The 60,948-nt window shown below is 40.4% G+C and overlaps 1 protein-coding gene and 1 long non-coding RNA gene across 5 annotated transcripts; both read left to right on the top strand.

Annotated features, from left to right (window-relative positions):
- The first annotated feature begins 521 nt into the window (after positions 1 to 521).
- On the top strand, positions 522 to 4,578 carry LOC121370947. Its single transcript, XR_005957752.1, has 3 exons — positions 522 to 663; positions 3,067 to 3,146; positions 4,489 to 4,578. It is a non-coding gene; the product is annotated as an uncharacterized LOC121370947 (long non-coding RNA).
- Positions 4,579 to 8,544: 3,966 nt separating this feature from the next.
- On the top strand, positions 8,545 to 40,318 carry LOC121370777 (D-threo-3-hydroxyaspartate dehydratase-like). Of its 4 annotated transcripts, none has more exons than XM_041496233.1 (10): positions 8,545 to 8,694; positions 11,102 to 11,264; positions 14,159 to 14,296; positions 22,617 to 22,756; positions 23,726 to 23,795; positions 25,586 to 25,696; positions 28,112 to 28,233; positions 29,430 to 29,628; positions 30,115 to 30,220; positions 39,698 to 40,318. In XM_041496233.1, exons 2-10 carry the CDS (start codon positions 11,104 to 11,106, stop codon positions 39,785 to 39,787), a joined length of 1,137 nt encoding a protein of 378 aa, XP_041352167.1. In that variant the 5' UTR covers positions 8,545 to 8,694; positions 11,102 to 11,103; the 3' UTR covers positions 39,788 to 40,318. The 4 variants fall into 4 exon arrangements, with proteins under 4 accessions (XP_041352167.1, XP_041352168.1, XP_041352165.1 ...); XM_041496234.1 differs by having other exon boundaries at positions 8,573 to 8,590; XM_041496231.1 differs by lacking the exon at positions 8,545 to 8,694 and adding an exon at positions 8,935 to 9,104.
- The last annotated feature ends 20,630 nt before the right edge of the window (positions 40,319 to 60,948 follow it).

Below are 60,948 nucleotides of genomic sequence, written 5' to 3'. Positions count from 1 at the left end.
GAGGCCGGTCTTAGAGATGGAACCCGCTAAATGTTTTCATTAGTGGCAAGGGATCTTTTATCTGCATATTCCAACAGACAGAATAGTACATACCACGGCCTTTGATATACCAGTCGTGGTGCACTGGTTGACCCAATAGCCGATGTATTTTTCGTGCTGGGGTGTCGTTAAACATTCATTCATTCATTTGTGCACTGGTTGGAACGAGAAATAGCCCAAATTGGCCCACAGACGGGGACGTTTTACAAATAAAGCAAACTCATGACAAACCCTTGAATAGTGTTGGCCATTTGAGCAGATTTGACTGTAGTCTACCTCTAATGATATTCTGAGGTTAGCAACAAGACAAGGCTAACTTAAAACAACATAGGCTCTATATATGCAGAGTTGGTAGAAAACATTAATATGTAGGCTTTACCGTTTAAAAGAAGAGTGAATTAATATATGCAACTTCACGCGTCGAGCTAACCACGGACCATAATCGGTTCTAAAGTTTAATCGTGTATGTAAATACCGTGTCATGATTCCGTTTGCTATTCGTGATGTCATCTGAGAATTGGTGACCCTTGGACATCATCAGATGAGCTTGTAAGCGAAGAAGGTTTAAAACGCGTCTAAAACAATTCAGACAGACGCCCCAGCCTGTCCCTTTCTTCACCCGAGGTAAATATAAGTTTTATTTTATTACATTTATTATTACAAATTACGAAAGTAGCCTACATAACATAATATATATCTATGTTTATTGACATCAATAGCATACGCCTATTTATTTAGGAGGGGAGGGGGGGGGGGACCCAGAATATGGCGTATATTTTGTTTATTTAATTTTGTCTAAAGTGTGGAGTTGGGGAAGTTACAACGCAACCGTCGAATTGGTCAATTTCGTCGTAGCAGTTGACAGTCTGAGATTAGCATTAACACACATATGCATATGCGTCGTACGATGGCGGCAACTCGCTGGAAGACGGGTGCTAAGGGCAGTTTATAAATTTATTTAATTTTCATCTGGGAAGGGGAGGAGCAATGCGTTACCTTCGGAGTTAGGAGTAGGATATCGCCTCCATCCACCACCCTACTTCCCACACCTATTGACATTGTTTTAAAAAGTCACACTTTTTAATTCAATTCTTTTCAATTTATTTTTGTATGCCCTAGGTCTATGTGCATAAAAATAAAACAGCTTACAACACAAAATAGTGATATATATATATATAGATAGATATATATACACACACACACACACACACACACACACACACACATATATACAGATATATACAGATAGATAGTATGTATAGTATGAATGTATGCATGCATGTATGTATTGATGTATGAATATCTATATATTGTATGTATGTCGAGGTTGACTGTTACATACATAGATATTAACGCACTGGCGCAGGGGAAAATTAAATCCTTTCTGGCCTCACAATTTGTCCCATGCCGTTGCTGGGAGTCGAACCTGTGGCACCGAATCGCCCGCAAATTGCAAAACTAACCACGATACGCTCTGAGCTATCGAAGCTTCCATAAAAAGGAAGTTCTTTAACTCAACCATATGCATGGGGTCTACAATCTACGCGGTCGATCCCGCTTACGCTTATGTATGTATGTATGTTAATCGGTTAAGAGCTCGCCTGAAGTGCTTGCGTCGCAGGATCGAATCACCACGGTGAATCAATTCAATGGATTGGGGTTTTTTCTCGTTCCAACACGTTCACTACCACTGGTCAAATGCCGTTGTATGTACTAGGATCTCCACGAGTACTCGGGCACAGGCAGTCTAGCAAACTCGAATCCGTTCAGTTTTTCGGATAGAAAGAAATGTTTTATTTAACGACGCACTCAACACATTTTAATTACGGTTATATGGCGTCAGACATATGGTTAAGGACCACACAGATATTGAGAGAGGAAACCCGCTGTCGCCACTTCATGGCTACTCTTTCCGATTAGCAGCAAGGGATCTTTTATATGCATCATCCCACAGACAGGATAGCACATACCAAGGCCTTTGATATACCAGTCGTGGTGCACTGGCTGTGACGAGAAATAGCCCAATGGGCCCACCGACAGGGATCGATCCCAGACCGATCGCAGATCGAGCGAGCGCTGTACCACTGAGCTACGCCCCGCCCTTTTCAGATAGAATACATAAATGTAGTAATCTATATAGGCCTACTAGCACCAGGTGCCACTCTCGCATATCTCCCCAATCATTTTCCTCTTTCAGCTGCCCCCCCCCCCCCCCCTTTCTTGCTCTCTCCCTCTCTTTCGGGGGCGGGGCTTTGTTCAGTGGTAAAGCATTCGTCTGATGCAATGTCGGTCCCATTGGGTTGTTTCTCGTTCATATCAGTGCTCCACAACTGATGTAAAAAGGACGTGGTACGTACTCCTACTGTCCTGTCTGTGGGATGCTGCTTATGAAAGATTCCTTTATACTAATCGGGGGAAAGTAGCCCATTGCGAGGCGGTAGCGTGTATTCTGTTTCCATTTAACTCCAGAGCCCTCCCATAGAAAACATAAAGCACCAATAAATATCAACTCATTTATTGTAAACACACTAGGCCGGACCAACTGTTCGAGTATACATTAAGTAACATAATAACAAAAACACTACTTGCCCTATCGGTCTCCTGTGCTGAATGACACGTGTTACAAACAGCACGTGCAGCATTAACCATACCAAAGCGCCACCTATGGGAGCTACTCCCAAATCAAGGGGAAATAATTTCCGTCTAATTCTCTATGATCAGCTGACAAAAATGATATATATCTGCCTGGTCCTTAACCATTTAACTGTAATTAAAATGTGTTGAGTGTGTAGTTAAATAATAACATTCGTGTGGGTAGTTAAATAAAACATACCTTTCTTCTCTCTCTCTCTCTCTCTCTCTCTCTCTCTCTCTCTCTCTCTCTCTCTCTCTCTCTCTCTCTCTCTCTCTCTTCGCTGTCAACGGTTAAAATAACCCTAAATTAGACATCAAATAACCATAGTTTAAAATGTGTTGAGGTATTGTTAAAGAAAATTAATATTGAATTTCTTTTCCTATTTTGTTCAGTGTGTTGCAGATAAAGCTGAAGATGGCATCCCAGCACCAGTTTATTCTGGCTATATTGATATGTGTTTTACATAGCTCACGTAAGTATTAATTTGATAATGGTCTATCCTGTTAAGAGATTCAGTTTAACCTTCTCACATTTCAATTAATGTCAATGGGAGTAATAAGAGGGACCTACTTTCCGTGACCGTGAGCTACGTTCCCGTGACCGTAACCTACTTAGACATGTCATGTCATGTCATAGGGTTTTACGTGCACATTCAAAACAAGCTGTTGTATCGCATGCCTGTCGTGGGCACAAGAGCCGGCTTTGGCCGGCTCCTCCGTCCATGACAGGAAAGGTGGGGGGGGGGGGGGGGGGAGAGGAGGGACCGCCTGCACTGGCAGGTGCAAGGGAGCACCAGCAGCCCGATCAAATCGGTAGCAGGCGGGTGGGGGTGGTGGTGGTGCTATGGAATTTGAATGGAGCAGTTAAATGCCGAAGTGAAAAGGGTTACTTAGACGGGGCCTGTGGCCTATTTAAACAGCCTCGTCCTACTGATCCGGCCTCGACCTACTTAGACTGGTCTGTCGTGGCCTTGGGCTGACTAGGGAAGTGTCCAGATTTGCCGTAGCCTTGGACTGACGAGGGAAGAGACCCTGACCTACTTGGGCAGGTGCGTGTCCGCCCTGACCTACTGAGAGGGACAACTCCCCCCCCCCCCCAACCAACTGAGTACTTGTCTCCTGGCCCCACCCTGACTCGGTCGAGACCGCGAGCTATATGTTATATAACATACAGTTAAAGTTTGATTGTGTTTAACGACACCACCAGAGCACATTGATGTATTAATCATAGGTTGTTGGATGTGAAACATTTGTTAATTTTGACATACTGTTTTAGAGAGAAAACCCGCTACATTTTTACATTAGTAGCAAGGGATCTTTTATATGCACCATTCCACAAACATGATAGCACATACCACAGCCTTGATATACCAGTCGTGGTGCACTGGCTGGAACGAGAAACAGCCCATTGAGCTTGTTTTTATGTAATTATTATGTTACAGAACCCTTTTAGCACTGTACAGGCGGCCTCTATAACCTGCAGATCGGGCAAATTTAATATTTTAAAATGTCAAACTGTTTTTAACGTGGAAATCATCATCCATGATATAGCTTGCGGTGTGGACCGAGTCAGGGTGGGGCCAGGAGACTAAGTGAAAGAATGAATGAATGTTTAACGACGCCCCAGCAAAAAAATACATATCGGCTATTGGGTGTCAGAGAGAGAGAGAGAGAGAGAGAGAGAAGAGAGAGGAGGAGAGAGAGAGAGAGAGAGAGAGAGAGAGAGAGAGAGAGAGAGAGAGAGAGAGAGAGAGAGAATTATTTTAACACAAGTCATTCATTTTACATATTTTCTTCGACCGTTTATTTTAACAGTTTCCACCACAACGCCAAATGGTACAACGGTCACAGGAACGGGAACCACGTCGAGTCTATCTGGTTCATCTGGTTCGTACAGAGACACACACACACACACACACACACACACACCAGAGAGAGAGGAGAGAGAGAGAGAGAGAGGAGAGAGAGAGAGAGAGGAGAGAGAGAGTGGAGGTGAGAGAGACGAGAAAGAGAGAGAGAGATTTTCTAGGCGAGAGGGCGTAGCTAACGCGAGAGAGAGAGGATGCTCAACACCGACAACTACCGCCCAGTCCATGAGAACCACAACGCAAGGCGTGAACACTCTATCTCCATCAACGCTTTTCATCGTCGCTTTGCTTGGAGGTTGCAAACTGTTAGCCATGTTTCTTTGTGGGCGACTTTGGTTCTAACGATTACGTTGGAAAATGAACATAATTTCAAGAATACCGTTGGCATATTAAGTAGGAAAATGAACATAATTTCAAGAATACCGTTGGCATATTAAGTAGGAAAATGAACATAATTTCATTAATATCATTGACATATTAAGTAGGAAAATGAACATAACTTCAAGAATACTATTGACATAGTTGAATTTAACACATAATGTTGGCACAGCTTTGATTATAACTTGTAATGCCTGTGTATAAGAATTATGTAGCGTTTAGTGGATTTGTGGGAGGTATGAAAATAGATATGATGCAACACATTTGATAGGCTGATGAAAACTATTTGACGTCCCACCAATCCTAACTCTGACTGTCTATCGGCACATTATCTAGTCGGTTGTCAATCCTTGTATTCAGTAATAAAAATGAATAGAATTAGTGGTTATAGTGTGTTTTCTCTTGCACTGTGTAAATAGTTTTATATACTATAGTCCTATTCAATTATTTACGTTTAATTTCTATTCAACTTGTTCAGTACTTGTTTTCTTTACATACGCGTGAAAACAAACCCAAACCCCGACATATTTTATATACAATTCATCATCTACGTGAAGTTGACTTATTTCCATTTTACAACACCTCTGTTTTTTTTGATTGCAGGTTCTTTCTCCTATAAATAACTACGGCTATTTGCATAACAAAAGCATCACTCTATAGTGTGTTTCAAACTAATGTTCTTTTCCACCTTCCTAGCGCAATATATTGTAGTATAAGCTATATTTAAGAAACAATTTGGAAACAAAAGTCAATAAACAATTTAGGCACGGATTCAGGCGGGGAGTCCAGGTGACACGCCCCCTTCTATTTTTGTCAAACAATATATATTGCAGAATACACAAACAATTAAAACTTATCTCATCCACCTGTTCAAAAGCAACAACGGGTTTTGGGCCCCCGCTATTAAAAACTTCTGCTCCGCGCCTGCAATTTCATTAATGTAATGCACTGATACAAAAATAAATACGTTTGAGGATAAAATAGTGAATGTCCATGAATAATATGTAATATTTATTATTTACTAATGCACGGTCTAGTGTTCAGCTGAAGGCCACGTTTCCTTTTAGTGAGTGGGGGGTTGGGGTTTGGGGTGAGGTCTTAATCTGGTGATATTCATTGTGACATATTGCACATACACGTGGCCAGAATATTGTATACCCGCGATTGGTGGAGGCGTTGCCCTCTGCCCAACCCAACAGATGTATATTGGTATACCACATTTATATTTGTTCGATTGGATAGTAACTGGAGGGGAATATATGCATTGAACGTTATATGCTTGATGGGTAGGGATGGAGAAGCAACTTAATCACTCGACGAACTCATTTCTACATCACTGTCTTCGTTAAGACTATCACAGGTGGTATTTTATTTCTTATAAAACTATTTTGCTTTCTGAAATCTTCTTCGATCTTTATTACATGTTTAACGGCGTCAGAGAAGTTTGTAGGTGTGACAGAGTTCAAACCAAGTGCCAGTTCTTTCCTTACCGTGGTCATTTTACCATCATTATGACGAGCTATGTGCCCTTTTACTTGACTTCAAATCAGTTCTATTGGATTCAGTTCCGAATGTCTTGGCGGCAGTCTTGGGCATGGCGTTCGGCAATATCATCAGTAACAAACTGCGATGCAGATTTGTTACTTTTCACAAGATCATAAAGAACTGGTTTTGTCATGCTATTCTCAAAAGGGTAGGTGTAAAACCACTACACCGACTTCTCTGTCACTAACCACTAACCCTCTAGACAGCCCAGATAGCTGAAGCGTGTGCCTAGGATAGCGTGCTTGAACCTTATTTGGATATAAGCACGAAAATAAGTATAAACAAACAAACCGCGAGTCAGACCAGTAGGCCTAATAGTTGATAGTTCTTATATTTTCAGTGCTAAGGCATAAACTAGCCATGGTGCTCCTTTACTTTGTGGTACGTATTAAATAAGTATTCCTTTTACTAGTAACAACTGGACTGAATACTTTAAAAAAAAATGTTTTATTTAACGACGCACTCAACACATTTTATTTACGGTTATATGGCGTCAGACATATGGTTAAGGACCACACAGATATTGAGAGGAAACCCGCTGTAGCCACTTCATGGGCTACTCTTTTTCGATTAGCAGCAAGGGATCTTTTATATGCACCACCCCACAGACAGAATAGTACATATCACGGCCTTTGTTTCACCAGTTGTGGAGCACTGGCTGGAACGAGAAATAGCCCAATGGATCCTGGACCGACCGCGCATCAAGCGAACGCTTTACCACTGGGCTACTTCCCGACCTGACTGAATATAATTAATTCCATGATGCACGCTTACCAAGCGGTGGGTAAATAATATTGTCACATCGTGCAACGACAGCTGGTACATATAATTACCGCTTATTCGTCGAAGGGAAATACAACTATTTCAGATTAAAATCAAATCAGCCTGAACTGTATGGTGATTGTCACCTTTAGATCCACATGCATGGTTACAGTAGAAACGGTAGCCCGTAGAACTTTGGAGACAGCAGTGATGTAACACTGCGGGTATGTAAACTGTAATAATATTAATACTAAAGTAACATATCATTATTATTATATACCCCCCCCCCCCCAAAAAAAAAAAAAAAAAAAAAAAAAGAGAAAAAAAAAAAGAGGTTATTTAGCAAACAAAGAAATCAAGTTTGAATTTAACCCGCTCATAAATATAACCTATTTCTAAATAACTTTTATGTAAAAAGAAACCCAATCCAAACAACAAGAAAAATGTAATGTAAATGAAAACTTCATTTTATTTGTTTTCTTCTGTTGTTAGCTGCACTATCTACTTCAAAACTCTATGCACACAAACTAGCCACCGGCCTCGGTGGCGTCGTGGTTAGGCCATCAGTCTACAGGCTGGTAGATACTGGGTTCGGATCCCAGTCGAGGGATTGGATTTTTAATCCAGATACCGATTACACCGACCAGTGATCCATAACTGATTCAACAAAGGCCATGGTTTGTGCTATCCTGCCTGTGGGAAGCGCAAATAAAAGATCCCTTGCTGCCTGTCGTAAAAGAATAGCCTATGTGGCGACAGCGGGTTTCCTCTAAAAACCAGTGTCAGAATGACCATATGTTTGACGTTCAATAGCCTATGATAAGATAAAAAAATCAATGTGCTCTAGTGGCGTCGTTAAACAAAACAAACAAACTTTTTACAAACTAGCCAAACACATACTTATGGTCCTTACACGTTTTAACATAATCTTTCTGAGGAAGGAAATGTTTTATTTAACTACTAACTCAACACATTTTATTTACGGTTATATGGCGTCGGACATATGGTTATGGATCACGCAGATACTGAGACGAAACTCGCTGTCGCCACTTCATGTAAAGTTCTTAGTCTATAGGCCCGTACGCATGGGGGGGGGGGGGGGGGGGTCGAGTCTGTCGAGGTCCGTCCGTGGATGTGTAAAAATAAATAAAAAATAGTCCGATGATGTAACAAATTTACTTCCCAGAATGCAGGAAAATGCACCTCAGACATTCTAGATTTGAAAAAATTCGGGGGCATACCCTCGGATCCCCCAAACAAGTCCGGCCCTCTGGGCCATCGATTACGCACCCCAATATAATTTTTTTGCGTACGGGCCTGATCACCTGGACGGGAAACGTGGTGTGGTTAAAACTGATTTTGAAGTAGGCAAAAGCTAGATTCATACTTCATGGCCGACTCTTGTTGGCGAGTAGCTGACTTGCCCAGTTCTGCTTCTGTTCAAACCTAAGCCTCAGTTGTCGGTGAAGTCAGTGTTTTTTTTACGCAGTTCATATTAAATTATGGTGCGCGTTCGTTCAACGCTTTTTAGTTTACCTAATTTAAAAATCAGTTTCGCATGAGGTCGGCAATGAAAGTGTAAATTGACCTTTAGTCCATTGAACTGCTCCCAAAATAATTTGGTTCACTAAACCAGAACATGCTCAGAAGTCCCAGCATTCGCGGAATATATCGACCGAGTAGTGTGTTCATAATATGTATAGTACTGATACCGCGCATTTGACACCGAGCGGCTGCAGACGTTCGGCCTCCTGAACTCAAAACAGGCTCAGGCGATCGGTTTGTGTGTAACTTGTCAGGACAAAATAATCAAATTTGACTTTTCCCAAGTAAGTCGTGCACTCAGTCAAAGTTTAAACATTAATCAGTCCATACAAGGTAAGTAACCCTACCGTTGTACCATGATGTCATGTAGATATTACATTAAAATAACTATGTGTGCGTTGTCCTACAGGCTACAGTCTGCAACCCTGTTCTACTCCGATTTAGTTCCCGTTGCCATTTAAATTGGCAACCTCAGTTTTGTGTATTATATCGAAATCGTTCAATATACCCGGTAAATCACAGGCATCGGCAGATTTGAGCGACTGGGTTGGAATTAGTTCACCAAGGGTTGGGGTGGGCATCTATATATTCATTTGAAGAGCAGTGCTGGATGAAGGTGGGCATGGGATTGGGATGGTCATGGGATGGGGGAGTGCCCCTGCCACTCTCCCCAGCTTCTGATGCATATGTGTTTTAACTACAGGGTGATATATGCATTGGTACTGAGGTAATTTAATATGTAGTGCATTTAAAATATTCTGCAAGGGGTGGGACATAGCCCAGTGGTAAAGTGTTCGATTGATGTGCAGTCGGTCAAGGATCGATCCCCATCAGTGTTTTACTGTACATTATATACATACCATAACTCTTGGTACACAAACCCCCCCCACACACAAACACAAACACACACACACACACACATACACACAAAACCCACACACACAACACAAAACCCACACACACAACACAAAACCCACACACACAACCACACCAACACACACAAAAGAACACAAACACAGATATATATATATATATATATATACCGTATACCATTTACATGGCCCACTGGTTGGAAAAGTGCCCTTGTCTCTAGAGCTGGAATTTACCTGCACTCCCACTGCCCCCCCCCCACCCCACCCAAATAATATTTTTTTACTAGGTGCAGGCCTGGTACATGTATTTAGATAAACAAAACCTAATTTTACCACTTTACCACTGCATGGGTTACATCCTGCCCCTAAACAGAACTAATGTCACATTAAAAAATAGACAACTATTTAAATTGTTTGTTTTCTTGCAGTGGTGGAGTGGGACATAGCCCAGTGGTAAAGCGTCTGCATGCATGATGTGCTGGCAGTCTAGAATCGATTCTCGTTCTAGTCAGTGCACCACAACTGGTATATCAAAGGTTGTGGTATGTGCTATCCTGTCTGTGGGATGGTACATATATAAAAGATCCCTTGCTACTAATCGGAAAGAGTAGCCCATGAAGTGGCGACAGCGGGTTTCCTCTCTCAATATCTGTGTGGTCCTTAACCCTATGTCTGACGCCATATAACCGTAATTAAAATGTGTTGAGTGCGTCATTAAATAAAACATTTCTTTCTATCCGAAAAACTGAACGGATTCGAGTTTGCTAGACTGCCTATGCCCGAGTACTCGTGGAGATCCTAGTACATACAACGGCATTGACCAGTGGTAGTGAACGTGTTGGAACGAGAAAAAAACCAAAGCAAAAAATGTAGCAGATTTCCTTTTTAAGACTATATGTCAGAATTACCAAAAGTGTGATAGCCAAAAGCTGATGATTAATAAATCAATGTGTTCTAGTTGTGTCATTAAAAAAAAAAAAAAAAAAGTAGAAGGAAGGAAGGAAATGTTTTTTTAACAATGCACTCAACACATTTTATTTACGGTTATATGGTGTCAGACATATAGTTAAGGACCACACAGATATTGTGAGAGGAAACCTGCTGTCGCCACTTCATGGGCTACTCTTTTCAATTAGCAGCAAGGGATCTTTTATATGCACCATCCCACAGACAGGGTAGTACATACCATGGCCTTTGATATGCCAGTCGTGGTGCACTGGCTGGAACAAGAAATAGCCCAATGGGCCCACCGACGGGGATCGATCCCAGACAGACCATGCATCAAGCGAGCGCTTTACCACTGGGCTACATCCCACCCCTGGATGAGCGAAAAGTGAACTTAGGAGATATAGAAATTTGTTGTGCTCGGTAGGGGACATGTATTGCTTTAGCAGTACTCTCAGAAAGTGTGTTTGTATTACTTTTAATTTTTACTACCATTATTTGTTTTTAAATTAGCAATGGGATCAAATAAAAATCTGCCTGATTTGATCACCGATCTACCAAGCCCTTGTTTCCTTGTGGATTTGAATCGAGCCAAGCTAAACACATCACGCATGCTTGAGACGTGTAAAAAACTTGGGGTACAGCTTCGTCCACACATGAAAACTCACAAGACCATGCAAGTATTATATTAAATGGCTACTAGGAAAAATGGATATGTAAGATAACCAGATTGAGAATTACAATTAATCCCCTAGGGAGAAAATAATTGTGACAATGTGTTTTGAACTTTTCATTCATTTCAACTTATTTATGTGCGTATATACATCCAATTAAAGTTCAAGCACACTGTCTTGGGCACACACCTCAGCTATCTGGGTTGTCTGTCCAGGACAGTGGGTTGCTTAGTTAGTGAGAGAGAAGAGGGTGTAAATGAGCTTACACCTACCCATTGAGTTGTTAAAAATCCCTCTGGGTGGGAGTCGGTACTGGGCTGCGAACACAGTACCAACCAGGCTTATGTCCGATGGCCAATCTAATTAAAATTAGCTCCACTATTACATGTGGATCTAACAGCAACCCGTTGGAGCTCATGTCAGTTGACCTTTCATTTGACCAATCAAAACCTTACTTGCAAAATCATGCCACTGATTTAAAAAGAATTTGAAAACATTCGGGATTATGCCGAAGGTATACGAAATGATTCGGGTGAATTACGAAGTATGCCGAAAATTAATTTCAATATAAAATTTTATATAAAATTAGTTTTAAGATGAAAAAAAACCCCCGTGATGGTATAGCCATAAAATCTGTTTATACTAGTATACAATCCAGAGTTTATTACTGCACTTTCCCCCCTGTTTTTGTATTGTTGAAATAGACCAACAAGTTCGCCTATTACATAAATAGTCTTGCCCGATATTTTTAGAATGTGTATGCTCCCGAATAACGCTATAAACGGCAAGTGTAATTGGTCGATATTTGAATTGTTATTTATAGATGAGGCCAAAAAAAAAAAAAAAGGTGTTTCCGGTCGACCGACCGTCCCTAGTTTTACACCCCCGTCCCTAATTTTGTTTTCTCTTAAACTGAAAAAAAAAGGGGGTAGGACTTTCCTTTGTCAGGTATAAAGAACATTATAAATACTTATAATAAATAGAGTTATGGTTAGAGTTAGTAACACTGACAGTGCCAAAGGAAAGTCCTTCCATTATGGAAAAGCTTTTGTAATAGAGTTCCTTCCCCTGATTAGCTACCACCGAACAGCTTGGTCGGTCACGGAAGTAACCGAATGTACGAACATAGCCTTGGTACAGGTTATTCCGATTAAATATAATCGTATAAATTCAGCTTAATTCTCATCTTCACTTAAATCAACAGGTCTTATTATTAATGCATCTCAAATGTTTGCATAAAGTATTTACATAAAGTATTTAAATTAAGAACAACGATATTAATACAAATGTCCCATTAATTTAAGGAAATACACAAACAGTGCATACCAATACTACTACTACTACTACTACTACTACTACAACTACAATAACAATAACAATATCAATAACAATAACATTATTATTATTATTATTATTATTATTATTATTATTATGATAGTATTCAATTTTTTTTTTAAACCAAAAAAACCAAACCCTACCTACCTACCCTAATTTTTTGGGTGATGCAATCGGAAACACACCTTTTTTTTTTTTTTGGCCTGAAGTGTCACCTGGACATGGGAGTCCACGCAATACTGTTAGATCTACCAGGGTAGACCCAGTAGAGCTAATTTTAATCAGATTGGTCCGATGGCTTAACTATAACGTCACCGAGGTATGAAAGTATTGTTTTTAATGATTGTTAACTAGTCCCTGTCTGTGTAGTGGTACATATAATAGAAGATCTCTTGCTACTAATGAAAACATGTAGCATGTTTTCTCTCCGAGAGTCTAAAAGTCTATATGTCAGAATGACCAAATGTTTGATATCTAATAGCTGATGATTAATAAATCAATGTGCTCTAGTGGCGTCATTAAACAAAACAGACTTTTCACTCTAAGATGAATGTCAAAATTACCATCCAATATCCAGTGGTTAATAAATCAGTGTGCTCTAGTGGTGGTGTTAAACAAAAACTATTTGTTCTTGGCTAATCTATGTCACCTAAACATGTTATTGGGGTGGGAGGTGGGATTTAGCTCAGTCGGTTGAGTTTTCGCTTGACGTGCTTGCATCGCAGGATCAAACCACCTCGGTGGATCCATTCAGCTGATTGGGTTTTTCTCGTTCCAACCATTGCACCACAACTAGACAAAAGCCGTGGTATGTGCTTTTCTGTGTGGGAAAGTGCATATAAAAGATCCGTTGCTGCATTAGGAAAAATGTCGCGGGTTTCCTCTGATGACTACGAGTCAGAATTACCAAATGTTTGACAAATGTTTGACATTCAGCAGCCGATGATTGATTAATCAATGTGCTCAAGTGGTGTTGTTAAACAAAACAAACTTTAAACAAACAAACTTTTGTTATTGTGGGATGATTACAGTTAAAAGTTTGTTTTGTCGCATTAGGACACTTGATAATACCCATTAATAATAAAAATAGAGATTATTATACGAGCTTGTATGTCGTACTGATTTTACAAAACGAGTGTCAGGAGTTTTGTATTGCGAGGGTAATACATGAATCCTGACACGAGTTTCGTAAAATCAGTACGACACACACGAGTGTAATAATTTCTTTATTATCCATATTATTGTTGTTGTTTTCTTTATGAATAACAAGACCCAACTCAAAATGTTTCAGCCACAACTAGAAGGAGACGACGAAATGACGTCATATTTCAAATGCACAGTCTAGCTAGGACTGGAGAAGCAACGTCATGTTATGACGTCACTTCCCAAAATTACGTCATCACACTTGTTATTACACGTGTGCTTCGTATGATTATTATTACCTCGGTTATGTAAAAACATATGGATAATAAACAAGTGTATTAAGACAGTCATCTTGATTTGCTGTCTTATAACATAGTCTAACTTTAATCGTGCAAAACACAAACACATTTTGTTTCAGAGAACTTGCAGTTCTTCAAACTGGAGGGAAAAAACAACACATAACAGTGTCCACCATACAGGAGGCAGAGTTTTATGCAGAAAATGGCTTTGATGACATTTTGTATGCATATCCAATCACAGCTGATAAAATAACAAGGTGAGTGAATATATTATTTTAATAAAATTATTTTTGACTGTCGTAAGGCAGTGCACTATGACTGCTATATCAAAGGTCGTGGTATGTGCTATACTGACTTTGGGATGATGCATATATATATATAGATATATATATATATATATATATATATATAGAGAGAGAGAGAGAGAGAGAGAGAGAGAGAGGGAGGGAGGGAGGGAGGTAGTAACCAGAGTGTTTTTCGGTATCATCAATATCATATATTATATTATGTGAGCATAATACATTATTTTTATTCCTAATATATGATATTTTCGGTATCGTCAATATCATATATTATATTATGCGAGCATAATACATTATTTTTATTCCTAATATATGATATTTTCGGTATCGTCAATATCATATATTATATTATGCGAGCATAATACATTATTTTTATTCCTAATATATGATATTGACGATACCGAAATACACGAGGATAATAATCTCTTTATCATATATAAGCTCAAGCTTAATACAACGTGTTTTTGTAAACTGTACACGCAACTTTAATTCCAGTCCGCCATTACTAGATATTCAAATGACGTAAGACTATGTGGTGCGGTGTATTTTTGAATGGAAATGACGTCAAACTCGAATGACGTCATTTTGGATGTCCTTACATCAAAATAAAGTTATGCCTAACATTTTTTGTTTTCTGAACACTGGACAGCTTTCAGTGTCAAATTGCCATTGAAATGTTTTTATTTGATGACTATGAATGCATACGTCAATCATGGAGTGTCACCCAAGTACGTTTGCTTAAATGTCAATAAACCTAGTGCCGAGACCTCAACTAATTTATATCAAATTTGCAAACTTATCAAATTCTCAAAGTATGTGATCTGAAAAATATCACATACTTTGATTGCACTGAAAATGTAAGATATTATATTTTCAGTGCAATCAAAGTATGTGATATATATATATATATAAGATCCACTGCTTTTTAGATAATGAAACAATATAATGGGTTTCCATTCTAAGAAATGTCAAAATTACCAAATGCCACATATATGACCTTGTTATAATATGCATTTTGTCGCGTGAGAGCCAGAAGGACTTAAGTGCATCAAAATTAATTTTTTAAAAGCCGAGATAATGAAGGAAAACTGTTTTTCTTAATCAGTAGTTAAGATGTCGAATTTGTTTTAATGACAATGAAAGCTGAACATATTTATGATTTCTTTGTATATTTGCGGTATTTATAGCATATTAGATGTTTTAGTTATTTGCTTAAATAGTTGTAGTTACGACAATTATTCATGATTAAATTAAATGCGTCATTTACGACCAACAGTATATCAAGTAAAGTTAAATATTTATTCTGAAAGAACCATCACTTCTAAAACATTTCAGTTTTGCAAATCACATATTTATTTTTAAAAAGGAGAAAGCTTGTAAATAGAAACTATTTAGAAGCAAACATTCGAAAAGGAATACAAGTAGAAGTACGTATTAATAAAATCACCGCTTAAACAAAATACTACATGAAAAAAGTTATTTTACTTTTGTTATTAATAAAACGATAAATAAAATCGCCAATTGAGAAAAATAATAATGTGAAAAAAACTACTCTGACTCGTGAAATCCTTGTTTTCTTTGACCCACCCCTGATTTTGTGTGACCTTATCTGGTGCGGGGTTTCTGCCAGAGGGTAAAATGAGTATGGTGCCATACACAAATATTTTTGAAGAATGTTTTTTAAGTTATCTTTTTGACAAAATTAATTACTCTTATCATTACTTCATTACTGTATGATTTTCTTAATCCTAACCCAAAACTTAACCCATTTTCTCTCCCGAGGGATGACCCCCCCCCCCCCCCCCCCCCCATATCTCTGTTGACTGTGGTTACATTCAATTCCAGAGAGCCATACCGAAATATTTCTATCTGGCAGAAACACTGTGGTGGTAGTAATCCATGTTCGTTGTTTGATGATGGTGCATCAGAATCAGACGACTTGTCCATACAAAACCTCTTTTTCTAGGCAAGTATTCGTTCCTGATGAGTAATCGGGAAAGCTGATGTCATGTTGTGTGCAGTGTTCTTTCCGTGTTCTTTGCACCATGGGAGTCCTTTTGCAGATAGTTCCTGGTTCTGCTGCCTCAGGGTGTACTTCACTAGTTTCAAGAATACCTGGTTTATCAGATAGTGCAACAGACAAACCAGAATAGTTAAGCAAACTGAAACTGGTATCCTTTAATGAATAAACTATGTTTAGCAGCTTATTGGTTTGGGATACACTGGGTTCAAGTGGAGCTCATTCAAAGGATATAGGGTTTACGTTTCTAATGAGGGTGTGTACTGAATATTAAATCCATGTTCACCTGTTGAGTATGCAGGATTCTCTCCAGGTTATATTGAGTGAACAGTAAACCCTACAGCTTCTGCTGTGCGTTGGGTGTACTCTCCGGGTTCTGTTGTGTGTTCAGTGCACACTCCTGGTTTTGTTGTATATTTGGTGATCTCTCCAGGTTCTGTTGTGTGTCCAGTGATCTCTCCATGTTCTATTGTGTGTTCAGTGATCTCTCCAGGTTCTGTTGTGTGACCAGTGATCTCTCCAGGTTCTGTTTTGTGTTGGGTGTACTCTCCGGGTTCTGTTGTGTTCAGTGCACACTTCTGGTTTTATTGTGTATTTAGTGATCTCTCCGAATTCTGTTGTGTATCCAGTGTTCTGTCCAGTGTATATTGTTTGTTCAGTGATCTCTCCAAGTTCTATTGTGTGTTAAGTGATCTCTCCAGGTTCTGTTGTGTATCCAGTGATCTCTCCAGGTTCTAGTGTGTGTTAGGTGATGTCTCCAGGTTATAATGTGTGTACAGTGATCTCTCCAGGTTCTATTGTGTGTCCAGTGATCTCTCCAGGTTCTATTGTGTGTCCAGTGATCTCTCCAGGTTCTATTGTGTGTTCGGTGATCTTTCCAGGTTCTGTTGTGTGTTCAGTGATCTCTCCAGGTTCTATTGTGTTCAGTGATCTCTTCAGGTTCTACTGTGTTCAGTGATCTCTCCAGGTTCTATTGTGTGTTCGGTGATCTTTCCAGGTTCTGTTGTGTGTTCGGTGATCTTTCCAGGTTCTGTTGTGTGTTCGGTGATCTCTCCAGGTTATATTGTGTGTTTGGTGATCTTTCCAGGTTCTGTTGTGTGTTCGGTGATCTTTCCAGGTTCTGTTGTGTGTTCAGTGATCTCTCCAGGTTCTATTGTGTTCAGTGATCTCTTCAGGTTCTACTGTGTTCAGAGATCTCTCCAGGTTATGTATGATGTTTGTTCAGTGATATATACAGACTATGTTATGTGCAGTGTTCTCTCTGTGTTTTGTTGATTGTTAAGTGATCAGTCCTCCGGTTTCTGTTGTGTGTGCTAAATTATTTTCTGCGTCTGTTGTGATTGATATGTCATGTTCAAGTTCTCTTGTGTGTGCTATGTCATGATCATGGTATGTTGTATGTGTGTTCTGTCATGTTCTTCTTCAGGTTCTGTTGTGTGTACTATGTCACCTCCAGGTTCTGTTGTGTGTGCCACGTCATGTTCAGGTTTTGTTGTGAATTCTCTATTATGTTCAGGTTCTGTTGTGAGTGCTATGTCATGTTCAGGTTCTGTTGCAAGTGACTGGATAAAGGCCGTGGTATGTGGGAAAGAGCATATAAAATATACCTTGCTGCAGTCATAATTACCAAATGTTTGACATCCAATAGCTGATGATTAATTAATCAATGTGCACTAGTGGTGTTGTCACGTTCATTTTCCATGGTGGTTATTTTCTCATGTTCAGCTTTTTGCTATGTTATGTTCAGGTCTTGTTGTCATTGAAGCCAGTGCACCATGACTGGTACATCAGAAGCCGTGGTATGTACTACCCTGTATGTGGATGGTGCATATAAAAGATCCCTTGCTGCTAATTGAAAAGAGTAGCGCACGAAGTGGCGACAGCAGGTTTCCTCTCTCAACATCTGTGTGGTCTTTAACCATATGTCTGACGCCATATAACCGTAAATAAAATGTGTTGAGTGCATCATTAAATAAAACATTTCTTCTTCTTCTGTTATCATTGATGTGCCAAGTTCTGTTGTGTATGCTATATATCATGTTCAGGTCCTGTTGTGTGAGCTATGTTATGTTCAGGTCCTGTTGTGTGAGCTATGTCATGTTCAGGTCCTGTTGTGTGTGCTATGTCATGTTCAGGTCCTGTTGTGTGTGCTATTTCATGTTCAGGTCCTGTTGTGTGTGCTATGTCATGTTCAGGTCCTGTTGTGTGTGCTATGTCATGTTCAGGTCCTGTTGTGTGTGCTATGTTATGTTCAGGTCCTGTTGTGTGTGCTATGTCATGTTCAGGTCCTGTTGTGTGAGCTATGTTATGTTCATGTCCTGTTGTGTGTGCTATGTCATGTTCAGCTTATCAGTGTTCTAGCTAGGATTTTGATGGGGCAGGGCGCTAATTTAATTGTAGGGCATTTTTAACGCGAAAATCTTATTTTTGAGGCAAGTGCTGGATATAATCAAATATTTTACATTCATAAATATTATATATGTAGGAATATCTATGCTGGTTTTAATTTACAAAACGTTTTTGGAGGGAGGGGGGGGGACAATCAATTTCTAAACCCAAATTTATTTTTCTTAAATTTGGATGTTTGATGAAACAGTACATTCATCGCCGTATGCAATATTATTGTACTATTGTACTAAATATAGACACTATTAAAAAAAATCTCGTTCCAGCCAGTGCAACACGACTGGAATGTGCCGTGGTATGTGCTATCCTGTCTGTGGGATGGTGTATATAAACGATGAAACTAATAGGAAAAAAGTAGCGGGTTTTTCTCTAAGACTAAATTTCAAAATTACCAAATGTTTGACATCCAATAGCCGATTATTAATAAATCAATATGCTCTAGTGGTGTCGTTAAATAAAATCAAACTTTATCTATTAAAATGTTTTACAAAAGGTTGGATCACCTAAAAAATCATATTCTTTTTTTTAATTATATATAGTATTTATACCATTTAATATCATGCCCAAATGTGATTTAAAATAAATAAATGAAATAATTAAAAGAAATCAAGAAATGAAAAAAAAAAGAGAATGATTAGAAATAAAGAAATAAAAGAACAAACAAATTTAAAAATTGACATAAGGATATATTTGTAACAAGTTGCTCACTGCATTTAAAAACGGTTATTATTGCATGTCAAGGTCTAGATAGATTTCATTAAATAGCTTTTGTAGACATGCTTTTAGCAAAACACAGTTTAACCAAATAACCAGTGTTACTAGGTTACTCTGTGCCATATTATAAAGATGCAATCAATGTGTCATTGATAAGGACTGCTGACATCAGTTAAAATTATATGTATCTTGGTCTGGGTATTTGCAAAGGCAACAATTACTTTCAAAAATTTACTTATCAAAATAAATTTCGCATTTGACGTCTGTCGAAGTTTATCAGGATGGTCTACTTTCAACTAGGTGTTTGCTAGGTGGTGTGTAGTTATGTGCGTGACAGTGTGAGGATTACTTCGCATTCAAGCTTTGTAAAACTGCCTGTCCGCTCGTCTGCAGTCATATCGACTAACAATAGAAAAGAAAAAAACATATCACGTTACTGCTGTCGGCTTTCACAACTGTGGCCAAACAGTGTATTGTCAGACATTTTTTAATTGGGAATTCAGACTCGTAACAACACTGTACACGCTTTCAGAGGAAAGCAAGATTTCGTACTTTTGTTTGACAATGAATTAGGGCAGGGCGGCGATAATCAGGGGCGGTGCGACAACAAACACGGCAGAGTGGCACAAAACGGGGGCAGGGCACAGCACCCCTCTATTTATTGCTAGCTAGAACACTGGCTTATGTTGTGTGTGCTATATTATGTTCAGCGTGCTATGTTATGCCCATGTTCATGTTCAACATTCTGTTGCTTAGCTTAGCTTAGTAACTGGTTTAACGTGTTCATAGTCCATATACCACTAGGATCGGGTGTCCGACTCAGGACAGGGATATTCTGTTGCAAATATTTGTTAACTGTATAGTTAATCAAAGTTCATAAATCTTGTTATCGTTTATGTTGAGGCCACATTCACTTTATTCGCCTTTTAACCTTACGTTTGATTACACTGTCTTTTGTTACTGGACTTAGTCCTGCATAACTTACGATGACTTTTGTATCTGCAATATTGTTAATCCATGATGCCTACATTAGGGCAATCCTGTAGATCTTCAAAGGCAGCTGAAAGGCAGAATTTGATCACCGTAACATATAATTAAATACATGTACATCCAAAATCAGTGTGATTATGCTTGCACTTTGGTCGTATATGCCACATACAATATTATTATGAATTAAAATTGTATATACAAATACAAATTACATGTTGGACACTTTGCTTCAGTTAAAAACATTTCAAAATAGATATTTGTTTTTCAAGAAAATTCACCAAAACATGTTTATGATTATAATTATGGTGCACATAATATAGCAGACCATACAAAGATTAATGTTACTGCAATTCCTATTTATATATATATAGACACCATTCTTGTCTGTTGCCAAATGGTTCGTTGCATGCAGTACCAAATGTTTTTCATAAATAGACCGGGCTCTCACGACGACAAAAGTCATATTTTTTTTAGGATTCAAGCACATAAAAATATTGACATAATGTATTCTCTATTGTACTTCGCATTTGTAATTTCTATCACAGACCGACAACAAAGAATACATATGTGTCGTATTTGGCACATACGACCTATGTCAGACATAATTATATAACGAACTGTATTTAAAAAGGGTGTATCTACCACACACGACCAGTCGTGTTCACATAATGGACAGCAAGCAAATCGGAGGAAAGTCGTATGTGTCAGTTACGTCTATTTTCATGCAAATTGGTATCTGTGATTCACTTACGACCATTTAAATCCTTCTGTATAAGCGATGCAATTAGAGACACAGCTACAATTTTTTGTGACAATATGTAATTGGGGATGGCGATTCTAAATATTCAAAAAAGACGTTTTAGGTCATATATATCTGCCACTTATGACCTTTTAGCTCTCAGGCGATGATTTATTCCTGTCCTGGACGGAGGAGCTGGCAGAAGTGGATACCTGTGCCATGACAGGCATGCTCTATGACAGCTTGCTCTGAATGTGCATGTTAAACCCGATGACATGACATGCATTTATTTGGTATGCCAATGAAGTAATGAAGTGTATTGAGTGAATTTTGTTTTCATTGTGAGACAGTATATATGTAAACTATAACTTTGTTTATAACAACTAGTATATATACTGTCCTGTAAACAAATCCCCACTGCTGCCATTGTAGAATAGCTTATTTAATAGTAGCCGGTTTCTTCTCTGTGCGTGTCACAAGTATATCATAAGTATACAAGTATACCAGTGTCACAAGTATACCAGTACCTTGACATCAATTAACCTAAAGCTATCTGATGATCAACAGATACTGCTTTTTAAATATAGACCCCAACAATATTTATTACAGTAATATCATTTGTATATTAGTCTTATTCAACTTACCGTACTAGCACAACAACAATGCTATACGACCCTGAGTTATAACCTCCACTGCAGAATTATCTCCCCTTGCCGGATGTATAACCTACACCAGCACATGGGTAGACCGTATATATATAGGGGAGATAATTCTGCAGTGGAGGTTATAACTCAGGGTCGTATAGCATTGTTGTTGTGCTAGTACCAGGTAAGTATGAATAATAATGAAAATTAGAAACAAATTTTCTAAATATGTTTTATGCTATGTATGTATTTTCTATTTGTTCATAAATGTATGTATTTTAATTGTGTAGTGTTTGTAGGGCCTCAGGTAAGATTACTCTCACTAAATAAATAATTTATTGTTATTATTATTATAGACAATCAATATACATCTGATTTACAAAGTACATTAATTTTAAAAACAAACAACAGCCCAAAGCCATACAGGTATTTACATAATAATTTCACCTTTATTGCAGTAACAAATTTCTCATTCCAGCCAGTGCACCACAACTGGTACATCAAAGGCTGTGGTATGTGCTAGCCTGTCTATGGAATGGTGCATATAAAAGATCCCTTGCTGCTAATCGAAAAGAGTAGCTCACGAAGTAGCGACAGCGGGTTTCCTCCATCAATACCTGTGTGGCCCTTAACCATATGTCTTACTATAAACAAAATGTGTTGAGTGCGTTGTTAAATAAAACATTTTCTTCCTTTCTTTAGTAACAAAACCAGTGCTATGATTATTATAATAAGAAAAAACATTTCATTTGTGTTATTCAGATGTGTTAACATTGCAAACAGTCATAACTTCCATGTTCTGTTTGACTCCCATGATGCAATTGAAGCTCTGAGCAATGCAGCCCTTGATTCAGGGAAGAAATGGTCCGTGTTACTGAGTGTGGATACTGGGGATAACCGAGGTAAACACCTGTATAGTTTACGGCCTCCACTTTTCCAAAATATTGGACTTGAATATTCAAGGGTCAAACTCGACCTGGACCGGAGTACCTGGCACTTACCCTAGATGATAATGAGACTAAGGAATAAAGTAAAATAGTATCATATACATCTTAATTCCAGCGCTGAACATGGATGCCAAATCATGTCATTTTATTGTATTTCACACTTCGACTTTTGTTTTTCCTCCATGTCTCATAGCCTTATAATGTAACCAGCACCAAGCTTATGGCAAAATGACGTAAACAATATTAATTAAATGAGAGTGCTCTTCTTTGCACAGCTACTTGATTCCTGCAAACGGACTTAAGTCTTTTTGGTCTCGGCCTGTTCCCGAGACACTAGTATAATTAAAAGGGTTGAAAGGTAACTTTAAAATCTTAAGAGGTGGGTCAGATGGAACAGATAAAAAATTTGTTTTACTGGCCTTTATTATAATTAACTAGTCCTCCAAAAAAAGGGAGGAACTTACTAGTAGTTAAAAAAAATAAAAATTAACAAGTTATAATGCTGTAAGTGTAAATCATGAAATTAATGTTCTTGAGAAAAATAATGGGTAAAATGTAACCAATGTATTGACACGATAATTACTTGATGCATTATATTCTCTAACCAATAGCACCAAGAATAGAAATCAGAAACTAAAATAAACACATACTAATATAGCACACACATGGAAGTACTGTTCTATGTCAAAATTAAAGTAATCATATCAAGTACAGAAAAAAACATTTGTAAGCTTTGATGAGATTGTTTTTAGAACTTTACAAAAGCAATTTCTAATCATTATTCATAGAATTGGAGCCAATTATTGAAATGTTAGTTAGTGATGCAAACTGTGTTATATATTTATGCAAAACTACCGTACTTTAAAACAAATTATAGTATAGACTAACCCACGGTTAATGCTAAGTTGTTGTTTTTCTCACCAGAGGGAGCTCTCTGGAATAGTGAAGATGCCGTTGAGCTGGTGAAAAAGGTTGTCAGCATTGACACGATTAGGTTTGTACTTTACCATTCATGAACATCATATTATATGCTTCCATGCAATGACCAGAACATAGCTTAATAAACTTTCTTACACACCCGTTGATGAGAACACCATGCATTATTTTTGATAACACATAGTTGTTTACACACATATGTGAGTTGACAACTTCAAGACATACAACTGGCTGCTGCAAGGTGATGACCAGGTCACCAATGTCATACGTCCAATAAAGAAACAGCACAGTGGAAATCGATTACACTGTGATATATAGTTAACCTGGAAATCATGTGTCTTTTTTTTAGGATATGTAAGAAATAGAATAATACATGCTTGTCCGTTAGATACCATTTATCTCACAACTCGTTTAAAAATGTATCAAACTCGCTTTTTGCTCATTAGAAACATTTTAAAACAACTCGTCGTGAGATAAATGGTGTCTAATGGCCACTCATGTATTATTCTCTAAGTAATGGTGCAGAATAGAATTGAAAGTGATACCGGTAAATAGTCCAGTCCTGGAGAGTTAAAGGTACAGAATGTGGTTTTTAGGACATCCATTTGAGGAACGGTTGTCACAGTCTGGGACCGGCCTCGGTGGCATCGTGGTTAGGCCATCGATCTACAGGCTGGTAGGTACTGTGTTCGGATCCCAGTCGAGATATGGGATTTTTAATCCAGATACCAACTCCAAACCCTGAGTGAGTGCTCCGCAAGGCTCAATGGGTAGGTGTAAACCACTTGCACCGACCAGTGATCCATAACTGGTTCAACAAGGGCCATGGTTTGTGCTATCCTGCCTGTGGGAAGTGCAAATGAAAGATCCCTTGCTGCTAATCAGAAAGATTAGCCCATGTAGTGGCCACAGCGGGTTTCCTCTCAAAATCTGTGTGGTCCTTAACCATATGTCTGGTGCCATATAACCGTAAATAAAATGTGTTGAGTGCGTCGTTAAATAAAACATTTCTTTCTTTCTTTCTTTCACAGTGTGGGATTGTTGATTCTATAAGTTCAAGTTTGGACTTGTGATCGGAGAAAGAATAGGACAAAGGCTGTTGTATGTGTTTTCCTGTCTGTGGGAAAGTGCATATAAAAGATCCTTTGTTGCATTAGAAAAAAATGTAGCGGATTTCCTCTGATGACTAAGAGTCAGAATTACCAAATGTTTGACATCCAAGAGCCGATTGATTAATTAATCGATGTGCCCCAGTGGTGTCGTTAAACAAAACAAACTTCTTCTTGGAACAGGACCCAGAACATTTAATTTAAATTATAATTTAAATGGGAGTAACTCTAGTTGTGCTGATCAACTAATTACGGTCATGAACCCTGAAAAGGATATACACAATGTATGCCACAATTCTCACCATTTTCACAAGCATATGGTACATATGTATAAACATTACTCTTTTTGGTACCCACTCCCCCATCATCCACCCACTCATAAAAGTGTTCCTTAAAATGTTTCATTTTGTAAGAAATACTTTTTTCAACATTTTTGTTTTCAAAGTGTACTTCAAAATTAACCACCAGGTATGGATCCAGTCGAAATGGAGTATCTGTACAGAATGAGTACCTTCACTTGCGAAGATGGGATCCAGGTGGGGGGATACTGGAGGTGTGCACTTTCCTCCCAAAATTTTAAGTGTCCCCCAAAATCCATTGTTTATTAATTAAATGAATACCTCTTTTTTTTGGGGGGGGGGGGGGGGGGGGGGTCATGAATTCAGTGTATAATTACCGAAAGTAGAACATATTGCTGTTCAGTAATTAGTTTTTAAAATTTCCTTGAACCGTTTGACAGGTTTCAAGGCTTATACACCCATGATGGACACGCATATGAGTGTAAGGATGAAGAAGAACTGAGGAAATCTGGAGATGAAACTGTCGAAAAGATCCAGCATCTCAAAAACAGGTATGCACACTTTTTCTCTCCCATACCTCAAAACTTTTTTTCAATAATTTTTCATTTCAACGTATTTTCATGCTTATATCCAGTTATGGTTCAAGCATGCTGTCCTGGGCACACACCTCAGCTATCTGGGCTGTCTGTCAAGGACAGTGGGTTAGTGGTTAGTTGTTAGTGAAAGAGAAGAGGGTGTAGTGGCTGTACACATACCCATTGAGCTTAAGAATTTCCTCTGGGTTGGAGCTGGTACTGGGCTGCGAACCCTGTACCTACCAGCCTGTAGTCCTATGGCTTAATCACTGCACCACCAAGGCCGGTTTTTTAATCAAAAAGGGTTTGTTAACCCTTTGATGTGGAGAATGACATTTACGCCGCTTACTGCTTTACGGGGGGGGAAACGACATCTGTGTTGTTTTAGCAGTGCTGTGAATCAAACATGTTTTTTTATTATGCATTCGTGCAAGTGCGTTTTAATCGGTCATTAATTTAACAGGAAATATAATTCTATCAATAAGAAAGATAACTCTTACTGCGATAATTTGTTTACTTTACGACACTGAATTAACATTACTTGGCATTGACGTAAACAAAATGGTGGCGTCTATGAACTTTACATGTGATTTATTGGCTATATTTTTATTTGCAAGGAAGGAAAGAAATGTTTTATTTAACGACGCATTTAACACATTTTATTTACGGTTATATGGCATCAGACATACAGGCCTCATGCTAGGTCAAAATCATAGAGCGAAGTCACTTCTCTCTCAAACATTAGAGAGGGCGAAGTATTTAACAGCAGGCAGACTTGAATTTTAATCAGAAAAAATTAAAATACACAAAAAGAAGTTATCTCAATACAGGTGCAACTTTTAAAATCTGTATTTTAATTTTAATTTGTTTTACCGTCAGTACTGCTAAATGTTGGATACGTGCTCTATAGTTTTTTGTTTTTTTAATCACCTTTCCACACATCACTTTCTTTAGAAATAATAAAATGTAATTGAACAGCACTAATTTAACCATTTAGAATTCATTCTCTCTCAAGTTTGTCATCTCATTTCATTTAATAACTTCACCACGCAGAGAAATTAAATGCCTTCCCACAGTTTCTTAATTGATACACTGTGGAGTTGATAGACTGAATGGGTACTAGTATTCGTAAAGGTGTGAAAATTGCTTATCTGCTGCACCATGTCACTGTTGTTGTTTTTTTGTTGTTTTTTATAGAATTTACAATGGCCTCTTAACAGGGACACTTTAGCGACTTAGGGATCCACTTTATATGGCCGCTAGGTGTGTAAGACAGGTGGCCGCTTATTACGAGTGCATCTACATTAAAAATCCGCTAGAACAGGTTTGCCTGTATTATTTTATAATTTCGACATCTGTTTTGTATGTTGAATTTATAGATTATGACAAAGTCTATGTAAAACTAGTTAATTACTCCCCACATTTTGCTGGGGGTTTTTCAATGTATTTTCCTTTGGAGCATGACCCTATCTCCCTAAACAAAATTCACTCGCCATAGTCTAGATCCCCACCCTTGTACAACTTCCAGCACATTCGCTTGGCAATACGCTTCAACACGTTTAAGCCAGACACGGGTGTTGTATGAGCTAGACCGTCTATCTGTAAGCCTGTCGCATGGTTTTGTGGCGCAAGTCCCTCTTCAAACTCTCATACACTTCACACGTAATTATTATCTATGAATAGGTGTTCCTCAAGTTCTTCACCATTGATCCGTGATTGTGTACATTGCAAGTGATGACTATTTCTTAAAAGGCGACACAGACTTCGCCTTACAGTGACTGGCACGGCGATGTCAGACTGATCAGAGTGAAGTTTGGGCTCACTTCGCCCGGTCGCGTGGTCCCTGGACATATGATTAAGGACCACACAGATATAGAAGAGAGAAAACCCACTGTTGCCACTTCATGGGCTACTTTTTTCGATTAGCAGCAAGGGATCTTTTATATGCACCATCCGACAGACAGGATAGTACATACCATAGCCTTTGTTACACCAATTGGATGGAACAAGAAATATCCCAATGGGGCCACTGACGGGGATTGATCCTAAACCGACCACACCGTCCTGCCCCCTATTTTATTTGCAAAGCAACTCTTATAAACTACATAAATGCTTTTAAATTCTACATAGTTCAATAATATATCTAGTTTGACTACTATATACAGGTTTTTTGGGGGTTATTTTATGAATTAAATTGAATTTGATTTATTTAATTTTTGTGTGATTTTTGTCAAACGAAAAATTTATAATTTAAAATGAGATGATCATTCTTACCATTGTAAGAAGCGTTTGGAAAAGTACTCATAAAATATTTATCTAACTTGTTTTACTGCTTAATACTAACTCATTAAATATTTCATCTCTCATTTTCTGCAAAAAAATGGCTGCCAGACTTCAGAAGGAAGGCATTGACTGTATCACTGTTGGTCTTGGATCCACACCATCTTGTGCTAAGCCATCAGAAAAGTTTTCAGCCATGACAGAACTGCATCCAGGCAATTACATTTTCTTTGGTAAGCCATATGTTACATTTTTTTTTTTAATTATTCATATCCATATTTAGATCACCTTTCAAGGGGTGGGTGGCCCTTCCAGCCTCAGAGTGGGGGAGGCAGTGCCCTCCTGGTCCATCCACTTCTGATGCCTATGTATTTATTTATTAAACTACTGCTATTTGGTTATTTTGACATTTAATCAATAGCAAGATAGAAAGAAAGAAATGTTTTATTTAACGACGCACTCAACACATTTTATTTATGGTTATATGGCGTCAGACATATGGTTACGGACCACACAGATATTGAGAGAGGAAGTCCGCTGTCGCCACTTCATAGGCTACTCATGGGCCACTTCATGGGCACTTAGCAGCAAGGGATTTTTTATATTCGTCATCCCATAGACAGGATAGTACATACCACAGCCTTTGATATACCAGTCGTGGTGCACTGGCTGGAATGAGAAATAGGCCAATGGGCCCACCGACGGGGATCGATCCCAGACTGACTGCGTATCGAGCGAGCGCTTTACCACTGGGCTACGTCCCGCTCCCAATAGCAAGATAGAGAGAAAACTTGTTGCCAACAGATAAGCTACTTATACAATTAAAGAAGGCAAGAATCTTTCATATGCACTTTCTCACAGACAGAACAGTACATACCATGGCCTTTGATATACCAGTTGTGAGGCACTGGTTTGGATGGGAAAAAACCCTTAAGTGTCCACTGGGGTCAGTTAATAGATCCTGCAACTCAGGTAAGCACTCTACCACTGAGCTACATCCCCCTGCACCCCCCCCCCCCCTTCTGATGATTAATAAAGAAATTGTAACAGTTAAAAAGTTTGGTTTGTTTAATGACACAGCTAGAGCACGTTGATTTATTAATCATTGGCTATTAGATTTCAAACATTTGGTAATTTTGATACAGCTTGTTCCAGCCAGTGCACCACGTCTGCTATATCAAAGGCTGTGGTATGTGTTATCCTGTCTGTGGGATGGTGCATATAAAAGATCCCTTGCTGCTAATCGAAAAGAGTATCCCATGAAGTGGAGACAGCTGGTTGCCTATCTCAATATCTGTGTGGTCCTTAACCATATGTCCGATGCCATATAACCATTAAATAAAACATTTCCTTCCTTCCTTTTTGATAGTAACAGATTCAACAATGTTAAGTATTTCACTGAGTTTGTGTTTGTTTATTTCTGTTACAGACTATGAGCAGTATATGGGTGGGGTGTGTGGCATTGATGAGATAGCGTGCCGGGTGATGACTCGAGTCATCAGTCACTGCCCAAGTGACAGCCACTTGCTGGTCGATTGTGGCTTCACAGCTATCAGTCATGATGGAATGACCAAACAAGACACGTTGCCTTTCGGTTTCTGCATTTTCCAAGATAACCCAAATCTGAGGTATTTTCCACAATAAAAAAAAAATCGAAAACATTTTGTAGAGTCCCGCTTTTTCCCTATATAGTATTAATAAAGTTTAATGTATAGAATGAACTATGTATAGCGAATTAACTGTTAAAACCAAACCAATATGTTTGTCAAAATTATGAATTTCAGTGTGAATTAGTGTATATACAGTGAACCGATCATATATTTTTTTGTATCTTATTTGTATCTTATCAGTCAGTAGCATTAACATCAATGCATCCAAAATGACTGCACTGATATTGGTGAGGATAATGAAATATTAAAACAAAACCCCCACTAATTCTGTTTCAAATTAAAAAATCCAAAATAACTGACTTACTGATAGAAAATGGCTAACTTCCGCAAATGTGTATAACGAACTACTGCTATAACGAACCGATGTGTCTGGTCCCTTGCAGTTTATTATAAGAATACTTGACTGTACTACTAATGCTTTCACGTTTATTTATTTCTGAACAGAATGGTTAATGTGAATCAAGAAGTTGGTATAGTGAAAGCAGCCGATGGAAAGTTGGACTTTGGGAAATATCCGATTGGAACCATACTTTATATCTACCCATTTCATGTACGTACAGTAAAGACCGTTATTACATACCTATTCAATCTTACTATAGTGATAAAGACATTTTGAAACCGTGTGATAAATTTATTTTGTATCACACATATGTGCGATCTGGACCGGAACTTTTAAATGGTAAATTTCCTTTTATTTTTACTGCAGTTAGCGCCTTTTATTTACTGCTGTCATATATGATTTACAAATGACGTCACATCGTATTTGAAACATTACCCAAAGCTGCTGCAGAGTATGATTCTTAACGTTAAGTAAATCCATGAAATGAGTTTTGATCATAGATTTAACAAAGTGTTGTTATGACGTTAAATTAAAAACTGTTTTTGTGAAACATAAAGAAGGTATGTAATAAATACAGAACTTCACATATGTTGGTTTTGCAAAAGAACACACCACTCGTCTCGTGGTATATATTCTTGCGCAAAATAAACTCGTACAATAAATAGGAAGTGAAAACAATGTCTGTGAAGTTCTGTATATTTGTCAGTATATATACAACCTAAGGCAAAATAAAGAGAGACTTGTCTTGAAAAGATTAGTTAAACCATAAAACCTTTGGTGCTGGATTCTTATTCCAGTACTTACTACACCCATGAGTCTGCGCACTAACCACTAACATCTGTTCTAAACAGAGTCCAGGCATTGTGCTTATAATACCTTTTGCGTCTAGACTCAAGACTTTGATATTCGCAAAGTTTTATAAGCATGGTGCAGGCCCTGGTAAGTATGATGTATACTTTCCCCACAAAACCCCCCACAAATGTCTAACTCTGCACACGCACTTTCGCACACACACACAGATGAAAAAACACACACAGACACACACACAGACAGACAGACAGACCGATACAGACCCACACGCACAGACAGACAGACAGATACAGACCCACACGCACACAGACAGACAGACAGACAGATACAGAACCACACGCACACACACACTTGCACTTGCACATCATCCCAGCAGTATACACAAGCATTAGATTATCAAAATCGACCAAACTCGTGTAGCAAAAACAAATAGCTCTTGAAGAGTAATCTCCCCTTCACATTTGATCAATTCTGAAATTGTCTTTATAACAACACTGATTGGGGCTTCTTAGTATATGCTGTTAAAAAGGCAGACCCTTGTTTTTAAACATTACAACATTTTTTTTTTCTATTTGAGCCAAGTTTGATAATTGAAATGAGATACTGGTACCTTATATTTTGTTATTTAGGTTATCTGTTTCTGTACATCCAAAGTGTTTCTGGTCATCCAGATTTTTGTAATACCAGAAAATGCATTTTGTATAATTCTTTCCCTTCCTGGACAGGAGAGCTGGCCAAGGCCGGCTCTTGTGCCCAAGACAGGTGTGCGCTACAACAACTTGCTCTGAATGTGCACGTTAATTCTTTTGTCGTCGCCGTATAATTCTATAATTCCTCTGAGACATAACAGTAACAGTTATGGAGACGAGCTCTATAGTTTATTTTTAAAGGGCATTCCCCGTTTCGACATAACATATTATCATTTCACTCTAATACTGTAACCTTATCCAGATGGGTTACAGGTTTGTAGACTAACCAAACTTAGTGTCTATTTTCTCAGGTTCAAACTAGGGTCTGTTATTTAAAGCATAAAAATTCTTGATGTTTAAAAGTGTTCAAAATGAAATAGGGATCCATACTTAACTTAAGAGCTAAGGGTATAGGCTGGGAGTATTCAGAATATAGATGCACCAAACCCACCCATCCCCCACCCCCGCTAAGACTGAACCAATGTTATACTGTTCATAATTAGGCTATTCTAGGGGACAATATTTGAAAATCCTAGGTAACCGGAAGTCAGTTCACATGAGTTTTATTTTGGTAACCAATTGTTTGGTTACGTGAATATACATGTAGTTCTTGTAACCGATGAGTTAGGCCTACTTAATCCTAAAACACTTGAACTACGGTTCTGTGCTACATTGGTGGTTGAAACACAAACTGATTTTCACTTCCATTACTGATATATGGTACTTTTAATTTTAGAATGTAATTGTTCACCACGTAACCGATTGGCGGTTCTCGTGATTTTAAATTTGCGTAACAAACATGCGAACAGAACAACGGTTCTTGTGAATTGTTGTGTCCCGTAATCATATACATGTGTAGGTATATTTGTATGTGTTTTGTACAAAGATGGAGGAGTAAGGGGAATGTGGACATACAAGCTCGGGTGGATCTTTAAGTAACTGTCCCTAACAAAATCACTGTCATCACCAACCATCTACTGACTGCTATCTAAACATCATCCACATAAAATTATTAATACTGCAGACATGCACAATATTTTTATTTTATCCATTAAAATTCCATCATACTTATATGTGGTGATGGGGCAGAACGTAGCTCAATGGTAAAGAGCTCGCCTAATGTACAGTCAGTCCAGGATCGATCCCCATCGGTGGGCCTTTTTGGTCATTTCTCGTTCCAGTCATTGGGATGGTGCATTAAAAAATCCCTTGCAACTAATGAACAAATATAGAACCATATGTTTGACATCCAATAGTCAATGATTATTACATGTGTTCTTGTGGTGTCGTTAAATAAAACAAACCAAGTAACTGTTCGTTTGTGTGCTGTATAGTACTGGAGTAAGTAAGTTCAAGATATTCTTTCTTTAAAATATATTACAAACAAATTTAAACTGTCATTCAAAAAGAAAAATTAGATTGGTTTTTGTGATTCAAGCAGTAGACCATTTAATGAACCTTTTTTTTTTTCTTTTTTTTTTTATATTGATTGGCAGATTGTTTTTGACTACACCTTATTAGGATTCATATCCGTCCTTCTGTCTGTCTGTCTGCCTGCTTGTCCATCCATCCGTCCGTCCATCCCACATATAGTTTTCTGGATGTTTTGTTTTTAGAGCGCCTTAAGATATTGACCTGACATTTTGTATATAGTTTTATCATGTATTGTTACAAATCAAATTTGACTTTCAGGGTGATTTACCCATTTGTGACGGAGTTATGGTCCTTGAACTTAGGAGATGTGAAAATTAGTTTTTCTATAGACATTACCTGTCCTCAAACAAGTGCACCTCCCCCCCACGCAAGTGGTCTGGTCCGAACATCCCAACAGCCAATGGGATGGCCTAAATTCTTCTACTGCATACTGCTCTCTAGTTCCGGTCACATGACTGTAACTTCCTTCTTTTTCTCTTCGCTAAAGGGTCTGGACGTCCTTTTGCTTGGCTCTGTTGGAGTCAACTTTTTTATAAGACCTTTGGTTTTGTATTCGTGTTGGGGTGAAATGTTTTTCACCTTCGTTTTCATTAGCTTTCGTATGTTCTTTTCGCGTATTTCGCTTGACTTTCCAAGCGTTTAATTACATGAAATGTTGTTTATATTGCCGGTTGTCATGTCGGACGCCATTTGCAAAATGGCGTCTGTGTTGACTGGCTTTGTGTTTGGGTGAAATGTTTTTCACCTTAATTTTCGTTAGCTTTCGTATGTCTTTCGCGTATTTCGCTTGACTTGCCAAGTGTTAATTACATGAAATGTTGTTATATCGCCCGTTGTCGTGTCGGACGCCATTTGCAAAATGGCGTCTTTATTTACCGACTTTGTATTTGTGTTATGGTTGGTTTTTCTTTCTTTTCACAGATTGAAAAATTACTATTATCATATCTGATAATGTTCAGGCGACTAGTTCGAGCGTGTTACGCTGCAAGAAGTTAGTACCGGCGGCGACCCACACGACTTATGTCCAGGTTGTCGTGTTCGTGTGGCCTCACTTCTAGATGCGACCTTTGTGCGGGCTTGTCTGATGTCGAGTTCGCGGCTTACCTGAAGGTGGTGTCAGCGAGGACCAAGAAGGTGGAATCTTCGAGGACCAAGAAGGTGGAATCTTCGCCTTCGATTGCTGACTCCGTGGCGGAAGTGTTACGTTCAATTCTACCGACCATGCTGGAAGAAACAATGGCGTCAATGGCGACCTTACCCAAACCGGCGGGTTCGGGGTCAGGTCCGGTTCCAGTCCCCTCTTCAGGGGGTGCGGCTTCTTCAGCTCCACCGATACCTAAGACTTCGGATGACAGGCCTGCGGTCTCTACGCAGCCCTCTAAGAAGCCGGTTCATTCAGATAGACGCTCCACGGATTCCAAGGCTCACCGATCTTCGGTGGGGAAGTCCTCTTCGGCGCATCGGAGCCGGGACCGTAGCCGTTCCACATGACCTGTATGGCTCCCTACGGGTTCCACAGATCGTCAGCGCCAACCTTCAATTGATGTGGCTTCCAAGGCCTCTGAGGGCTAGACGGTACCATCTACGGTCCGGTTAACCGGCGGCTTCCATTACGGTACATCGATTGACCTGTGCTCGAGTTCTACGAGACTTGGTGATGAAGCGCCTGCGGCATCTGTCATTGAAGAACCCGACTCGGCGGACCATATGCCTATGAGGGATTGCTTGGCGGCTGTCTACGACATGTTGCCGTCCTTGCCACATCCAACGACGATGTGGTCATCCGCGGGACCGCCCACGGTCCGGTTCTCCGGTATCTCCATCGGGCCATGACCAGAGCGACTGGCTTGTTCACGGGTGCTACGTGACTTTCTGATGATGTATCGGTTCTTGCGGTGCTGGAAGATCTGGATGCGGCGGACCACCTGTCACTGAGGGATTGTCTGGCTGTCATATCTGATATGCTACCACCGCTGGCCCATCCACCTGTTTCAGCCAAGAAGGATCCGGTTTCGATGATCGCCACGGAGGTTCCACCGGCAGATGTCGGCATTTGATCGTTGGCTGCCACAGGCCCCCGTCGGTTTACACGGCTACCAGTAACCGGCCCTTGCGGATCGTTGTTCCAGCAAGCAGACGGAGCCCTGTAACGAACTGGAAGATTGCTGCATCATCGGCTCACCGTTCGGTACCCTCGTCCCGTGATCGATCGAAGTGGTCCCGTGATCGATCGAAGTGGTGCAGCGTCCAGGGTTACACCGGCTCCTGACGGGACCGTCCACGGTCCGTGTTTCTGATTGCAGCCAGTACATTGGATCGAAGTGCCTGTGCCAGGTTACTGACTGATTTCCAGATGATGCGTCGGCACCTTCCGTTATAGAAGATCCGGACGCAGTGGCCCACATGGCTGTGACTGATTGTCTCCCGGCTTCAACCTATCCTTCAACGGTGTGGCGCCGGCTTTGGATGACGCTGTTTCCGGCGGGACCAGACGAAAGAAAGTCCACACCAGTCGGAAGCTGATTCGGCGTTCAGGGTTTACACCGGCTCCTGACGGGACCGTCCACGGTCCGTGTTTCCGATTGCAGCCAGTACATTGGATCGAAGTGCCTGTGCCAGGGTACTGACTGATTTTCCAGATGCGTCGGCACCTTCCGTTATAGAAGATCCGGACGCAGTGACCCACATGGCTGTGACTGATTGTCTCCCGTCTTCGATCTATCCTTCAACGGTGTGGCGCCGGCTTTGGATGACGCTGTTTCCGGCGGGACCAGACGTCTTCCTGGAACTTACAGATTGGCACGTCCTGTCAATGGCTTAAGTTCAGCGTACATGTACATGGCGACCATAACTCCTCATGTGCAGGATGCCAGAGGATATGCCTTGTTCCAGCCGTCGACTTTGATGTTGGTCTACCTTATATCTTCCGTGACGTCAATGTGCACTACGATTGCACACTATCGTCAACCGACTTGCCTGAAGCGATCCATTCTCGACTTTCAGCACAAGCCGGTAATCTTGGCAGACCTGAGGTCTACATATGTCTCTTTGCTGTGAAGGGGTTCGACGTTACAAGCGTTCCGGGTTGGTGACGAAGACAGTCTACTGGTCCGGTCACTTGTGTTGAGATCCCGTGCACCGATGTTCGAGGAAGGTTCAGCGACATTCGGCAGATCGTTCTCTATATCCGGTGGCGATGCAAGACAGTCGCTACTTCCGCTGGTTCCGGAAGTTATCCAGTTGCCATCGCGTGGTACAGGGATCATTGCGGCTTATCAACTCACTGACGTTCACTGTTGTTACCGCCAGAGTTCGTGACCGATGCTGTCTAGATGGTCTCTGCTGCTGTTTCGCACCGGGTGGTGTGACGACCGTGGATTTTAGCCGGTTGTTGTTTTGCGTTGCTTCACTTCCAGGTATATCGGGCATGTAGCGTAGCGAGTTGCTACGCTGTCTTGGCTCTTGCCTGTATCACGGGGTCGCTGTTTCCGATGTCTTGATTCCTGAATCACTCTATTACTGTTTCATGATGTATCATTGCAAGAGTAATTTTGACGTTGGCGCAACATTTGACGCTTAGAGGTCGCGGTATCCAGTCTGTTTCTGAATCCATGCTTTCAGTATAATAACGCAGATTTGCTGATCCGGTTACCAGTCGCCTTGCAGTCCAGTCCCTGTTGGTGGCTGTGGTTTACAGATGAAGCCGATCTACACATCAGCCTGTTGGAGATGTTGGCAGTTACGTCATCCTTCATTGGCGAGAGATGCCGTCAGGCGCCTCTCTCATGGTAGCCACAGACAGTACCACCGCAGTGGCTTATATCAACCGTCGGGGCGGAACCCACTCCAGCAGTCTGCTGCAGTTGACTTATCGTCTCTACAAGCTGGTTGACGAGATTCCGTTGTAACTTCGGGCTTGCCATATTCCAGGGGTTTCCAATGTACTAGTCGACACACCGTCTCGGCCGTTGTCTCCACATCCGACAGAATGGATGCTCCATCCCGAAGCGTTTCTATGGGTGTGCGACAGACTTTGCACATCAAACATCGATCCTTTCGCCACACGATTCAACCATCATCTGAGGGTTTACGTGTCTCCGGTGCCAGATCCCGAAGCTCTGGATCTCGACGCATTGGCCATAAACTGGGAACAGATGGACGCATACGCTTTTCCTCCACCAATCCTCCTTCCAAGGGTGCTTCAGAGGTTTCAGCTGTACCATTGTCGCCTGTTACTCATTGCTCCGATGTGGCCATCCAGGATGTGGTATCCAGATCTAATACGTCTTGCCGATCCACATCCTTTATCGCTGCCAGACTGGGATCATCTGTTGCTGCATCCCACGTCAAGACTATACCATCCACATCCGCAGTTGTCCAACTGCACGCGTGGAGTTTGAGGAAGAAAGGTTTTTCTTCACAGTCTACGGCGGCCATTTTGAAAGCGCACAGATCATCTAGTACTGCGGCTTACAACGTCAGATGGCTTTGTCTTCACCGATGGTGTGTCCGGCAAAAAAACTCAACCCTCAGACGATTCAAATACCTCGTCTTGCTGGGTTTTTTTGCTGTATCTGCGGACCACTTTACGATTGAAGGGGTCTACCATCGCTGGGTACGTTTCGGTCATCGCTACTGTTCGTGATGTCACTACTGGAACGAAGTTATCGGGTATTCCTGAGATCCATAAGATGATCGAAGGGTTTCGCCTTGAAGATCAAGTACACCGGTTTCGGCCACCAAGATGGGACCTGAATCTGGTGTTACGAGCATTATCGACCGCACCTTATAAGCCGATCGAATCCTCTTCCCTGCAAGACTTGACGCGGAAGACGGTGTTTTTACTCGGTTTTGCCACGGCTGTCCGTGTCTCAGAACTCCATGCTCTTGATGTAGACTTGGTACGTTTTTCACCGAGATCGGCGTGCAGTCAACTTGGGGTTACTCATGAACTTTGTTGCAAAGAATCAGTTACCAGACCAAGCGCCTCGTTCGTATGTTGTGCAGGCCCTCTCCTCTATTGTTGGTCCGGCGGACGTTGAGGACTTGGCATTGTGCCCTGTCAGAGCCCTGCACCAGTACATCGAGAGGACCAGATCTTTTCGACAACATCGCAAAAGACTTTTCCTTTCCTGTAACCAGAGTCGGTTGAGGGATCTTACCAAGAACACGGTGGCCACCTGGATCCGGTCTTCTATCCTGACCGCCTATCAGAAGGAGGGTTTACCTGCTCCGTCTGCTTCTAATCCGCATGAACTCCGTGCCTTGGCTGCCACGATGTCCCTGCACTGCAACACACCCATTCAGCACATTATCACTGGTTGGTTCTGGGCTACGGACTCCATCTTCGCCAACTATTATCTGAGGGATGTCTCCACAGAAGACGTTGAGGGGTTCCATCATCTGGGTCCGGTTGTTGCTGCACAGACTCTGTTGAATACAAGCCGTCCTCGTCGCCGTTGATGTCTGTCTGATTCTGGGCTGCATACCGAGATGTCCATCGAATCGACAGATGAGGATTGCTTAGACTTTTGTTCTTTTGCACAGTTCACGTACTGGTGCCGGAACTTTTGTCTCGATAACCTTTACCCTGCACTGCATGTGGTTATTGGTTGTCGTTATTGGACTAACAGATCTTTGGTGTACTAGAGAGAAAACACTCGGGGGTCTTGTTTTGTTCAATGTTCTGACGGATGCACCTCATTAGGTTGTCGCTTGTTATTGAAAAACTATAACACTTCAATACGTGAGGGTTACCTAACACCTGCATCCCTGGTGGCTACGTCTTCCCACCCTGTCAGAACCAGCATGAGATGTGGCTTCCGTCTCCTGGTCCATGTGTTCTAGGAGCCGTACCTGCCACTGCTGACGGATGCCACCATTCTGGTTGTTGTTACTAACATCACCTGCATTGGTCTGTGACGGGCATCCCTAGGATGAGGGCTTACCAAGGTTGGCCTTATTCTTCCACTAGTCAGCCTGTTTCCGGTTGGGGAGTTTTCACAAGCATCTACGGATCTCGGCACCCACCACCATCTGTTGAATGCTGCACTTGTTTGAGGACAGGTAATGTCTATAGAAATGGAGAAAACTTGAGTGTTTTCTCTTTTATAGATACATTACCTGTCCTCAAGATTCATCCCGCCCGGGCCTCCCCGCTTCCTGTTCTCCGTGCGATGTGCTCAGGGAAAAAGAAGGAAGTTACAGTCATGTGACCGGAACTAGAGAGCAGTATGCAGTAGAAGAATTTAGGCCATCCCATTGGCTGTTGGGATGTTCGGACCAGACCACTTGCGTGGGGGGGAGGTGCACTTGTTTGAGGACAGGTAATGTATCTATAAAAGAGAAAACACTCAAGTTTTCTCCATTTCCGGACTTTGTTTTTAGAAGGCCTTGAGATACTAACCTAAATGTTTGTGTATAGCTTTATCATATACTGTTACAGATCAAGTTTGACTTTCATGGTGACTTACCCACTTTTTACAGAAGTATGGCCCTTGAATTTAGGAGATATAAAAAAACTTTTGAGTTTGGTAGGGGACATGTATTGTTTTAGCAGTACTCTCAGAATGCTTGTTTTCAAATAAAAATTAATAAAATCACAACTTTTGCCCAGCTGAAAGCCCTAAGAAACATAGACATTGTCAAATGGTTTAGGATACAATATTATGTATTAGTATATGCAAGTCTATAAAGAAACCACATTGTTCATTTTATATTCATCCATGGTGATGCCTTGTAATTTTGTTTTCAGTCATGTGCTGCTGCTGCCATGCACCCGGTCTATTATGTTCATGAAGGTGACAAGGTCGTTGGAATGTATAAGCCAACCCGTGGATGGTGAAGAGATAACCAAATGGACATGCTAAAATATATCATTTCTAGTCTGTTGATATAACATAAAGTATTAAATACCTCTCTAAAGTGTATTGTAAAGAAAAATAACAAATTATGATGCAATTTAAGGTGGGTTAGACACCAAAATCCCATAGATTGACGACTAGACATTAAAAATTCAATAGCATCACAAATTACCCCGCCCTGGTCAGGCTGCTGGTGCTCTCTTGTACTTGCCAGCGTGGGTGGTCCCTCCTCCCACCCTATCCAAACCCTTTTCTGTTCTGGATGGAGGAGCCGACATGGGCAGTTAAGCAATAACAAACTTTAACTTTAAATGTGCATTTTAACGGTAAGTATCTTCCTGCATTCTGTTTCCAGACACTTCCATCCTGTACTCTTGAATGTGTTTAAATATGAGAGCACACTTATCGCCCATCCCATCCTCCAACAAAAATGTATTGTGTAAATAATTTCAATTTGGATTGACGTAATAAGAAAAGTAAAAGTGTTTTGGAAATACAATGTTTTGAAACTATTTTTTGTGTCCAGTTTATAAATCAATCGGCCCGAAGATAAACAGCTTGTAGTAAATTCCATGTAATGAAAAAACCCCAGAAGCATTCTTTGTGGAAAGGACTATAGTGTCAAGACTTCTACACAGTCTTTAATACTAGACTAGAGCAATCAATTAAAGGGACATTCCTGAGTTTGCTGCATTAATAAAATGTTTCCGATTAATAAAATATTTCTACGATTAAATTTACATATTAAATATATTTTCTTGTTTAGAATATCAGTGTCTGTATAGTCAATGTGTTTCTGGTCATCTTAATATTTGTAAGAAGCCCAAACTGGATTTTGTTTTTAAATAATTTGTAACGTATGAATTTTTTTTTTTTAGGAAATAAAATGAAATTTAACCTAGTACAAATATTAGAACGATCAGAAACACGTTTAATATATAGCCACTAATATTTTATGCATAAGAATATATTTGATATGTAATTACAATAGTTAAAAAGTCTCTTTTAGTCCATAACATCTTAAAAATTGCAGCAAACTCAGGAATTTCCCTTTAAAGTCGATGACGTGTTCGAATGTAATTTCCAAATGCAGATTCTATGTCATTATCATCGCTAGGAAGGAAGGAAGGAAGGAAATGTTTATTTAACGACGCACTCAACACATTTTATTTACGGTTATATGGCGTCGGACATATGGTTACAGACCACACAGGTAATGAGAGAGGAAACCCGCTGTCGCCACTTCATGGGCTACTCTTTTCGATTAGGTCAAGGTCAAGGTCAAAGGGTTTTACGTGCACGTTCAGAGCAAGCTGTTGTAGCGCACGCCTGTCGTGGGCACAGGTGTCGGCCTTGGCCGGCCTCTCTGTCCAAGACAGGAAAGTTTTCGATTAGCAGCAATGGATCTTTTATATGCACCATCCCATAGACAGGATAACACACACCACGGCCTTTGATATACCAGTCATGTCATGTCATGCCATAGGATTTTACGTGCACATTCAGAACAAGCTGTTGTAGCGCACGCCTGTCGTGGGCACAAGAGCCGGCCTTGGCCGGCTCCTCCGTCCATGACAGGAAAACCAGTCGTGGTACACTGGCTGGAGAAATAGCCCAATGGGCCCAATGACCGGGATCGATCCCAAACCGACCGCGCATCAAGCGAACACTTTACCACTGGGCTACGTCCCGTCCCTATCACCTCGAGGATAATCTCCGTCTGTTGATATTCATCAACGAACTGTTCATCATAAGTAGAACCTGTAGAAAGATAATCTCCGTCTGTTGATATTCATTAACGAACTGTTCATCATAAGTAGAACCTGTAGAAATATAAACTTCTTAAATACTTTTAGATAAAATGTTGTGATCTATTTATGGATTCCGTCCCAGGCCATCTGACCGGCCATGTCAGAGAAATGACCTGAGAGAGACGTACCCGGAACCATACGGGTATAGGGGCACGTTAATAGACTTGAAGTTAGGTTTTTATGGATATTGGACTATATTTGATTGGAATAAGATCATTTCATTAATAATTATTCCAATTAATTTTTGTGTTTAGGGCTATTACCAATGACGATTCAAGCACGATATCCTGAACACACACACCGTAGCTATCCAAACTGTCCTGGATGACACCCAATAGCCGATGTATTTTACGTGCTAGGGTGTCGTAAAACATTGATTTAATCTGTCCTACAAAGGCGTCAGTTGTTAGGGCTTTGTAAGAGAGAGAAGTCTGTTTGTTGGTTTTACATCTTAACCAGTGAATCATTTAAATCTCGGTCTGGGTGGGAGCCAATATTTTAATTAGGTATGTGAAACCCAGTACTTACCAGCCGAGCACCGTTTATGGGTTATATATAATTTAGGTCAGGTCAGGTTTAGGTTTTACGTGCACATTCAGAACAAGCTGTTGTAGCGCACGCCTGTCGTGGGCACAAGAGCCGGCCTTGACCGGCTCCTCCGTTCACGACAAGAAAGGTGGTGGGGGGGGGGGGGGGGGGGGGAGAGGAGGGACCGCCTGCACTGGCTGGTGCAAGGGAGCACCAGCAGCCCGATTGAATCGGTAGCAGGCGGGTGGGTGGTGGTGGTGCTATGGAATTTTATATAATTTAGCTTAAGGTCACTATATATACACACAGTCGAGCACCGTTATGTCGATATCGTGGGGACCACACAAATATATCGAGTTGAGCGAATATCGACTCAAACGTTAAGTGAACTATGTTCAAAAAATGTACAAACAAAACAAGTCATATATAAATGTTCTGTTGTTGTTGTTTTTTCGAATCATACAATTTTTTTTATTTAAGCCAATGAAAATTATTATTGTATGAAAAATAAATTAATCAACTGTACTGCTGTGCACGTTCTAAGCAGAGTTAATCATTTTAAAGAATGTTTATAAATTAAAGTCACCGTGGACGTTAGAACAATCTAAATTTAGTTTTTAACAAACATGAATTTATAAGAAAGTTATGATATCAAAATACAGTTACACGAACTGTTTTATAGAAGAAAAAGTAAAAAATCCCACACCTAATTCATAAAGTCTAGGAATAATATTTGTGGCGCATTGGTTCGTGGCATCAAAGCTACAGAGCTAAAACGTTTACACATCGACATCTCGTCATTTTCCGTGACAATCCTTGCATCAACTTCAGATACAACAGGGTTACGGGCAGTTTACACCCGTTTGACAATGCATAGGTGGTAAAGCGCTCGGATGTCATCGTCACGTGTATATTCCGTTGAATTCACACTGTTGGGTATTAGATGATGGAATAAATTATTTTAATCTCTTGACACAGTTGCCATAAGAAAGTCAGCACAGCGGAAACAGTGATGTCACTGACTAAACATAGAGACCGCTGCCTTCTTTGTCAATGAACAACTAGTTAACCTATCAAGACAAATTAATCCTACTTTTACCAGTCCAAAATTTCCCAAAGCCATAAGTCACATGACTAATTGTATTCTGTAACAATCATCGTCTGCTAGCGTTTTCTTTTAAGCTCGGTATGACCATTTTAATACCTTGTTCAATGGTTTAGATAATTTTATTTGTTCATCTTACACGTGAACTGTTACAGTGCCTACATGTACAAATCAAGTGTTTACAGTCAAATGTGAGCATCTCTTTTGATGGTTGGTTACATGCTTGCAATACCGGTACGGCATTGATTTCAGATCGCGCAATTCATATTTATATTTTAAAATATTTTATTTATTTTAACACATAATATTATTATCGACAGATAAAGACATTTTTCAATATATATATATAATATATATATATATATATATATATATATATATATATATATATATATATATATATCAACACAAGCGTAATATCGACTCAAACGTATCGATTCAACCGAGATAAAAAGATGATAGTTAATACACGTTTTGGCCGGGACCGGCCAGTCATATCGACACGAGCGATATATCGACTCAAGCAAGTTCGACACAACGGTGCTCGACTTTGTCAAACAGGTTTTATCTGCCCGTGGCCCTGTTTTATCTTTGATGCGACGAAGCAATGCGCGACACGTTTAACTGGTGACGTCAAAGGTTGTACCCGTGACAGGCATGCTTGAACAGTTTTCTGACGGAAGCTAAAAAAAAGTTTGTTTTGTTTAACGACAGCACTAAAGCACATTAAATTATTAATCATTGCGCTATTGTATATAAAAAAAAATTGTTATTGGTAATTTTGACATATTGTATTCTTAGAGTAATGAATGAATGAATGAATGAATGAATGAATGTTTAACGACACCCCAGCACGAAAAATACATCGGCTATTGGGTGTCAAACTATGGTAATTGCAAATAAATAAAGTGATGATCAACATCAATATAAAAATTCAAGATTTAAACAAAAACAGTGTAAAGAACTGTGCAAAAACACAAATATCACAGATAGATACTGAATTTTACTCAAAACTTCAATTTTGTGCTGTATTGGCCATTCTCAAAGAAAATGTTACACCCCTGCACCACGGTGAGGTTACAGCACGCGCAGGGGTATTCTTAGAGAGAAATTTCGCTACATTTGTCCATTAGTAGCAAGGGATATTTTATATGCAGCATCATACAGACAGGACAGCACATACTACGGCCTTTGATATACAAGTCGTAATGCACTGGTTAGAAAGGGAAATAACGAAATGGACCCACCGACGGCGATCGATCCTAGACCGATCGCGCATCGTGCCAGCGCTTCACCACTGGGCTACTATATACGTCCCGCCGTGTCTGACGGAAGCATGCCAACAGTTATTAATACCCATACCCAGCCATTATACTCCATTTGAGTGCATAAACAAGTACAGACATCCCAGCCCACTGGAATACGTGGGTGCATACCTTCTCACTAGACTACTTGGAGCAGGGGCGGATCCAGGATTTTATAAAGGGGTTCACAAATTCGAAAAGGGGCAAGTCTAAGTTTGCCAAGGGCAAACGAGCCAATCTCAGAGTTGATAGTTACATGTAAAAAAGGGTGAGAGATATGTAGTTGGGGGGGGGGGGGGGGGGGGGGTGTTGTCGTTGGATCTTGTGAAATAAAGATGCTCAGAGATGTGTTTTCAGGGCAGTTTAGTGTTGTATATTATGCATGATGAGTTTTGAAAACAAAGTACTTAAAAAGGCACTTCAAACAGGATCTGTCATCGTGTAGCAGTGATTTGTAACGAATGTAACGATTTTAGGTCGCACGCTGTAACTTAAGCATAACGACAAGTATACAAAAAGGGATAATAAGTATACAAAAAAGAGATAATATAATAATCTCTTTTTATATACTTCTCGTAATGCTTAAACTTACAGCGTGCGATCTAAAATCGTTAGATTCGTTACGAACGCATGCTACAATTTAATGATGCAAGGGATCTGTTATATACACCTTTGCATATGAATGGACGATATATAGATGACGACCATTGATGTACTAGTCGTGGGGCATTAACTTAGACGGGGAAAAACACCCGAGTTCATATCATAGAGATTGATTTTATTGCGACCCGTCGCACAATAGGCTAGCATGGAGCTAGAGCTACACCCGCCCCGCGAAAAACAACAACAACAACAAAACATCAAAACAAACAAGAAACAAACAAGAAAACAAACAACAAACAAACAAACAAACGAGTGACATTCAGTTTTGAACCAGAAGAAATAATTTATTTCCCAATCCAATGTGACACATAAGCAATGAACTTGATAGGCATAGTTTCTCACCTTTTTAGTTGCAATCTTGTAAATAATTTTCATCGTGTAGTTAAAAGCAATGGTGTGGCTAAAAGCAATGGAGTTGAACTATATGTTGTGTTCATAGACATAACAGGTGCCACAGCATTGGTGAATCCAAAAGAGGGTCATATGGGTCCCGATACCACCGCCCCCATATCCCACCCCCGCCCCCGCCCCCGCCCCCGCCCCCGCCCCGCCTGTTTGGTGAGCCCTTTCAAATGACTTTCAAAAAAAAAATGATTAACTGATTCCAAAAGAAGTAATGATAGAGGGTGTACAGCCACGACTTTCTGTCAAATGCTTTGTGTACAGAGGAGAGCTGATCCTGAACACAATATCATAGTTCCAACACCGTCTGTAGGAGGACTGCCACTTTGTAACACACGCCTTTACTAACAGGCGACAAACACAATCTACGACTTCCATAGACACAGGGTTGGAACTGACCAAATACGCAGACGGATGTGATGAACGTGTTTTACAGAAATGTTGCTCAAATTATTTAAGGGAACATTTGCGGATCCACTATTGTTTGCAGGGCGAGGGCCTCCACATGCAACTACTTAAATGAAAGTTGTGTATTAGCAGTAATGCACTTTAAAGTAAGTGGGGAAAAAAACATTTTTGTCGTGGGCAGGGTGGGGGGTCCAGACCTCTCGATTCCCTCCTGGGTCCGCGCCTGGAGAAGCCCCTTAAAAGTCGATCCTTTTACGAAACTATGTTGGCGCTAAGAACACTTAATGATATGTAATATGGAGCCCAATTTAAAACTACTTTTGCTCCGCCAAAACGTAACAGCTTGGTGAAGAAACGTTAATCTTCACGTCTTTTTCTCTTGTATTGATTATCTTACATGTTGCAATAACAGTAGCATTTTGCTAGGCTCAGACTACCAACTGTCACAACGAAGTTTGCCAACTCGCCGATCCTTCTACTTCTACGACTGTCCAGTTATTAGTCTGAGCGCTCAAACAACTCGATTCTCGTCGACCGATTAATTGTTAATCTGAGGGCACCCGTTCAAAGTTGGGAGTGGGGTCAGTTACAACGCAACTGTCGAGTTGACCAACCTCGTCGTGACAGTTGATAGTCTGATCCTAGCATTACCTTCCACTGATCGATCTACTTACTGGACACACTTAAACAGACATCGTATGTATTTAATGCATATACCATTCGTTACTTGTGATGATATACAATTCGCCACTGACGTTACGAAGTTACACAATGAACCCCCCCCCCCCCCCCCACCACCACCAAAAATCGAGGTGTATCGATTTGACGAAAAGTGTTCAATAATGAACGTTCCCTTTATGTAGAGCATAATCTGACTTTCTTTGATGTTAACAGAATCAATACACCCAAGATACACTACACAGTCAATGAATTCTTAATACTGGGAATAATCGATATTTCGTTTATATAGTGAGTGGGTCAACGTTCGGTGTACTCTACTGCCAACTTCTATACTACGTAATGCAGGGGTCTTTCTTTCCTCAGGCACGTTCGTCGTACAATTAGGTTAACTGATCTAGATATTCTAATTTTGTTATACGAGGACGCCTGAATACTTTCCAAGCTTTTTTTTTTTTTTTTTCAATATGGTTGACAGTGTTCGGATATATTGATCCTAAGTGATACATCATTATATATTCAGTTGATTAAAAATATACATATATAGTATACATAGAGATTATTATACGACGTTGTGTGTCATATTGATTTTACGAAACGTGTGTCAGATTGTTGTATAGCGATAGTGAGGGTAATACATGAATCCTGACACGAGTTTCGTAAAATTAGTACGATTCACACGCTAGTGTAGTAATTTCTTTATTATCCATATTATTATTTTTATTTATGAATAAGAAGCAAGGACCATGTCAAACCGTTTCAAATCTAACTAGAAAGACCGAGGAAACGACGTCATTTTGATGACGTCGCTCCCCAAAATGACGTCATTCGTTTGTGCACGAGAAATCATTATGACACACGTGTGTCATATTGGGTCTCACTACACAGATCACTTCCGGGTGACAGTTCATTGATGACGGTCCACTATAGTTCCTAATTGGGACACATGTTATGGTTCACATATTCACTTCTAGGAAATGGTGAAGAATTAAAACAACATGTATGTTTAATGGTAAGCCTTCTGGCTGTATTTTGCCCATGTTATTTTGCAATATTGTGCATCGACCTTTTGGGACATGGGTATATAGCGCAAGTGACAGCCGGAGTGAATCGGTTAATGAACCAACTGTTCGGACCGGTACTACAGCCAGATGCGGTCATATAGCAAAAAACTGAGACGGAAATGTTCCCAATTTTGGAGTGAAAATAAATGCTTATATAATGTATGTTTGCAATGGTGTATGTTGTTAGTGCCAATGAGAACCCATTCTATGGGCAATCTTCGCTTGAAGTTGGGCAGTTTAACATGGGTTTCAATGGCAGATGACATCTGTGTAGTGAGACCTTGGTTATATTTTCCTATATATCTTGAATTATGTGGATAACAAAACATGTATACACCGCTAAGGCCATACATACCCAGTTAGGTAAATGAGTAAAAGGGTATCTCAAGTATATCGCTTAATTATTTGATATGTTTTAATTAATATATTTTAATGTATATAATGAATGAATGAATGAATGAATGCATGAATGAATGAATGAATGAATGCATGAATGAATGAATGAATGTTTAACGACACCCCAGCATACTAATACATATTGGCTATAGGGTGTCAGAAAAGGTAAGTACTATATGGAAATATTATTTCAATTATATAAAACCACAGTTTAAGAGCTGATTTTTAAAAGAATGTTATGATTAACGAAAGCTGAATGGAGGATTGATTTTATTATGTACGTCGGTCTGGCATCGATCTCCGTCGGTGGGTCCATTGGGCTATTTCTTGTTCCAGCCAGTGCAACACGACTGGCATATCAAAAGCCTTGGTATGTGCTACCCTGTCTGTAGGATGGTACATATTTTAAAAAATCCCTTTCTACTAATAAAAACATGCAGCAGGTTTTCTCTCTAAGACTATTATGTAAAAATTACCAAATGTTTGACATCCAATAGCCGATGATTAATAAATCAATGTGCTCAAGTGATGTCGTTAAACAAAATAAACTTAAATTTTCCATTATGTACTTAAATATAACATGTGGCATGCTTCGTTCAGTTTCGTTAATATTTATTTTATTGCTTATATCAAATTACGATTCAAGCACGCTATCCTGGGCACACAGCTATCTGGACAGTGAGTTAGTGGTTAGTTGTTAGTGATTAGTGATTAGTGAAAGAGAAGTCGGCGCAGTGATCTTACACCTACCCATTGAGTCTTGGGTGGGAGCCGGTACCGGGATGCGAACACAGTACCTACCACCCTTAAGTCCGATGGCTTAATCACTACATCACTGAGGCTGGTTGACACACACTACCGCAGCTTTAATTAATTAATTAATTAACGTACGCAAACGTTTACATATTTTACAAACTATTGTTATTACGTGCGATTGTGTTACTTAAAATAAAAGACGAATAAAGTGAAGAAGAAAATTCACAGTCAGTCGATTAAAAGTTAAAAGTTTGTTTTGATTAAAGGGACATTCCTGAGTTTGCTTCAATTTTTAAGATGTTATCGACTAACCGAGAGTTGTTAACCATTGTAATTACATATCAAATATATTTTTCTGCATAAAATATTAGTGGCTGTGTTATAAACGTGTTTCTGACCGTTCTAATATTTGTACTAGGTCAAATTTCATTTTATTTCGTAAAAACTACTTTGTCGTACGTACCAAATTATTTGAAGACAAAATCCAGTTTCGGCTTCTTACAAATACTGAGATGACCAGAAACACATTGGATATACAGACACTGATATTCTAAACCAGAAAATATATTTAATATGTAAGTATAATCGTATAAATATTTTATTAGTCTGAAATATCTTACAATGCAGCAAACTCAGGAATGTCCCTTTAATTACACCACTATAATATATAGCATATTGGTTAATTCATCATCGACCACTGCATGCCAGTTTTTTTTTGTAATCCGCTATATATATATTTTTCTATTACCAGCAAAGGATCTGTTATATGCACTGTTCCACAGGTAAGACCGCACATACCACGACCTTCGATATAACACTTGCGGGACACTTGTATGGACGGCAACACCCCTAAAAAAAACAAAAAAAAACAACAACAGAAAACAAAAACAAAACAAAAAACAACAAAAAACAAACAAACAAACAAACAAAAAAACCTCCCCAAAACCCCAACAACAACCCCCCCCAAAACAACAAACAACCCCCCCCCCCAAAAAAAAAAAAAACCCCGAACAAACCAACAAACCAAACCCCCAAAAACTAAAAAAACCATCCCAAAACCCCAACCACATCCCCAAGCCACCACCAATAAAAAAACATCTCAAAACCTCCAAATTGTATTGCCGAGGTGATTCGATTTTACAACTCAAGCACCTTTTTATATATGCAAGCGCTCATCCGACTGAGCTAAATCACGCCACACTCCGTATCCAAAGGAATGATACAATAAAGGCGGCGCCACACCATACTCGTACGAGAATAACCACAAACATTACGATTTCATTGGTTGCTGTGCCGGATGGGACTCACTACGAGCTGCACACCCTACGGTTCAACGACGCGACGGGACTTGTCGTAACACACCGGCGCCAGCACATCTTCAGTAACGCGATTCTTCTACATCAGATGGACAGCCCAACTATCCACCGAATCGTCAAGACGATCTGCGGCGCCGGTTACAACATCGTCATCCAGGCCTTGCTCGGCAGGAAGCACATGATCTAGTCTATGAACCAACATATCCAAACCATCCCCCCCCCCCCCCCCCCACACACACTTAGGGATTTTCGGTCACCATGTTTTTCAGTTAGCCAGGACCCTCAGCTATCATAATCTGCTTGTTTGCCATAAAATTGATGGTGGGGGTGGGCGCCAGGGCTGCTGCCATGGCAACACAGTGATGAAACATTGGAATTTCAGAAAATGACATATCTATGTAACCAAGCAACCTAAAAACACGAAATAAGTGTCTACATATATAGTTTTGAAGCTGTCTAGTTGATTCCAATCACGACCTAGGTAATTTAAGGTCAAGGTCATTACACACGATCACGGTCAATCTAAATATACGACTGTGGCAAACATGAATGTTTTGCCATGTGTTTAAATATTCAATGTTCCTGAATTACCGGTTAAACATTGTCGTTGTCATCAAACATATCCTCTTACATCATCATCAAACATATCACACATGATCAAGGGCAAACTAATTGTATGACTTCCTTTGGAAAAAGGTAATGTTTACTACATGTGTCTAGTATTCAGTGTTCCTGGAATGTCAGTCAAATCTTAACGCCATCACCATCGTCTTCATCGTCATCATCAAATATGTCCTCTTGAATGTTGTAGTATTCATTTCCAGTATCCTTTTCGTCATCAACCTGTTCCAGTACCAAATCTACCAGATCATGTGAAAGCATTTCATCTTCTGTCCATTAGTACACCAATTTGTCTCCTTTTAGTACCCATCCGTGACCATTTTCTGGCTTTGGCACGACTGGACATGCCATATCAGCTTGGTTCCAAATGAGAGCCTGATAGTTAGCACGTACAACATGCATCCTCAACGAGGATCTGCAGGGTGGAAGCGAACTTAGGTCGATGCCACTCTTGCTGGATAGTAGGTGGTCCTTTGGTGTGTACCGTGTCATGAACATAGTATATCGGAGCTTGTTTATGTCCTTAACGCCTGATCTTGCCCCATACAAAAGACGTGTGAATGCCTCCAAATCATCAAACTGTTCTGGAGTAAGAGTCAGGACTTATCAACCAATAATTTTGGTCTTCCTGCGGGCCTGGCTCCGTATTCATAAACGTACTTAAGTCAAAGTATGATACCTAAATACATACTTAAAGTACATAGATAAGTATCATACATTGACTTAAGTACGTTTATGAATACGGACCCTGGGCCCAATTTCACAAAGCATCGTGAGCGTAGTTTTGCACGTAAACGTAAATCTACGACTAAAACACAATTCTTATTACAACCATAGTACAACAAATATAGTTTTAAGTACACATATTTCATTTTCTTTTGTCATTAAAATGCTCAATCTTTCGTAATTTTCTGTGTGAAGTAGATGCCAAACACTTATAAACGTATGCCCGGTATAACTGCTGGTCGCAGACGTAAACTTACGATGTTTTAGTGAAATTGGCCCCAGGAGACTGTAGGTGCCTTTGTCTGAAATAGCAAAACCCTCCCTAGAAAAATCCTGTGACCGCCCTAGATTAAAAGAAATAAAAAGGAACATGGCATATTTCACAACTTAACAGATATCATATTTATGTACTGGCAATAACTGCTGACCCAGGAAATGTGGCTTCGTGCCAGCTCGTAAATACCGTTATGTGGGTTATGTGATCAATTGATTTTTGTATCAGGATTCGTCTCACAACTTGAAATCTGTTTGTTCGTCTGTTGACTGGGTACTCTGTTTACCTCGGTAACTCAGGCCGTGTTTCATATCAGGGCAACCACAACTTTATTTACACTCAGTAAAGCCCCGGTCACACTGTTAAGGATCAGGACGCCGGGTTAGCCACGGATACGATCCGGCATCATTCGTGACAATGCGTGGTGGTCCGTAGCTGTCCGTATTAAATCCCTGATCAATCGCAGCAGTACTTGTATGTCCATGAAATTTTTTGAACATGTCCAAAAATTCATCACAGATCGAACAACCATAGTACATCCTTAATGATCCGTAGAAGAACGTAATAATCCGTTCTAATCCGTAATAATCCGTACTTAAACCGTACTTATCCGTATTTAATCATAGTAATCCTCGGCTTCAAGCACGGTCACACTGTCAAGGATCAGGGCCCATATTTTCGAAGCTATCTTAGCGTACGAAATCGTGAAATTATCGTAAGCTATGACGTCACTATGGCGTGCGCTGTAGTGACGTCACAACCTACGACGGTTTTACGATTTCGTAGCGCTAAGATGGCTTCGAAAATAGGGCCCCAGGACGCCGGGTTAGTCACGGATACGATCCGGCATCATTCGTGACAATCCGTTGTGGTCCGTACTAGCGACCCGTAGCGCCCCCCGTTGTCAAATAACCCCTATTCTTAATAATCCTTGGTTTATCCGTCGTAAACCGTAGTTAATCCGTGGTGCATCCGTAGGGATCCTTGACAGTGTGACCGGTGCTTAACATCAAAGGCGTACTAACCGTGTTTACCTGTGTATAACGGTATGCAATTATGTTTGTTTGTTTTCTGTTCGTTTGTGTGTGTGTGTGTGTGTGCGCGCCTGATACATATTGAATTTACATTATAAACGGTGACAACCGATATTCGTCCATGTGCGGTAGGGATTGCGAAATGTTTTTATATTAACGTATTGCCCAACATCGCCAGTGAATGTCCTTTCTCGAGTGTTGTCCTATTTATATATTGTTAGCAACATATACACAGGGTGGGGCAAGAGCACACTCGAGCTACACTAGCCCAAGATGGAAAGGAAAGTAATATGTGGTTTAACGACATGTCTTAGATAGAGAGAGAGAGAGAGAGAGAGAGAGAGAGAGAGAGAGAGAGAGAGAGAGAGAGAGAGAGAGAGAGAGAGAGAGAGAGAGAGAGAGAGAGAGAGGGGGAGAGAGAGAGACAACGAGAGAGAGAGAGAGAGAGAGAGAGAGAGAGAGAGAGAGAACGAGAACGAGAGAGAGAGACAGAGAAAAAGAGACAGAGAAAAAGAGACAGAGAGGGAGAGAGAGACAACGAGAGAGAGAGAGACAGACAGACAGAGAGAGACAGAGAGAGAGAGAGAACGAGAGAACGAGAGAGAGAGAGAGAGAGAGAGAGAGAACGAGAACGAGAGAGAGAGAGACAGAGAAAAAGAGACAGAGAGGGAGAGAGAGACAACGAGAGAGAGAGAGAGAGAGAGAGAGAGAGAGAGAGAGAGAGAGAGAGAGAGAGAGAGAGACAGAGAGAGAGAGAGAGAGAGAGAGAGAGAGAGAGAGAACGAGAGAACGAGAGAGAGAGACAGAGAAAAAGAGACGGAGAGGGAGAGAGAGACAACGAGAGAGAGAGAGAGAGAGAGAGAGAGAGAGAGAGAGAGGACAGACAGAGAGAGAGAGGGAGAGAGAGAGAGAGAGAGAGAGAGAGAGAGAGAGAGAGAGAGAGAGAGAGAAAGAGAGAGAGAGACAGAGAGACAGAGAGAGAGAGAAAGGGAGAGAGAGAGAGAGAGAGAGAGAGAGAGAGAGAGAGAGAGAGAAAGAGAGAGAGAGAGAGAGAGAGAGAGAGAGAGAGAGAGAGAGGGGGGGGGGGGGGGGGGGGGGGGGGAGAAACCGCAGCCGCCACATTGGCTACACCAAACAAGGAAGCAGCAATTGGTATTTGATATATACCTTTCTATAGACAGAAGAGTACATACCACGGACGCACAACAACAATAGAGCATAAAGACAAACACTGTTTTTGGACATCACAGATGTATATGGACGATGATGAGATCAATGGTGAAGCTGTAGCATTTCTATTTTGGTAGCACATTAATTAATTATTAATGATCGACTTTGGGTGTCAAACATTTGGTAATATATTCTGACACGTAGTCTTTAAAAGAAACCTACATTTTCCCCATCAATGGCAAGCAAAGGTTCTTTTATATGTACTTCCCCACAGACAAGACAGCACATTCCACGGCCTTTGATATACAGGTGAAAAAAGGCTCTTATGATGACATAAGGCTTGAAAATTCGAAGTGATTCAAATAGCACATCAGGCGTGCCATTTCATGTGCAACACTATATAAAGCACTTATGGAGATGTATAAATAAAAACAAAATAAGGAAGGAACTGTTTTATTTAACGACGCACTCAGCACTTTTTATTTACGGTTATATGGCGTCGGACATATGGTTAAGGACCACACATATATTGAGAGAGGAAACCCGCTGTCGCCACTTCATGGGCTACTCTTTTCGATTAGCAGCAAGGGATCTTTTACATGCACCATCCCACAGACAGGATAGCACATACCACGGCCTTTGATATACCAGTCGTGGTGCACTGGCTGGAGCGAGAAATAGCTCAATGGGCCCACCGACGGGGATCGATCCCAGACCGACCGCGCATCGAGCGAGCATTTTACCACTGGGTTAGGTACCGCCCCCAAAACAAAATACAACATGGATTTAACACTGAATGAACAGAAGATATGTTTATGCTTTTAAAGCTGAGATATAGAGAATAATACACGAGTGGCCGTTAGATACCATTTATCTCACAGCGAGTTGTTTTAAAATGCATCTAACGAGCAAAAGCGAGTTTGATACATTTTTAAATAATGAGTTGTGAGATATCTAACGGACACGAATATATTATTCTATTTGTTACATATCCTCAAAAACCACGTTTTAAGCAAATTTTAACATCTTTATCGACTAAAAGATATTTATATAACCCTTTGTACTTGTAGCTGACTTACGCGTCACAGACACATGATTGCCAGGTTAACTATATGTCACAATGTAATCGATTTCCACCGGGCTGTTTTTTTATTGGATGTATGGCACTGGTAACCTGGTCATCACCTAGGAGCAGCCAGTCGTATGTCTTGAAATTGTTAACACACGTACGTGTGTAAACAACTATGTGTTATCAAAATTAACGAATGGTGTTTTCACCAACGGGTTTGTTTAATGACACCACTAAAGCACATTGATTTTTTAATCATCAGCTATTGGATGTCAAACATTTGATAATTCTGACATATAGTCATGGAGAGGAAACTCGCCACATTTCGATTAGTAGTAAGGGATCTTTTTTTATGCACCATCTCATATACAGGATAGCACATACCACGGCCTTTGATATACCAGTCGTTGTGCACTGGCTGGAACGATAAATAGCCCAATGGGCCCACCGACGGGGATCGATCCTAAACCGATCGTGCATCAAGCCAGCGCTTACCACTGGGCTACGAACAAGAGTGGAGCTAATTGTCAAATTTGGGCAAAATGATAGAGATATTTGGGCTTGCCTGAAACCTTTCCACCATTCTACCCACCATATTAATTGTAATGCATGTCAAAATGTGTAGCGATTCGTTTGCAACCCTATATAGCCGTTAGGCATATTGCTATATGTAATACGAATAAATGTTGTTATCCAGATTTTGGCATTATCGTTTAATTTTGGCAAAAATCAGCCTCCGTCTTGCAGCCCCACCCCCCTATAAAAATAGGTGCCCATACGTCTATGCTCCCTTAAACTGCATTTCTGGGTATATATAGGATCATACGTTGTTTTTTTTCGTGATCATAACAAAATATTGCAGCTTCGATAAGATACTTTTGCATTTAAGTGTAATGTTTTTATAATTAGTAATACTATATTGGTGACAGTAATATGTTGTCATAAGTATTAAAGTATCCACAAGAACAGAGGAAATCTGATAACAACCTATCACTCTGTAAATATAGATAATCCTAAGCGTACGACACAGGTGGGGTGGGGGTGAGGGGGGGGGGGGGGTACTCTGGCTTTCGAAAGCTAGACGGACCTTATACTGTATATACTGTATATATACATCTATTTATACTAAAAGGCAAAAGTTATTGTGGCATGGATTGTTTGGAGTAATACAGTTGTGAATGGATTTATGGATGTAAATCAGAGAAAATGTGCATGGAACAGCTCGAAGAAATGCAACCAAGCAGTTGTTGCAGCGATTGCAAGCTTTGTGCAAGAAACATGGAATATTCGGGAGAAATCTTGTCCAGTGTTCACCATAAAAGGCCAGACATTCAGTCGCAAATCACTGCCACTCTGTGCAGCCTTCAGAAGTCCAGAAGTCAGAAAAACACCATTAGTGGACTGTCTGATACAATTTCGTCATGTCACGCCTCAGTGAAAATGTCAGATGGCAAGTCATCGGAATGCTTGAATCTAGGACCTCGCAGCGTGACGTCGCACGTCAATTCAACGTCCATAAAAACACCATATGGTACTTATGGCAACGATATCAACAAACAACCAGGTCAGGGACCGTCCCCGTAGCGGCCGGCCACCCGTGACAACCCCTCACTAAGACACATGGATCCGAACCATGCATCTGCGAAATAGGTTACAGCCAGCAACCCTCACAGCCCGTACCATCCCTGGCAACAGAGGTGTATCATCGAGGGCAGTCCGACGACGTCTACGCATCTACGGCATCCGTGCAAGACACCCAGCCAGAAGGCCAATCCTGACGTCAGAACATCGACGTCGACGTCTCCAGTGGTGCAGACAACACCTGCGATGGACAGCATGTGACTGGAGACGTGTCCTCTTCACTGATGAATCCCGTTTCCTTCTCCACAGATCTGACGGCAGAACACGTGTCTACAGACGTCAATGTGAACGTTACGTCACGCCATGTGTTCTTGAAGAGGATCGTTTAGGAGGTGGTGGCGTTATGATATGGGGTGGAATTACAGCCACAGGCTGGACTCAGATAGTTGTGATTGAAGGCAATTTGAATGCTGTGAGGTACTGAGTTGAAATTTTGCAAACAACTGTGTTACCGTTTTTGCAACAGAACGGCCCCGGGGTCACATTACAACACGATAACGCCAGACCACACATTGCTAGAGTTGTGCAGCATTATCTGAATCGGAACAATGTTTATGTGCTACCCTGGCCTGCCAGGTTCCCTGATTTGTCACCAATCGAACATGTCTGGGATGAAATGGCGCGACGCTTGCGACGTCTTCCAAATCCTCCAACACTGCAGGAACTCCCGCTGATCCTTCCTCAGATCTGGAATGGTATTCCCGGGAATTTTCTCCAGCGTTTAGTGGCCTCAATGAGACGACGGTGCCAGGCCTGTATCAGTGCTCAAGGTGGACACACTCGCTACTGACTGTGTGAACTTAGCTATGGACCCCCTCTAGTGATGTGGCTCATTTGCATATGGCAAGTGCGCCCTTTTCATGGACTATTGCTCGTTTCCATACGTTCGGGCATTTCTCTTTCTATGTCATTACGTTTCATACACGGCAGTAAAAACTGATCAATTATCTTTGTTTTTTGTGTGTCACAATAACTTTTGCCTTTTAGTATATTATGTATGCTGAAGGCAATAAATAAACTTGTAAACTTGGTTGGTTATAACAACTGTATAAATGCCCGTCTAGCTCTCGAAAGGCTTAGTGAGTAGTTGGGCTACACCTTCATGTGCTCTAATTTTACACACTAGAGGTGTAGCAAACCTCAAATTCGGGTAAAAACAATAGCGTCTTCGGGAAAAAAACGATAGCGCTATTCGGACAAAATAAACATGCCTGAAGCTTTTTCACTTCGTATTTCCATCATTCTACCCAAAATATTAGTTGTAATCCAAATGAAAATGCGTAATACATGTACTTCATTTGCATTCCTATATAGCTGTTTGGCAGTAATGCTAAAATGAATAAATATTGTTTTTCAGATTCGGGAATTTTCGTTTAATTCGGGCAAAAATCAGCCTGCCCACTACAAAACTGGGAGCCCGTATAGTCTGGGTCCCACACAGAAAAAAACTGCATATTTTGAAGATTTTATGAAACTATCAGGGCTTGAAGGTAACATATGTGGTTTCAATCTCAGAAGGGGTGCCCACTCATCCGGGCACTACTTTCAAGATGGCCGCCATTGTTCAAAATGGCCACCGTTTTTCGAGGTGCGAACATTAAAAATGATAGAAATAACCGATTTCAATGATCTTAGTGTCGATTCATATGTTTTTGACAACTCTAAAACTGAATATTGAGTTTGTAATTTCTAAAATCCAACATGGCGACCCGTAGCGGCCATTTTCCAAGATGGCCGCCATTATTTTTGAAGAAAAAAAATAATTAACCGATTTTCACAATCTTGGTGTCGATTTATATGTTTTTGACCATAGTAAGACAGATTATGTATATTAAAATTTGAAAAATTTAATATTGTGATCAGTAACGGCCACTTTCCAAGGTGGCAACTGTGTTCCATCAAAGTAAAATTGGGCTTAGTTGTCGGAGTGCATTTGAGTTGAGCTTTTCTGCAGGAGCAAGCCCTCGAACATCCCTTCGTGCATCTGCACTTGACTAACTCATGACAAGATTTGCATGGTTTATCTATAGTGGACCACTTAGGCTCCCAGTGACTATCAGTTTTCTATCATCCCCATTCTTTCGGACATTGGTATGTTGGTTCAGCTTCGCGCGACTGCCCCCAAACATGGCGATTTTGAAACGCTGAACGTAGGGTATGCTGTCGTAATGCTTCCTTCGTTGGAGGCAGACTTTCGAGTCGTTTGTTCCCAATGGTGAACTGTTCTTTTTGGAGCATGTTGACCTCTGTTCAGTGCTAGATGAGTGCATCAAGCATGTGAAGCGCTCTAAGTTCCTAAATACATCATCAGGTAACGAACGTAACACAGTAGATATACTGGTGAATTACGACGTAACTGCTGGGAAAGCCTTCCACGTTTGCCAGGCTGTTTTTTTCCCTCTGCCAACAAAGGCAGACACAGTGTCACACCCACTATATGCGTGGAAGCCAGGAAGAGCTGAGCACATTTCGATACCAATTTCACCAGCAATTCTATGTACAGGAATATTTCTATAGTTCTTGCCTGTTCCGAATAACAACCACAGTTCTCGTAGTCCTATAGCATATAACTTGTTGAAGCTAGCTAAAGCAAGCACTAACACATCCGTATCTACTGTCCGAATGCATATCTTGGTTATTCCGTTTGTTACCATATCTGTTAGATGTACGAATATCCTGGTATCCGCCTCTTCATGCTTTACGGTGGGTGGAAGGGTTGATGCAGATGCTGAATCCTCCCAACTTCTGGGCAGTGCACCTGATAACCGGACAACCATCTTCACCCCTGTACCCCATTTCTGTCGCGTGTGCTCTTTCAAGCTATCTTTTACGTATGTATCCCAAACAACATCAAGACGGGTAGCATTAACTGTTGTGACTTGTTTGGTGAGATGAGGAGCAAACGTGTTCGAATAGTACTGGTCAAATGTTTTCAGTTCTTTTCCGGCTTGCAAGATGTTAACGAGTGCAGCTCCGTCAATGATCAAACCATCACATGTGACACGGTTGCTTGCTGTGTTGTCAGCATTGTCTGGCACAGTTTCCAACAGTCCGAGCAGGTCAGCTTTCTGCCCGAGATAGAGATCACCATCTGCAGACAAGGCAGAAGGAAATGGTTAATTTTCATACTGAAAGAATGTATCTAGATCTAGCTGACGGTTCTGGCTGACGATGAACAATCTGGAGAACAACTCTACATCCAAGTTAAGGATACGGACATGTCCATCGGCCTTTGTGCGACGCTTCTTCTTACTCGCAAATAGTGGTAGATTTGTCCGAGTAATTGCTGCATCCAGTGGCTCTGATCTCCGAACAAATCTTTCTTCTCGAAACTTGTTGTAACATTCCAGTCCTTTTGATTCTGCTCCGTTCATCTTTTCCACGATGTCAGCTTGAACGACGACCTTTGAGTCTAAGACGAATAGCTCTGAACTGTCATCACTGAATGGGTTACCAAACTCGTTGAATGAATCCCGCACAGACTGAACTTTCTCCAAGAACTTCGTTTGAAAGGATCAATACTGCTCATGGTGTTTCGGATTTACAGGAGCAGAGTTCTTGTTGAGATCAACCTCGAATTCGTTGATAAGTTCACTCAGTAATTTGACCAACTATATTCCATCTACGTAAGGCATCATTGTCTTCAGTAAGTCCGATAGCACCTCCATCACCTTTGACAACAGCGTTGTTTTGCTCATGGGCTTGATCAATTCCAATCGCCGAAAATGGCCTATGAGTTTTACAGATAGCAAAGTCTCCGGTGACGAGTTTTACAGATAGCAAAGTCTCCGGTGAGAAATCTTCGGTAGGTGGCAGGTGCAGTAGTTTCGAATTCGACAAGGTCTTTCACATGTACCGAAAGCCAACGCGAGTAGTTTGGGCGGTCCATTACGAAAAACCATGGTAGCATCTTCTTCAGTGAAGTGAGGTACAAACCAAAGTTGCGTTGACAAATCGAGCGGACAAATGTGAAGAGAAGCTTCAAGAGCTAAAGTGATATGAGCCAATACTTGAACAGTGGATGCTGTTTAGCTTCTTCCGAACACCAATCTTCAAATGCAACTTGTTCGCCGTTTTCTTCGAACAAAAACAATATAGTTTGACACCAGAATCATTCCCCAAAAATGACAGCCATCTTGAAAAGTGGCCGTTACTGATCACAATATTCGATTTTCC

The sequence above is a fragment of the Gigantopelta aegis genome, chromosome 4 (genome assembly GCF_016097555.1).
Source record: "Gigantopelta aegis isolate Gae_Host chromosome 4, Gae_host_genome, whole genome shotgun sequence".
Classification (NCBI taxonomy): domain Eukaryota; kingdom Metazoa; phylum Mollusca; class Gastropoda; order Neomphalida; family Peltospiridae; genus Gigantopelta; species Gigantopelta aegis.
The sequence above is the reverse complement of the archived record's forward strand: the minus strand, read 5'-3'. Positions and strand labels throughout refer to the sequence as shown.

What these genes read in the sequence shown, in the direction of transcription:
- LOC121370777 (XM_041496233.1), top strand. Translation starts at nt 11,104, where the DNA reads ATGGGATCAAATAAAAATCTGCCTGATTTGATCACCGATCTACCAAGC. An exon ending in GGATACTGGGGATAACCGAG is followed by an intron (nt 22,757 to 23,725) that starts GTAAACACCTGT and finishes TTTTCTCACCAG; the next exon opens with AGGGAGCTCTCTGGAATAGT. An exon ending in GTCAGCATTGACACGATTAG is followed by an intron (nt 23,796 to 25,585) that starts GTTTGTACTTTA and finishes ACCGTTTGACAG; the next exon opens with GTTTCAAGGCTTATACACCC.